This window comes from Mytilus californianus, unplaced genomic scaffold, assembly GCF_021869535.1.
Source record: "Mytilus californianus isolate M0D057914Y unplaced genomic scaffold, xbMytCali1.0.p SCAF_2, whole genome shotgun sequence".
Taxonomy (NCBI): Eukaryota; Metazoa; Mollusca; class Bivalvia; order Mytilida; family Mytilidae; genus Mytilus; species Mytilus californianus.
In genome coordinates, this window is record NW_026262668.1 from 135087116 (window position 1) to 135159204 (window position 72089).

At 34.5% G+C, this 72089-nt stretch overlaps 1 protein-coding gene across 2 annotated transcripts; it reads left to right on the plus strand.

The window, feature by feature from the left end:
- Positions 1-3705: 3705 nt before the first annotated feature.
- Positions 3706-49952, plus strand: LOC127731107 (galanin receptor type 1-like). Of its 2 annotated transcripts, XR_007995494.1 has the most exons (6): positions 3706-3880; positions 26722-27082; positions 36934-37069; positions 41535-41776; positions 45969-47499; positions 47606-49952. XR_007995494.1 is itself a non-coding variant. In XM_052239975.1 (5 exons), the coding sequence occupies exons 2-5, from the start codon at positions 26741-26743 to the stop codon at positions 46404-46406; spliced, it is 1158 nt and encodes a 385-aa protein (XP_052095935.1). In that variant the 5' UTR covers positions 3706-3880; positions 26722-26740; the 3' UTR covers positions 46407-49952. The 2 variants fall into 2 exon arrangements, 1 of the variants encoding a protein (XP_052095935.1); XM_052239975.1 differs by having other exon boundaries at positions 45969-49952.
- The last annotated feature ends 22137 nt before the right edge of the window (positions 49953-72089 follow it).

Here is a 72089-nt window from a genome sequence, read left to right on the forward strand (position 1 = left end):
TTGATATGTTGTTTTTTGGTTTTTTTTTATAAGTGTGTTCATTTTGGAATTAAAGTTACAATTTTTTGTTCTTAATGTAAGTATGGCTATACAAACGTAATCGGATTTGTTTTTTATTCAGACTCATTTCTGTCTTCAAATTATTTTCATATAGCCGCAGTCTTTTGACTAATAGACAGTAGATTCTTTGCATTTAAATGTTTTCTATAATGTTTTTTAATGTTCTTATATCAAGTAAGGTCCAACACTTGGATTTCGCCTGGCATTGACAAAAGGACACAGGTTTCTAAAAATAGTTTTTCCTGGTCGTCCACGAAACAATTAAATATAAATGTAGAAGATATTAGAAATCATTATGATTGCCACAGTTTAATGTGTATTGATGTGACATGTTTGTATATTTTTATTGAATAAACTCGGCAGCTCAGAAAATATACAAGCAGCAAGCTAGTCGACAAACATACGTTTGTGTTTAAGTTGTCTTTTTGGTAAGAGTGGTGTTATGTTAGGAACATAAGGTATTGAGAAGACGTATTGTCCTCTGCTATATGTCATTTTGTCATATACTGTATATACGTGTCTATTTATTGCCATAGCATGTTATTTATGCTTTTGCAAATAAAATATTCATTCATTCGTTATCATTCATTGTCCTCAATTAGGATCGATAACATCATCTCTTTAAACAGTGCCGTTTCTACAAAATAGACATAATAGGTATACATTGCTTGTTTAAGGTAACAAAATTTTAGTTTTTGAAGAACCACTGACACATCATTGTTGGACGTTTTGATAGCTTGGTGCAATACAAACTCCTACCAAACCTGAAGAGATGTCATGTGAACTGAATTGAAGTAATTTACTATAACCTGAAAATATGAATACTAATTATGTTGTAAAACTTTATATGTCAAAATTATTCGATAAACATGCTGTTTTACATTCTGATAAATCTAATAGTATATCCGGTAGTGGTGGCAATAAGCTACGAACGTACAAATTGTTCCAGGAGAATTTTGAACCCGAAGAATACTGTAAAATAGCTTTGCCTTTCAATCACAGAAGTGCTTTCGCCAAATTTAGATTTTTTTGTAGCCCCATTGAGGAAACTAAGAGATATGAAAATATAGTTTTAGAGAACAGAGTGTGCCATATATGTGATGGTTTTATTGATGACACCGCCTTGTTGATTTAAATCATGAGCTTATATTGTTGATTAAATCATCAGAACACAGACGGTGAGTAAGAATGGTTAAACTGTCTGATTTATTTTTCCCAGCTACTTTATTTTTTCTAGATAAAATGAATTGAATTGGCATAGATTAAGTACTTGGACCAGAAATCAGAAATTTCATCAATGTTGCGCAAAGACGAGTTCAGATATGAATGCCTGTATCTTCTTCACGTTTCTTAGTTTAATCAAATAATTAGAATCATTTAGTTAAAGTGCTATGGACTGGCTGTTTCTGTATTGGTCTGTCATAGATTCGAGATTAGCTGTATTGGCCTGTCATAGATTCGAGATTAGCTGTATTGGTCTGTCATAGATTCGAGATTAGCTGTATTGGCCTGTCATAGATTCGAGATTAGCTGTATTGGCCTGTCATAGATTCGAGATTAGCTGTATTGGCCTGTCATAGATTCGAGATTAGCTGTATTGGCCTGTCATAGATTCGAGATTAGCTGTATTGGCCTGTCATAGATTCGAGATTAGCTGTATTGGCCTGTCATAGATTCGAGATTAGCTGTATTGGCCTGTCATAGATTCGAGATTAGCTGTATTGGCCTGTCATAGATTCGAGATTAGCTGTATTGGCCTGTCATAGATTCGAGATTAGCTGTATTGGCCTGTCATAGATTCGAGATTAGCTGTATTGGCCTGTCATAGATTCGAGATAAGCTGTATTGGCCTGTCATAGTTTCGAGATTAGCTGTATTGGCCTGTCATAGATTCGAGATTAGCTGTATTGGCCTGTCATAGATTCGACATTAGCTGTATTGGCCTGTCATAGATTCGAGATTAGCTGTATTGGCCTGTCATAGATTCGACATTAGCTGTATTGGCCTGTCATAGATTCGACATTAGCTGTATTGGCCTGTCATAGATTCGAGATTAGCTGTATTGGCCTGTCATAGATTCGAGATTAGCTGTATTGGCCTGTCATAGATTCGAGATTAGCTGTATTGGCCTGTCATAGATTCGAGATTAGCTGTATTGGCCTGTCATAGATTCGACATTAGCTGTATTGGCCTGTCATAGATTCGAGATTAGCTGTATTGGCCTGTCATAGATTCGAGATTAGCTGTATTGGCCTGTCATAGATTCGACATTAGCTGTATTGGCCTGTCATAGATTCGACATTAGCTGTATTGGCCTGTCATAGATTCGAGATTAGCTGTATTGGCCTGTCATAGATTCGAGATTAGCTGTATTGGCCTGTCATAGATTCGAGATTAGCTGTATTGGCCTGTCATAGATTCGAGACTAGCTGTATTGGCCTGTCATAGATTCGAGATTAGCTGTATTGGCCTGTCATAGATTCGAGATTAGCTGTATTGGCCTGTCATAGATTCGAGATTAGCTGTATTGGCCTGTCATAGATTCGAGATTAGCTGTATTGGCCTGTCATAGATTCGAGACTAGCTGTATTGGCCTGTCATAGATTCGAGATTAGCTGTATTGGCCTGTCATAGATTCGAGATTAGCTGTATTGGCCTGTCATAGATTCGAGATTAGCTGTATTGGCCTGTCATAGATTCGAGATTAGCTGTATTGGCCTGTCATAGATTCGAGACTAGCTGTATTGGCCTGTCATAGATTCGAGATTAGCTGTATTGGCCTGTCATAGATTCGAGATTAGCTGTATTGGCCTGTCATAGATTCGAGATTAGCTGTATTGGCCTGTCATAGATTCGAGATTAGCTGTATTGGCCTGTCATAGATTCGAGATTAGCTGTATTGGCCTGTCATAGATTCGAGATTAGCTGTATTGGCCTGTCATAGATTCGAGATTAGCTGTATTGGCCTGTCATAGATTCGAGATTAGCTGTATTGGCCCCAAGACTGGAAGAGTAATAGATAGGAACAATATATTTTTTATTTCTCTTTTTTGTTCATAAGGTGAACTTTTTATTTTTAATTTTCATATGACCTTCTTTCTGACAATGGTGTTGAATTTCTTTTTACTCAAACGTAAAGCGAAAGTTGTTTAACTTTAAGAGAACTGACTACAGTAGTATTGGTAAATTGAACTGAATAAGTATTATGATTATAAACAAAGAAGATAGTCGTTAAAAAAGGCCACCATAATAATGAAATTGTAATTTTAGCTACTATTGAAATCATTACTTTCACTGTATCACCATTAAAAGTCGTAAACAAAGGTTTTCAATACCGACAAAAATTAATTTGACAGCCTTGTAATCAAAGCAAACCAGAAATATACGAGTTATTAACGATTACTATTATCCATGACGTTAAATTTAATTTGACACGAAAATTAATCTTCTACCATCATGTTTGTTCTTCTTCCATTGTATAGTGATTATTCCGCTATAATTAACTTTAACAGCTCAACAGTATTAAAGAAAATACGTAATATCATTGATACTGGCTCGTATTTATGATTGGTTCTCAGAAGCTACCCACAATTTCCATAATTTGTCTGAATCCCAACCAATGAATCGATTTATGGTTCATTCGACTGTAATACCTATACGAGTCCTCTTCTGAATACCATTTAATGTATCTCTGCTGGGAGTAATAAGATAATGATCGGTTATGTCAACTCTAATGGCGTTTATTGACGGATTAATTTTGTTGAACATTTACTGCTGAAAATTATTGTAATGTTTTAGAAAGCGGTCCATCGTTTAAAAGGTAAGCGTATTATTGCGTTACAAATTTTCTTGCAATGCTTAAATTAAGCACATTTTATTTTTGCTTTTGTTCATTTAAATATTTACGTTCATTTCTTCTAACTATTTATTTACAATAATAATAGATTTCTGGGAATAACTTTTCCGTTTAATACCATAACTTGTCTGTGTAATACCCATGAACTTTCACATAACTTGTCTGTGTAATACCCATGAACTTTCACATAACTTGTCTGTGTAATACCATAACTTGTCTGTGTAATACCCATGAACTTTCACATAACTTGTCTGTGTAATACCATAACTTGTCTGTGTAATACCCATGAACTTTCACATATTAGATATATTGACAGTTGAAGTCATAAAAGTCGTTTAAGTAAAATATTTAAATAAAATACCTCAATTTTTCACAAGTAAAATAGTCTAAAATTGTGATGAAGGTCTATATGACATCCTGTTGAATGAATCATTATTCGAGACAGCGACAGACACATGTGCATGTTCACGATTTGCTGTGTATTTTATTCTTAGAAATAAAGATATAAGATGTCTTTAAGAATGCGTATATAAAAAGAAACTGAGGGATATACGTCAATAAGACAGCAACCCAACGACGAAAAGAAACAAAGAATTTCAAATATAGTCAGAGGTCAACATATGGTATTAAACAATAGTAAATCGCTCAGAGTTTGGATTAGGTGTAATTTTAGAACGTATTCACAGCTGACGAATGCCTAACCTTAGAACACGATCACAGCTGACGTGCTTCCCAACTTAAAAAATAGTCACAGCTGACAAGGTTCCTAACTTTAGAACATAGCCAGCTGACACGCTTCCTAACTTAAAACATAGTCATAACCAGTGAGGTTCGTGACCTTATAAGTCACAGCTTACATGCATGTTCCTGACCTTAGAACATACTTTCAGCCGACGAGGTTCCTAACCTTAGAACTTAAGCACAGCTGACGATGTTCTTGACCTTGGAACATACTCCCACTTTCTTGTTGAATAGACAATCAGTATTTAATTTTGCTTGGATTTAAATATTTCTTTAAATAATAAAATGCAGTTCACGAAAGATATTTTAGTGTATATTCATTATTTTAGTTAACTTTTCTTAATTGCAGAAAAAAAAATAAACATGATGTAAACTTATTTCAATTAATGCATGAATATTGTAGATTTTTCGCATATCACATCGGAATTTATATTTATAGTTTTGAAATTAATCAAACGGTAAATAATATGTCAATGTTTTTGTAAGAAATACACATCACTTTTGGTGTTGGTACCGGCCGATAGAGCAATCAATAATGTGGCAGTGGAATGACGTAAACACTACACCAAAGCTCTGAAGAATGAAATTTTAAATTCCATGCGTTCTACGGAGAGCTATAAAGTATACAATGAAATCATTACCCCATCTTAGCTTGATGCTTCTTCTGATTATCCTTCTGCCCTTTCAATTAGTTCCCTGGTGAATTCTATTTAAGATCTGACTATTAGTTTTTGTAGTAAAATATGAGAAAATAATTATGGAATTTACTATTTTTCAATTGTTAACTCCTCTTTTGGTATTTTTATAGTTATTTTAGTTCGGTTGACAGTAAGGACAATACTTCCACATTATGTTATCAAACTGAATTTTCATATTTAATCAAATGATCCTTCAAAAAATTTGAATACAAATGTGTTTTTTCAACTCATATAAAGCCTTTTTTTGTAATAAAGAAAGAATAAATATGATTGTTCTACCAAGGCCACCAATTCCGCCATTTTAGACCCAGTCTTCTTCCTGTATTGTTATGAATCACAGTTTATACAAATATCCATCCTTATTCAATTTAATAAAAGAAAAAACATAATAACCCTTCCCAATTTACTTTGATGATATTTTGACTTTGAATAATCTAAAATGTTCTAATTATGCTTTGGAAATTTACCCCCAGGGAACTGACGTGATTCTAATACAAACAACTATAATATTTCAATTTTCTTAATATGAATATTTTAATCTCACAAAGGAAACTATTTGCTTAATTCTCTCATTGATACAAAGCTTTGTCATTTTGTCTTTAAGGTATTTCTAGTACGTAGTACAAATGTATCTATCTGATTAGTCAAGCCCTTTCCAACTGACCTATGCAGTTTGTTCTATTGTTATGTTGTTGCACAATTGTCACAGGTAAGAGGAGGGTTTGGCTACACACATATTCAAAATACGTATTATATTCAACCCATACTCTCATAGTTGCTTTTATCATGTTTATAGTAAAGCATTTTATCGACTTAGTGATATAACTGTTCCTTTTTTAATAAAATGGCGTTTGGCTGTGTTATAATGTTTTGTTATAGTAGTTATATTTCAGTTACAGGATTTACAAAATATACAATAACTGGACAAACACAGAAATGATTAAATGATTACAGTCATTACGGTTTTGTCTTGATTATAGTTCGTTTCGGAGATAAAACTAAGGAGATGGATGTTGTATGATTTCCAATGAGACAACTATTCACCAGAGTTTAAATAAAGTGGATGTAAGCAATTACAGTAACTGTATGCCTTCAACAATGAGAAAAACCCATTCCGTAAATTCGGCTACGTCATAATTAAGGTCTCTGGTGGAGAGTTTCCTCATTGGCAAATATATCACATCTTCAGATTTTTATATATAAAATTTCCCACATGAAAAAATGTGAAACACTTCATATGAGAAAACGGCCTAAATTAAAACAAAGGTTATTCTGACATGTGATTTGTATTCCAGTGGGGACTTATTGTACCATTCTTTTTGCAAATGTGCTCCTTTATTACTATGAATCACAATTTATGACATAAATAAACCCATCATAGATAAATTCACAACGAATCAACGAAACACTAATTGGTTAAATTTTCAACAGTACCAACAGCTATTTAGACCACATATTGTCTTTACACAATTCAGAGTTGTCTCAATATACAAATGAATTATATCCTCCTGAACTCAGTGAATCACTCTTACTTCATTCAACTTAACTTGTTCTTTTATAAACTCTGATATTGGAATTTTCATGATAATCCACTTAATCAAAAAAATATAACTTTCACATTCCTATTGTTAATTTTCCTTTCCTCGAAGATGATATTCTTTTGGTTCCCGTTAGTTGATTCTATATTTTCAGTGATGTTTCAGATTTAACATACGCAATATCGTATCACTAAAATCTTTTATAGCAGAAATTTGGATATCATAGATTAGTCAAAACTTGACATAATTTTAGTTAAAACATAAAGCGATCTTTTGTGTAATCAGATGTATCAGATGATTCCACATGAAAGAATTAACTAGAGGCTCCCAAGTGCATGAAATAATCACTTGTCACCATAGCAAACGCAAATTAAATTGGAGATAAAAGTCGAAAAAATGCAAATACCTTTTTTCTGTTATGAAATATAATTTTATTTCTCTTAAAATAGATGTATATTCATGTAAGAGTGCATGTCAAATCGGAGAAAATCGTTTTTAAAATTGTTTTAAAATCATTAATTATCTAATGAAAACCAATCCATAGATTTTTCTTGAAAATTGATATGGTGTTGCTTGATTTATATACAATGTATATATATAAAAAGTCTAAATTGAAAACAACGTTCAAACCTATGATTGCGTTGGATAAAAACCGCAATTTTTATACGTGTGCATGCAAAACAAATTTCTTGTTAGAGGGGTCTAAATACAGCACAAACAACATTTTCCAAAAGACCAAAAAAGTGAAAAAGTATATTTTAACAAAACGCATTTGACTAACAGGTCGAACAACAAATGTTCTTTAACCCTGCTGACTGTCATTGGCGATTGCCAAATAAACGGATCACCGATGTAATAAATGGATCTTAATTATAAATTTAATACTAAACAGAAAACAATAAACTTGCGGAAAAGATGGTGTACCGCAAACAAAAAGTGCAAAGGTTTTTGTACACCATATCCGGATTTCGACAATTAATGTCTCTTCAGTGATGTAAGGAATCGAAACGGTATTTGGAAAGCCATACAATTTACCTTAATTTAGGATAGACTCTTGAATTTTGAGGAGTCAATATAGGATGAACGGATCATAAAAACCCGAAGGCAAATACAATACAAGCCCAAACGAAAAAATATAAAAAGTCTAAATTGAAAACAACGTTCAAACCTATGATTGCGTTGGATAAAAACCGCAATTTTTATACGTGTGCATGCAAAACAAATTTCTTGTTAGAGGGGTCTAAATACAGCACAAACAACATTTTCCAAAAGACCAAAAAAGTGAAAAAGTATATTTTAACAAAACGCATTTGACTAACAGGTCGAACAACAAATGTTCTTTAACCCTGCTGACTGTCATTGGCGATTGCCAAATAAACGGATCACCGATGTAATAAATGGATCTTAATTATAAATTTAATACTAAACAGAAAACAATAAACTTGCGGAAAAGATGGTGTACCGCAAACAAAAGGTGCAAAGGTTTTTGTACACCATATCCGGATTTCGACAATTAATGTCTCTTCAGTGATGTAAGGAATCGAAACGGTATTTGGAAAGCCATACAATTTACCTTAATTTAGGATAGACTCTTGAATTTTGAGGAGTCAATATAGGATGAACGGATCATAAAAACCCGAAGGCAAATACAATACAAGCCCAAACGAAAAAATATAAAAAGTCTAAATTGAAAACAACGTTCAAACCTATGATTGCGTTGGATAAAAACCGCAATTTTTATACGTGTGCATGCAAAACAAATTTCTTGTTAGAGGGGTCTAAATACAGCACAAACAACATTTTCCAAAAGACCAAAAAAGTGAAAAAGTATATTTTAACAAAACGCATTTGACTAACAGGTCGAACAACAAATGTTCTTTAACCCTGCTGACTGTCATTGGCGATTGCCAAATAAACGGATCACCGATGTAATAAATGGATCTTAATTATAAATTTAATACTAAACAGAAAACAATAAACTTGCGGAAAAGATGGTGTACCGCAAACAAAAGGTGCAAAGGTTTTTGTACACCATATCCGGATTTCGACAATTAATGTCTCTTCAGTGATGTAAGGAATCGAAACGGTATTTGGAAAGCCATACAATTTACCTTAATTTAGGATAGACTCTTGAATTTTGAGGAGTCAATATAGGATGAACGGATCATAAAAACCCGAAGGCAAATACAATACAAGCCCAAACGAAAAAATATAAAAAGTCTAAATTGAAAACAACGTTCAAACCTATGATTGCGTTGGATAAAAACCGCAATTTTTATACGTGTGCATGCAAAACAAATTTCTTGTTAGAGGGGTCTAAATACAGCACAAACAACATTTTCCAAAAGACCAAAAAAGTGAAAAAGTATATTTTAACAAAACGCATTTGACTAACAGGTCGAACAACAAATGTTCTTTAACCCTGCTGACTGCCATTGGCGATTGCCAATTAAACCATTGTGGTGACGTCAGCCTATTCATTTACCGTGGATTCTTTTTCTAGAATCAACGCTTCCTAAATCTGCCGCTGAAATGGACTCACCAAATTATATTCAATTGTATCCTTTGTGTGTCTAATTTCATTAAGTTTGAATTGGCTAATTTACTGATTTCTGTTCACTAATGGAATTAATTTAAAAACTTACTTTTAATTTTTGTAATTTGTATATGCCTTCACTGGGAATCGAACCCTTCCTTGAAATCTGTTATGAATGACTGACATCAACATATCGACGAAACCTCTCGGCTACCAATGGGTTACAACTTAGATGTCTATTTTATATATATAAATGAACATCGGACACACAGGGGTTGTACCTTTATATATACACAATGGGCAGTCGTATAGTATAAGTTGGTAGCCGCGAGGTTAGCATGCTTAAAATCAACGAGTTAAAAGATAGGGATTTGTCGGTTTAGGTTCGAATCCCTGTATTATCTCTGTTGACCCAATTCTGTTTTTTTTCTAATTTTGCATGTTATAGTGGATATTTTTGTAATACATGTAATAGCGTGTTTTACCGTTTATTTTTTGGATTATTATTGGCTATTTCACATGTTTGAAACAAAAATGATTACATTCTATTTGTCAATTTTTGTTGTATAAATATAGTATGATTTCATCTGTTTTACTACATAATTTTACAAATATTTGTTCGCAAATTCCTATGCTAGAAAATCGTGATGTGCCTAGAGTGCTAGAAATTTCGGTAACATACTTATTATATATACTTTATATATGCTCTTTGGTCGGGTTGTTGTCTCTTTGACACATTCCCCATTTCCATTCTCAATTTTATTAGAAATAAGTTCGAAAATGTCTTATTTTATAAAAACAGATAATATTCAGATGCCTGATAATATAAAGATCTTTCAAGGTAGAAGTGTTATATTTGTATTTTGTTAACCAATTAATTGTGATCTGAGAATTATCAATGCATCGTTGGACACGATAACATGGTTATTTAAACTCACTTACAATACCTTCTAATTAAGAAAAGGCTTTAATTTTGAAAAGAAATTAACACAATAGTTTAAGTTATAGATACAATGGATAAGCGTAGATTCATGAAAAACAAACCATTCGCCCTCCGGGCTCATGGTTTCTTTTTCAAGAATCCACGCTTATCCATTGTATCTATATAACATAAACGGATCACCGATGTAATAAATGGATCTTAATTATAAATTTAATACTAAACAGATATATATATATATATATATATATATACGTTTGACTTGAATAAAATAATCATACTTAGGTTCACCGACATTGTTTTATGATGTTTTTACCAATCTTGCACCGTATTGTCAGAGAATAACGTCGGAAAACAACGTTTTGTAGCTTTACAACGCGACCCTATGCTTATTTTACATGATTAAAATGGGAATTTTTCTGGCAACATCATAAGAAAAAATCTATGAACCAGGTATTGAAAAAGGAGTTTTTAACGATAATTTTGACAACGTTTTTCATAGATTTTACGTATGTTCTATACAATTGTTTATTTATTTTATGATCTCCTTTCAATAGTATTATATCAAGTTCAACAGATAAGCGAATATTTTTTTTAGATTTCCAGTTGGAGTTAAGCATGCCCGAGTTGTGTGAAGAATTTGACCAAAATCTGTGACATAATTTACTGTTCCTTGACCAAAAGTGTATAAAATGAATATTATATATTATTCGAAAGCTTCGAATTCAAATAATCCGGTATGTGTGGTTTTTTGTTAAATGGGTTATGATCAAATTATATTTCAAAATGTGATATATTTTTATATTTCAATCCCTATTTTATTTTGATATAGTCTAATAGAGAATATTTGAATTTTTAAATTTTGATATTAAATGATACTAGTTTTACCGCACCACATGCATATTTCGACAATTCACTTTTCATCAATGATGTTCAAAGGCCATAATATTTTTAAAATTCCAAACTGAATACAGAATTTGAGAAGCCGATATCAGCAAAGAGGACTTACATTATAGCCAAACCTGGACGTGGAGTCAGAGTTATGCACGAGGGAGACACATTATTTAATGTATGAATCAACTGTTTGAAATGAGCAATTTAGGAGAGGTTGAGTGCTAACGACATGTTCAAACTCTCTATTTTCACGGATCAACTCAGAAGCATGTAATTCAGTGACTGGTGTTGGTTGCTGTTTGCCTTACTTGCTTTTTGTTTGTTTTTAGCATAAGTCACGCGGATGGCTTTCTCTTGTGTATTGTTTCACTTTTTATCATGCCGAGGCCTCTTATAGCACATGGTCATTGGTGAAAGAAAAACGGTGCCCTATAGTTCTTTTACATCCTCGTTGGTCTCTGATTTATCATTGTCAAAATACTACATAAAGTTGTTCAGATGCTCTTACATGCAACACATTTGTATTAGACACATTATTTTTTTAAACGAACATGAAAATATGAAGTAAAAAAAAAGGTTTTTTCCCGACTAGAACTGGAGAACCATTTTAACATAAAGAAAAGGTTTTCCCCACTAGAACTGGAGAACCATTTCAACATAAAGAAAAGGTTTTTCCCCACTAGAACTAGAGAACCATTTTAACATAAAGAAAAGGTTTTCCCCGACTAGAACTGGAGAACCATTTCAACATAAAGAAAAGGTTTTTTCCCGACTAGAACTGGAGAACCATTTTAACATAAAGAAAAGGTTTTCCCCACTAGAACTGGAGAACCATTTTAACATAAAGAAAAGGTTTTCCCCACTAGAACTAGAGAACCATTTTAACATAAAGAAAAGGTTTTCCCCGACTAGACATGGAGAACCATTTCAACATAAAGAAAAGGTTTTTCCCCACTAGAACAAGAGAACCATTTTAACATAAAGAAAAGGTTTTCCCCACTAGAACTGGAGAACCATTTTAACATAAAGAAAAAGTTTTCCCCACTAGAACTGGAGAACCATTTTAACATAAAGAAAAGGTTTTCCCCGACTAGAACTGGAGAACCATTTCAACATAAAGAAAAGGTTTTTTCCCGACTAGAACTGGAGAACCATTTTAACATAAAGAAAAGGTTTTCCCCACTAGAACTGGAGAACCATTTTAACATAAAGAAAAGGTTTTCCCCACTAGAACTAGAGAACCATTTCAACATAAAGAAAAGGTTTTTTCCCGACTAGAACTGGAGAACCATTTCAACATAAAGAAAAGTTTTTCCCCACTAGAACTCGAGAACCATTTCAACATAAAGAAAAAGTTTTTTCCCGACTAGAACTAGAGAACCATTTCAACATAAAGAAAAGGTTTTCCCCACTAGAACTGGAGAACCATTTTAACATAAAGAAAAGGTTTTTTCCCACTAGAACTGGAGAACCATTTCAACATAAAGAAAAGGTTTTCCCCACTAGAACTGGAGAACCATTTCAACATAAAGAAAAGGTTTTTTCCCGACTAGAACTGGAGAACCATTTTAACATAAAGAAAAGGTTTTTCCGCACTAAACTAGAGAACCATTTCAACATAAAGAAAAGGTTTTCCCCGACTAGAACTGGAGAACCATTTTCACATAAAGAAAAGGTTTGTCCCCCACTAGAACTGGAGAACCATTTTAACATAAAGAAAAGGTTTTCCCCACTAGAACTGGAGAACCATTTCAACATAAAGAAAAGGTTTTCCCCACTAGAACTGGAGAACCATTTCAACATAAAGAAAAGGTTTTCCCCACTAGAACTGGAGAACCATTTCAACATAAAGAAAAGGTTTTTCCCCACTAGAACTGGAGAACCATTTCAACATAAAGAAAAGGTTTTCCCCACTAGAACTGGAGAACCATTTCAACATAAAGAAAAGGTTTTCCCCACTAGAACTAGAGAACCATTTTAACATAAAGAAAAGGTTTTCCCCACTAGAACTGGAGAACCATTTTAACATAAAGAAAAGGTTTTTCCCCACTAGAACTGGAGAACCATTTCAACATAAAGAAAAGGTTTTCCCCACTAGAACTGGAGAACCATTTTAACATTAAGAAAAGGTTTTTCCCCACTAGAACTAGAGAACCATTTCAACATAAAGAAAAGGTTTTTCCCCACTAGAACTAGAGAACCATTTCAACATAAAGAAAAGGTTTTTCCCCACTGGAACTAGAGAACCATTTTAACATAAAGAAAAGGTTTTCCCCACTAGAACTGGAGAACCATTTTAACATAAAGAAAAGGTTTTCCCCACTTGAACTGGAGAACCATTTTAACATAAAGAAAAGGTTTTTCCCCACTAGAACTGGAGAACCATTTCAACATAAAGAAAAGGTTTTCCCCACTAGAACTGGAGAACCATTTCAACATAAAGAAAAGGTTTTTCCCCACTAGAACTGGAGAACCATTTCAACATAAAGAAAAGGTTTTCCCCACTAGAACTGGAGAACCATTTCAACATAAAGAAAAGGTTTTTCCCCACTAGAACTGGAGAACCATTTTAACATAAAGAAAAAGGTTTTTCCCCACTAGAACTGGAGAACCATTTCAACATAAAGAAAAGGTTTTCCCCGACTAGAACTAGAGAACCATTTCAACATAAAGAAAAGGTTTTTCCCGACTAGAACTGGAGAACCATTTTAACATAAAGAAAAGGTTTTTCCCCACTAGAACTGGAGAACCATTTCAACATAAAGAAAAGAACTGGAGAACCATTTTAACATAAAGAAAAGGTTTTTCCCCACTAGAACTGGAGAACCATTTCAACATAAAGAAAAGGTTTTTCCCCACTAGAACTGGAGAACCATTTTAACATAAAGAAAAGGTTTTTCCCCACTAGAACTGGAGAACCATTTCAACATAAAGAAAAGGTTTTCCCCACTAGAACTGGACAACCATTTCAACATAAAGAAAAGGTTTTCCCCACTAGAACTGGAGAACCATTTTAACATAAAAAAAAGGTTTTTCCCCACTAGAACTGGAGAACCATTTCAACATAAAGAAAAGGTTTTTCCCCACTAGAACTAGAGAACCATTTCAACATAAAGAAAAGGTTTTTCCCCACTAGAACTAGAGAACCATTTTAACATAAAGAAAAGGTTTTTCCCGACTAGAACTGGAGAACCATTTCAACATAAAGAAAAGGTTTTTCCCCACTAGAACTAGACAACCATTTTAACATAAAGAAAAGGTTTTTCCCCCACTAGAACTAGAGAACCATTTTAACATAAAGAAAAGGTTTTTCCCGACTAGAACTGGAGAACCATTTCAACATAAAGAAAAGGTTTTTCCCGACTAGAACTGGAGTACCATTTCAACATAAAGAAAAGGTTTTCCCCACTAGAACTAGAGAACCATTTTAACATAAAGAAAAGGTTTTCCCCACTAGAACTGGAGAACCATTTCAACATAAAGAAAAGGTTTTTCCCCACTAGAACTAGAGAACCATTTCAACATAAAGAAAAGGTTTTTCTCCACTAGAACTGGAGAACCATTTTAACATAAAGAAAAGGTTTTCCCCACTAGAACTAGAGAACCATTTCAACATAAAGAAAAGGTTTTCCCCACTAGAACTGGAGAACCATTTTAACATAAAGAAAAGGTTTTCCCCACTAGAACTAGAGAACCATTTCAACATAAAGAAAAGGTTTTTCCCCACTAGAACTAGAGAACCATTTCAACATTAAGAAAAGGTTTTTCCCCACTAGAACTAGAGAACCATTTTAACATAAAGAAAAGGGTTTTCCACCACTAGAACTAGAGAACCATTTTAACATAAAGAAAAGGTTTTTCCTAGTGCCGTTTATGATCTGAAAGACAACAATAATGTTTGGTGTATCCTCAGGTCTAATTAGGCTTTGAAACGATCTTACCAATCTGAAACTGTCTGAAAAGACTTAACTCAGAGATGTCAGACGTTGGTAATTTTTGTGGTCTGTACTACTGTCCAATATTTATTTTGTAATACATGTGTTCCCTTTTTTTGCATTATTAAGAAATTATCTAGTCATCTTCAAATTGTTTCAGTCTTATTTTAGACACATTTATAGTACACAGGTCAGTACTTTTAATAACACTTTATAGATTAGCAGCTGTGCTTAAAATAGCTCTACTGACTTATAGTCCAACAGCATAATCGAATCAGTGATAAACAATAGGAATAACACTATAAAAAACTGCATCCTTATGTCTATTCTGACATCGGACTCGGACTTCTTTTAAACTGAGTTTTACTGTGTGTATTGCTGTGTGTTTGTTTATTCTACATTAGCTAGAGGTATAGGGGGAGGGTTGAGATCTTACAAAACATGTTTAACACGCCGCATTTTTGCGCCTGTCCGAAGTCAGGAGCCTCTGGTCTTTGTTAGTCTTGGTATGTTTTTTAGTTTTAGTTCATTTATATGTTTTGGAGTTTAGTGTGACGTCCATTTTCATTGAACTAGTACATATGTTTGTTTAGGGTCCAGCTGAAGCCCGCTTCCGGGTGCGGGATTTCCTGGCTGTGCTGAAGACCCATTGGTGGCCTTCGGCTGTTTTCTGCTCTTTGGTCGGGTTGTTGTCTCTTTGACACATTCCCCATTTTCATTCTCAATTTTATGCATTACATACTTAAATAGATGTTGAGATCATAGACAGTTGTCTTTGATTTTTTTTTTAACAGTATATCTTGATATATAGGTGAAATAAAATCACAAACAAAAACCTCACCAATGATACCGGGCTGATAATTATGTACAACAGACGCGTGTTTCGTCTACAAAAGACTCATCAGTGACACTCGAATATTTTTCAACAGGATACCATGTCACATTATAAAATTTTTCATATCTGGTGTCATTTAAACTGGGCTAAACTAACTTATATACAAAACTACGATTAAAAGAAGCTAAAAAGGAAACTTGTAAAATAAGACTAAAATATCAATAGTACATCTCATTCTCATTTGGTGCGATGAACGGAAAGCGGCATTGTAGTAACGACAAATGTAACATATCCTTGATTACATGTCATGTTGGCGTCCGTAAAAACTTCCAAGTGATAACACATTTGGTTTAACAGGTACTTTGTAAGCTGCAGATGTTTATCAAGGAAAAGATAATAAGAAACGAATTGCTGGAATATGTTACTATCTGGGAAATATATATTCCACATACGGGTCCTATTGAATTATTAAAAGATAAAGATGGGAAGTTCACAATTTAACACATTCTGTCATCTGTTTTTTATTTATTTATTTTGTTAATAAGGTTTAGCTCTCGACTACTCGTACTGTCAATTTCTATGTGAAAAATAAAGACATGACGCAGATTTGATTGCAATTATGGTATTCTTTACTTGAAGTTTTATACTTCGTGTTGTTGAATGCTAATGATACGAACTTACTTGCTGATTCTTGTAATTTTGAGTTATCAGTGTTTACTTATAGTGTTTTGTTTTTATCTTATCAACATTGTTCAAAATATCTTGACATCAAATCTATGTATTAAACAACAAAAGAATAAGTGCATAAATGTCCGTACGACAGCAAAAAAAAAACAACACAGTTTCACAAATAAGGACCTCATGATACATTTTCTAGTTTAAGATGCTGTTTCAATGATGCATAATACAGATTTTCTTTATATCACCTTAAACCGTTGAATGCACTTTTAATACAGAGACGTCGATTGTTAACGATGAAATTAATGTTATTATCAAGTAAAATGATTAAAATCATCATTGCCTCATAACCATAATCTGACTGTCTTGTCTTAATGGGCTTAAAGAGTAAATGACTATCAAACTGTGTAGTATCCTTCCTTCGATGTTGCTTATTTAATTTACGCTTTTGACACTGATGAACTAAATTCCCATATTGTTGGAAGAAATGCTAGTCATAGCAGGGAAAGAATTTGAATTGATCATTTGTATAACGTCAGACCAAGAGACGCTTGCCACTTCCCCTTGGTTATTGTGGGTTTAGAGGGGGTAATAAGTTGTTAGTTCAGAGTAAATAGGACGTATTGACGAAGCAACGCCATAATACGCAATTTCTAGAAATGATTACTTAATAGTTAAACAGCCCTCTGTATTTTGTTCGTTTTATCGTTTATTCAATTATTTATTTATATATGTTAAAAGCAATGATTGTCTTTGACGATACTTATTCAAATTATTTATACATAAATCGGAGATAACAGAATAACCCTTTATTGTAATAATGACTTAACATTCCTTTCTAAGTTTTACACAAGAAAAGACAACAAAAACACTTATACAATTATCATGTAGGATTCTACAAAGGATGTGTTCCATAAAATTTACAAACCCAAGATGGATAAACATTCAGAATGTTCCGGCCTTATCTGATTCCATAATTCCTCGTCGCATATTAACATTTTTCTAAATCATATAAACATGTTATCATAATATTCAATGTCAAAACGTAGAATCATCTTTTATACGAATGAACAATCGTCAAATACATTTTCGAAACATAATACTTAGATATAAAGATCCTTAGCAGATACAGACTACAAAGAACGAAGTACAACTGATACTACGCTTAGGTCATTGTTTAAAAACTATTGAACTTAAAAAAAAATAATGATTAAGTTTCAAATATTCGGCTTTGAGCGTTCTGGACGAACGTACATAAAAAAATAGCTTCGGACGCATGAACTTTATAATGTGTTGTTTTCATTTTTACAGCACTGGGGAGATAACTCTTCCAGCGGACTGTCCTCCAGGTTATCAGCTAATAAGTAGTCATTGTTTTGTACTGACATGATTTATAATAAACTTTTCTAAAATATTCGTTTATAGATTTTGAAACTATAAAGAAACTAAGGTTTCAACTACCTAAGGCAAACGATTTGCCCATTATTCTAGATTCCCCTTTTTGGTCATATAGCTCTTCAACTGTTCTGTTCTTATACATCCTTGGCTTTAATTCGGCTTTGAGCGTTCCTGATGAAGAAAAATCAAGAAAAACGCTTCGGACGCGTGCAATTTATAAAGTTGGTTTTTTTTTGTAGTCATCTATTCGAGAACTTTCATCATGATTAGTACAATGTTTTTGAATATCTGAATCATGGGGATAAGGGTCACAACCACAATCTTGTCTCCTGTTCTCGTTTACGAAAAATTATCGGATGCGAAGTATCACAACCAAACAACAAACAAGTGGACTGAGAACAGCTTGGTATTCCTTAGAACAGCTTGGTATTCCTGAGAACACAAGTTCACATTGGTGTGTTGTAGGGTTCGTGTAGTTGGTTTTGTATTTTGTTGGGGTTTATTTTGGTGAGCGTTTAAACGTTTGTTTGTCTGTTCGTTACTTTCCATTGAACGATGAGCGTTTTATAGCTGACTATGCGGTATGAGGTTTTTTCGTGTCTGAAGGCTGTTCGGTGACTATCTCTGTTATTTGAACTCTGGTGGATAGTTTTCTCATTGGCAATCATACCACATTTCCTTTTTTTATATATACTTTTATTTCGACTCACTGTTTCTGATTTCTCCGTCCAATGTTTTTCAAACTTGTGAAAAACCCTTTCCTTGGGAGGAAAAATACATGAAAGTTGGCTGTCGTGGACTATTTCTTGTAAACATGTCTGTTGCTTTACTAACAATTCAGATTTTTCCAATAAAAAAAATCATTGACCTAGTTCTTATTTCGTGAACCAATAAATCATCGAAGTTGTACGTTATTTAAATAATATATTAACTTTCGACGGGACCAATACACAATAGGATGATAACATTGTTTGTTTCATTAAGAATTCAAATATTATTAAGAAAGGCGCTTATGATCGTAAACGTTGTAAATTTGTGGATACTAGTAAAAATATTAAAAGGATCTTTTAGCTTAGTTTAGAGAGCTAGAAATAATGTTTTTGAAATTATGGTATATTGATATAATTAATGTCGATGCCTGTATATGCTTTTCGTGTAGGATGTTCAAACAGTAATATTGCTTGAAGTGCTATTGTCTATGGATCTAGACTTTGACAAGATAGAGGCTTTAAATTAACTTAATGTATTTATCAAAACATAGCATTTACTTTCATATGAACATGTGCGTGTATTGCATATTATATTATAGATAGTTAAAACGTTAGTTTGTCACCTGTGCTTTGTATTGCCAATGATTTAAACATAATTAAAGATTACTAATGAGAAATCTAGGGAGAATGTAACTGACGTTATATATGATCGTTTAAACAAATACATTCTCATTACAACTGTATGTTGTGTAATATGAAATATCGATCATATCTCATTAATTTCTATATCTAATCTTTATTTTAAAGGTTGCAACATACAATTACATAAGCAGGTCTTTCTGAAGTTTTCTTAATATATATATATCAAAGTTGGCGTATAATGGATCTGTGATTTATTGACCATTAGTTTCAATTAGGGGTCCCCTTTTTGTCTATCGTTTCACTATACGGTTTGTGCAGAACAATGATGTTCGTTTAAAAAAAAACATCTGTTAAGCGAACTATAACAATGCCGTTAAAGAACAGAGATATGTCCCTTTTGAGTTCTTCTGGCACATCTTTCCTTTTAATCAGCCGGATCACCACACATACGTTTTAGCAATATAATACACTTGAAATTAGTATGTAGGATTCAGAAATAAGCAAAGTTGCTTTAACAAATCTGTCTCCTAAATATCTTTATCGTTTTAATTATACATCTGCTGTGTGTCTTTACCTTTGTCCATTTTAGGAAACTGAAAATATTCATTGTATCGTTGATATTAAGATATAGGCAACTTATTTACTCAAGAAGATATTTTAATATCTCCAAACAAGATTGTTTTATTTAAATATCTGTTAGGGTTATTCTGCTCGTCATTATTAATTTCATTTAAAACTGTTCTCCATTGACCCTTTTTCACAGAATGGCGTAAATTTAAGCAAAAGTAGTTTAATTATATTTAAATCTTATTAAATCGACGAAGACGCCAAGGAATCAAACGAACGCTAAGGGAATCGCACGAACTCAAAGAGGAGCGAGACCGGTTACGTCGACAGGGTAAGCGTCTCCTGTTGTGCATGCATAAGTCAAAAAGAGGACCGTTAAATTTATGTGTTTATTTAAGTCGTTCTTCCTCCTTACTCAATCATATCATTACCACAACTCAGAGTAATGCATGCTCTGTACATTTGAAGATTTATGCTATGTATCGGCTACCAAAAACGTCACAAAAAAAAACCGTCAAATGTCCCTTACTACTAAGACCTTACTTAATTCTTAAATAAAGCGTGTGAAAAAAATGGCATTCATTATTTAGTATAAAATATTCTTTTGATGTTTTAGATAAATTACTTGCTTTTTGTGCTCTTTTCAATTCGGTTAATAATTTTGACTTTTCAACTCTCTTTACTATTTTTCCACACAATCTTATTGAACATTCGTTTTTGTTTTTAATAAAAATGATTCTATGAAAAATATGTTTGTTTATTTACTTGCTACAACTCATATAAAACTTTCGTTTGTAATGAAAAAATTGCTAGATATGCTGGAAGTATGATGACATGATGTAAATGTTCTCCTTCACAACATCGGCAATAAAGTGTGCAACTATTGTGTCCCTTTAATAGCAGGCTTGTTCCTATATAGTTATGAATCATAGTGCATGGCCAAATTCAGTAAAGATCTGTTTAAATATTATTTAATTGATTAATTCAGCAACACCTATATTTAACATGATGGTATTTTTTCATTAAATAATCAAGAATTCTCTAGATATACTGCTGAAATTTACACAAGGACACTTTCTTTTAAGAAATATGTTATAAACAACAATAATTGTCCTTTCCTTGATTTAGATATTTCGGTTTCACATGGGAAACTCTACATTTAAAATTCACAATAATTGTGACGATTTCTTCATTACCTTTTGTTAATTGTCCTCATATGTTCCTTTTGCCCTCATCGTACGGTTTTACCCCAACTCGTTCGCTATGCCTGTGTCCGTAGTGACGTTAAAGGTTTGAATAAAGGTAATCTACGTATCACTGATAAATTACTTTGTCAGGGACTTCGTTACCACAAATTACTAAAAACCGTTACTAAATGTTTTTATAGATAACAAAGATCTGGTTTGGAAGTTTGACTGTAGCTATAGAAAACTTATAACTAACGAATATCACATCCTAATTTTTACGTTGATGTTGTTTTGAAGCCTGTAAATTTAGATACGTTCATGTCAAGACAGCTTGTAGTTCATTTGATCAAACTTATTATAAAACGTTGTCAATGTTATACGCAAATACGATCTTTGAATATTGATTTTATCGGTACTTACATTGATTTTGGTATCAGTAAAACACAGCTTAATATTAGGGATCCCAAAGAGTACTAGAGTATTGCTCGGTAGTTTCGAGTATCGAATACCAAAATCAAACTCGACTAATCGATTTCCTGTTTGAACATTGTCTTCTTTTTTTCCATCAAATTCAATTTCTTGAGATCGCAACAGTGATTTCTAATCATCACACCATCGTAAATGTGTATTTTTAATGATCAAAAATGTAATTATCGTTTGATCTGGAATATTTTATATTCAATATGTTAATTAAATTATTGATTAGATTATTGTTTATCTAATTAATTCATGTAGTTAATCAGCAATTAATTATGATACATGTATATAATTTCTTAGAATGGTCTAGTCCCAAATGATAATGTGTCTAGGGTATTACGTACACTACACAACGACCCACCAAAATGTGTACAATTATTTTTTTTTTGTAGATATTATAAACGCGAGTACTCGAGTATTGTTCGGTAAAACCATACAGTATTCGATTAATAGTTCTTTAATATAAATCCTTCAACATGCAGACTTCTTATACGTTCAGGTATTTCACATCCAATATAATATGGTAATATTCTTTACAAAGCACAAAAATGTCGGCATTCACCTCAAAAGCTAACCAAACCTTTAAACAGACTTATTCAGAAGGGATATAGTTACGATACTGTTGTCAGGTCATTAAAGATTGCATATTTTGGTATAAATATTGTTTTATTCATAGGGTCTTTGCATCGGAAATAAACACATTTATTCTAAAACCAGTTGTTGGCATGATACGGGTTATGTTCTTCTCATATATTTTATGATGGTATGATACTAAACCCCTAACGGGAGGGATTGTGCTTGATTTTCATATGATAAGACATAATCTTTCAATCAGTTTTATTGAGGTCTGGAGCTGGCATGTCAGTAACTGCTAGTAGTCCTTTGTTAATTTATGTATCATTGTCATTTTGCTTAGTTTCTTTTGTTACCTATTTTGACATCGGACTCAGACTTCTTTTAAACTGAGTTTTACTGTACGTATTGCTGTGTGTTTGTTTATTCTACATTGGCTAGAGGTATGGGGAAGGGTTGAGATCTCACTTAACATGTTTAACCCCGCCGCATTTTTGCGCCTGTCCCAAGTCAGGAGCCTCTGGTCTTTGTTAGTCTTGTATGTTTTTTAATTTTAGTTCATTTATATGTTTAGGAGTTTAGTATGACGTCCATTTTCACGGAACTAGTATACATTTTTGTTTAGGGGCCAGCTGAAGACCGCCTCCGGGTGCGGGATTTTCTCGCTGTGGTGAAGACCCATTGGTGGCCTTCGGCCTTTTCTCTTTGGTCGGGTTGTTGTCTCTTTGACACATTCCCCATTTCCATTCTCTATTTTACTTTCCCGAGTTAACATCCTTAATAGATATCTATTGCTAAACAATTATTTACACTAAAGGTTCTACATAATGTTGATACCTATTTTTTTATACTGCCCAAGGTCATGTTTTTCCTAGACTGTTAAGGACGTCTTTACACTTAATACATGGATGTGTACTGATTGATATTTTATCTTGAATGCATGATTTATTTATAAATCTTTATTGGCTTTGAACTAGCTTTCAGTAACTGCGAGTAATCTCAGATCGGTACTTTGTGTATTTATTGTTTTTGTGAGTTGTTTTTTTGCTTTGTATCGATCTGTTGAGTTAATGTAAAAATAAGAAGATGTGGTATGATTGACAATAAGACAGATACCAAATGAAATAGAAGTTTACAACTAAAGGTCACCGTACGGCCTTCAACAATGAGCAAAACACGTACCCCATAGTCCGCTATGAAAGGCCCCGAAATGACAAATGTAAAACAATTCATACAAGAAAACTAACGGCCTGATTTATGTACAAAACAATGAACGAAAAACAAATATGATATACAGCAACAAACGACAAGCACTGAATTACAGGCTACTGACTTGGAACAGGCACATATAGAATGTGGCTGGGTTAAACTAGTTTGTTGGCGCCTAACCTTCCCCCTAACCTGGGACAGTAGTATAACAGTACAAAATAAGAACAAACTATAAAATCAGTTCAAAAAGTGCTTAATTCATCAGATCGATACAAAGCAGAAAATATCTAACAAAAACACAGACCTGACGTAGCAGGGTATTTATACATCCCCACAACAAAAAAGAAACTATGTACAGATCTGAGAGTACTCAAATTTACTGACAGCTAGTTCAAAGCCAATAACAACTAATTACAAACTCATACAACCCTTTTCAACTGATTTTTATAGTTTGTTCTTATGTTGGGCTGTTAAATTTAAAAAACATCTTGCAAAAGTCTTTATTTTACGTTCAGATATATTAATGATATAATGTCACTCAATATAAGAGAGTTGAAAGATAACAGAGGGACATTCAAACTCATAAGTTTAAAATAAGCCGACAACGCCATGGATAAAGAAGAAAAAGACAAACAGAAAAACAACAGTACACAAAACACAACATTGAAAACTAAAGACTGAGCAACACAAACCCCACCAAAAACTCGGGGTGATCTCTGTTGCTCCGGAAGGGTAAGCAGATCCTGCTCTACATGTGGCACCCGTCGTGTAGTGACGACAATTGGAACATATCCGTCGTCATCTGTCAAACAATAACCCACATTTTAATGAGTGCTTACATTTCATATATTCCAGTGAACTTGAAATTAAGGATATTATCGATTTACGAGATAAGAACATCGGACATCGATCAGTAAACTACTGTTGCCTTAATTTCCATGGCTAGGAGAGGATTGGGTGGCCGCAAGCATGTTTAACCCAATAGCCACATTATGTATGTGGCTGTCCCAAATCAAGATCCTGTAATTCAGTGTTTGTTGTTTGTTGCTGAATATCATATTTACACATGTAAATTAGGCCGTTGGTTTTTTCCGTTTGAATTTTTTTACATTTTGTCATGTCGGGGTCTTTTATAAGTTGTTAAGCGATATTGGTTTTGTTCATTGTTAATATCTATGTCATTTGGTCTCTGGTGTATACTATAAACCAACTTATTTTCATTGATACTTTATTTTGCGTGTAGCCCTTCGTAGCCGACTACGCGGCGACGTATTTTTTACGATTTTCTTATTTTCTTGACGTATTTATATAAGGGAAGATAAAAGATTAATAAATTTGCGACGATTTATATTCGCGGTATTTTGCTACTCGCGAATGTCGCGAAAATATGTATAAAACATGAGATACCCTCTGAAATGTTGGAATATATTTTTTTCTCTGGTTGCGAATTTTAGTTTCTCTAAATGCTAAAAAGAGTTTTTGTTTACAATGATTGTAATAAGAGCTAAAACCTTTCAGTACCATACCTAAACCCGTTTCATATGGAAGACTTATATGTATTCCATTTCTTACCATACGGAAGACTTAATCGTAGGACATGACGTACCAAAAGGAAGACTTATATGAATGCCATTTCGTACCATGTTATATGTATTCCATTTCGTACCATATTCGTCATCAAAGATAGAATTGGATAACATGAAATCGCATGGCTTCCATGTTGAGTGAATACAAACTTGAATCCCTTTTCATTGCATTTCATGATGAAAACAACTTTAATCACGACAAAAGCAGATGCAATAACTAATCCTTTGTTGACTGATTAACCTGGTGAAACTTAATCAAGGATAATACCTGCCCATTAATAGATCGTATTTAAACCTATTGAAGTGTCTTTGTAATGCTTAGTTAACCCGATCATAGGTCAAAAGCTTATGTTATAAAATAAACCCTATTATCCCTGTTACAATCCCTTTATATATCTTTATATAGATCAACTCAAACTTATAGCTTATTTCCACTCACATAGTTTTCAGACCGATGATCTAGGAAAAGACGAAATTGAGAAACCCTACTTTCTAAACTTGCATTTGCAAAAATAAAAGGTTTGGTTGTAATTAATTTATGCAGTATCCTATTGCGATTAAATTCTCATCTGCAAACATATGTTTCATAATTTCAATCTTCGATGCTTAACGTCCTGGTCGTTTGTGTGCAGCTTCCCTCATACATAATTCAATTGGCAGCGTTATAATTGTCAACATTTACATTGTCAACAGGACTTTTATACGAAATGTGTTCGCCTATGGTTGCAATGACAATTTGAAGAAATCTGTATTCTATTTTATTACATGGCTTTAATATACTTTGCAAACTGTTCTTTCAGCAAGATACATACTTGCTACAATTGTGGGACTTGAAGGGGCAAACGATAAAAACAAGTTTTGAAAAAGGAATTTACTAGTAGATCGAAATATGAAGGTTCTATATTGATCAAGTATTCTACACAGAATTGTTTTCCAACAAGAAATATGCCTTCTCAAATTAACCGCTCAAAAGGCGAATACGAAAAGAACTAAAATTTATTAGGATGAAATATTTACCCGTCTTTATTAATCGGAATTGATATATTATGATTCAACATTTAGATCGGTATATCATATCGATATCATGCTGGTTTACTATTAAATTGGTATCAATAAGACGATTCTTTACGGGTTAACTATTGGATCGGTTTATGCAGATTACATGCTGGTCTATGATATATAAGATAAGTATCGATACAACGGTTCTTTCCAGGTCTACTATTTGATCAGTATTGATCAAGATAATTCTATGCTGGTAAATATTAGATGGGTATTGAGTTATATGATGATTCTTTCTTGATTATTAATTTAGATCTTTATCGATATATGAGAATTTTATACAGGTTTAACATTATATAATTATCGATATATCATTATATCATTATTCTTACAAATGTTTTTTCTATCAACACTGATTCTTAAATGCTGCAGTGTTAGTTTATAAAGGACAACTGCCACAAACGACCATTTTTCTACATAAAACGGCTTTTATATTTTAACAAGCCTTTAACAAGCCTATTTAAAAAATGAAATCACAAGATCTCTGGAGTTGTTTTTTGTGTGTGTGTGTGTGACAAAACTTAAAATTATTCGGTAAGGAAATAGAAGGTGATTTATCGTCAAATTTCAGTATTCATATATTTTCTACACTTTTGTTGTAGGCGACCAGGATTAAATAAAATGTATGATTTAATGTACAACATCACTACACTGGCCTACATCACAGAGACTCCAGGTGATTCCAACTTAACAGAATCAGACCAGCCTCCGCCCCCAGCCGTTTTTATCATCAGCATTGTGTGGAGTCTCATAATTCTAACAGGTGTAATAGGCAATGGTTTAGTTATTTACATCCTATTTAGATATGGAGAGCGGTCTGTTACAAATGTTTACGTCACAAATCTTGCCTTTGCTGACTTGATGTTTATCATAATTGTTGTTCCAGTCACTCTGATTCATGTCGTGATCCCCACATGGATTCTAGGGAGTATCATCTGTAAATTTTCTACATATATGATTTATGTAAGTATACTACAAAGTAAGAATAAAATATACATAATATAAGATACATGAATGGAAAAAAGGGAACCATTTCCCACTTTTCCACCATGTCATTGTTTTGTAGCTTGTCTATGGCAGTCTATTCTCGTCAAAACTATATTTTATCCATTTTTCGAAAGAAAAAGTACAAGATGTTATTAAAAACAAACAATTAAACGCTGTGATTGATTAAAAAACATCTACCTACCTACCTAGTCCTTATTATGTCCAAAGGCACATAGGGCAAGGATAAAAAACACACTGAGATTAAAAAACTTAAAATCACACAAGAATTGCAAATTACACTTTGAGAATTAAAAATTACCTACTTATATTTGAAAATGACAAATTAAGACATAATTCGTTCATGCCACACTCTTTGTTCATTTTAACATAGCTAGGCATTATATTTGTCAATATCTTTATACCGAGTGTGAGCAAGGTGTAAAATGTTGACAATAATAATGTCTATCTTAGTTGAAAGGAGTATAGAGCATGGTACGATTGAGTAATTTCAATTCTAATAGGAAAATGTAAAAGGTTTGTACTTCGAAGCGGACCAATAAGACAAGTTCCAAAGGCAGTAATTTGATTTGATGTAGCAGAAACGTTAAAGAAACCCCCCATTTCACTGTTAAAAACGTAAACAGATACATGTAAACTACGTTAAGGATGATATTATTTATCTATATTGCGAGAAACACTAACACAGTCGTTGCAATTTTAATTGTGATGTCAATCAGGTGCACCAAATTTTCTATTGTAATTCGCATTTTCAGAATCTAAGGCATTTTGGGGAGTATTTTCCAAAGCGTACACCAAAGAGTAGTGGTTGGTTACAATTACCCCAAACAATGGAAACTCAACCAATGAAGAGTCATTTTCATTTTGTGATACAATCAATGAAATTACCCATAGTCCTCTTCAGATTCTGAAACGAATAATTCTAACCAAAACGAAAGAAGAGGGTCATATTACATTAGAAATGAAAATGATTTTAAGCCTGGTACCTATGATGAGTTTATTGTAAGTCAATGTATATATAGCTCTTAAGACAGTAAGACACTTTTGAAGATCATGTATTGGTAAAATGTTGTATCGATAAGCATCCGCAATCCAAATGAATTAATTAATAATATAATTGTATCCGAAAGAAAATAAATACTTCTATACTTCCGATAAAAAATTGGAAAGGAAAATTCTTGCATATTGACAAAACTAGAACAATAGGCGTTCTTTACTATCTAGTCATTTACTCAACTGTACAGACATTAATTTCTGTTCTTTGCAAAAATAGAAATTAATGGTTGGTGAACTTTTTTTGCTGGTATTAAAATTACATAGATGAAAGGGATAAAATGCCTTGGGTTATTACTACAAATGCATTAAAATATAAAGAGAAGGCTTGAAAACAAATTTAAACAAAAACAGCTTCAAGTTATTAATAGATTATACACAAAGGAATCTTAGAAATTACAACCGTAATAGCGATATGAACATTGAATGATATTTATTGATCGCAATTCAAATCAAATCGACTCAAACTTTTTAAAATGGTTAACTAGATATTATACACAAAACTATTGTTAAATACGAACAATTGCTAAAATCTTGTTTTCCTTTCATTCAATAGTAGGCAATGTTTCTTCTGTCGCTACACACCTGTTTCGGTGGAACAATCCATCTCCAAATATGGACATCTGATCTTATCGTACACTTAATGCTTGTTAATGTTAATGTAGTTTTTTTGTTTTATTTTTTTTTATCTTTCCTCATATGATGAAATTATAGTGGTCAATTTATACCAGTGCTGTTATGAATTATAATATACGTATATATATATATATATTACTATAATTCCTCTATGATAGAGAATTGGTGTACACGAAATATATAAATCATAAAATTAAAAAAACAAAGAATTTAAGTTACTGTTTCAAGTTAATGAAGAGAAAACATGAGCACTGTCAATAATGGCGATAACGGACGCATATTCTATCGATTGTGGAAACCTTGGCAGATTTTTTCCACATGACGAACACAAATCCTTCAGAAAAAAGTCAATTCGTCATTTCTTAATTCATATGACGTATTGCGTTAGAGAATTGTCGTTGTGAATTCACGTGCCAAAAGACTGTCCATAAAAACACTGAACTGAATGGGATTAACATTAATTATGTCCTGCCATAGATCATCTCTTTTGTCTTGTATAAAATCCCTTATACCAGTAAATGTTCAACAATATTCAAGAAGAACTTGCCACATTTGTTACAAAGTAAATGTTCATCTTCATAACGTACTACAGAACATACTTGGCAGAGGCACGAAGTTCGGGAAACTGTTTAGCAATTGTCCATGCTGTATGCGGTTTGATTGCAGAATGAATATGTCTAAACATATAAAAATCATTATCGCAAGAAATTCGGTATAACCACCATGTTTTTCAGTTGCTTTTATTTTCCGGTTTACAATAACTGACCAAAGTTTGTTTGATGGAAAAGAACCAGTATTTGCAAAATTCACAATATAATCTGTAATATTATATTTTTCGGCTGCTTTATAAATGTCAGGTATAAAACCAAGTCGTTCTGGAATGTTTGAATTCCATTAGTCTGCTTATCATTATTCGTTTTGGTAACGCAAAAGACTTCAACCTACATAGTCTACCAAAAACTTAAAGTTTACATCTGTTGATAATGTTTTCAATTGAAAACCATACATTTGTCAGAACAGGTTCGTTTCGGAAGTCCTAGGATGATTTTACACACAAATTTGTGAGATCTTTCTAACATCGTAAGTTCTGTTGGAGTCGAATTGTTCCATAACTCACAACCATATAGGGCTTTGCTGTAAAATATTTGAAGTATTATCTTGGAACTAGTCAAAGGGTTTTAAATTGATGGATGAATTCCAGAATTTAGTACTGAAAGAGCAGTTGCTCTCAACACTCTGCACGCATTCAATGTCTGGTCCATTGATCAAACTTTACAGTTCAGAAGAATACCGACACGAGTGGTATGATGACATCATAAAAAGTTATGTTGCTTGAAACATTCGTGTTCTTCTTTGAATAATGTAAGACGTTGCTTTTGGTCGGAGAAAACTTGAATGCCCAACTATCGCTATATGTCTGACAAATGTTAATAAGATGTTGCATTCCTTTTTCTGTTGTTGAGAGTAAAGCAATGTCGTCGGCTTGAACAGAGCTACTTACACTGATATCTAGAAGAACGCATCCCCATTTAGAATCTTCAACGTCACATAAAAAGTAAAATAACAAAAATACCGAACTCCGAGGAAAACTCAAAACGGAAAGTCCGTAATCAAATGGCAAAATCAAAAGCTCAAACACATCAACGAATGGATAACAACTGTCATATTCCTGATTTGGTACAGGCATTTCCTTATGTAGAAAAAAAGTGGATTAAACCTGGTTTTATAGCTTCCTAAGCCTCTCACTTGTATGACAGTCGCATAAAATTCCATTATATTGACAACGATGTGTGTGCAAAACAAACAGACATAATAGGTAAAAATGTCAAAAATAGGGATACAGCAGTCAACATTGTGTTATAATCTTAGTCACATAAAAGATCGTTTATATACACTATATATAACAGAGCCGATAAGACGCCATCTTGGCGAACGCCGCGTTTTAGTTCAAACCAACGAGATAGTCTACCATTGAATAAAACACAACTGCGCATGTCATTGTATATTTCATCTCCAAGCAGCCATAAATCACCGGGAACTCCATATCTAAGCAGTTTATATAACAATGCATCATGCCATACGGTGTCAAAAGCTTTCGTGCTATCTAACAGCACACCAATTACGTCACTGAACATTACGTTCGATATAATGACGAATCGGTTCTTGTAAATTAAATGAAGCGTGAATACTTGATAATTCCTTTTGATATGCCATCATAGATTGATGTGGAAATTTTGTGTGTAAGGAGTCGAATCGAGGATACAGAGACTTTTCGAATATCTTGGCGATACAGCTTGTTAACGATATACAGCGGTACGAATTAGGATCAGTTTTGTTTTTATTTCCACCTTTGAATCACGGTATAATTACACTAGTTTTCCAATCTAGAGGAGTATAACGTGTTTGTGTTATTAGGTTGAATAGATTACACAAGTGTTTCTGCAATGTTTTACCACCATATTTTACATGCTCATATAAAACGTTGTCTAAACCTGTAGATTTGTTATTACATAAATTCTTACAAATGTTAAAATTTCTTCAAACTCAAATGGAATGATTGGAGCGTTAGTTTCCCTTTGGGTTTTCCGTAATTTATTCGCTTCATGTTTTACAAAATTTATGTTTGTTGAATTAGTTAACTTGCTATCAAACTGAAAAATGGATTTAAAATGGTCCGCCCATGCTTCGCATATTTCACTTTCGTTAGTATGAGTTATTCCATTTAAATTAGTTCGCGACAAAAAGTTTTCTGTTTACGTCTGCTTTTTAAGACCGACCATACATATCTTTCATCGTAGTCGATAGACTCTTCCATTCTGTTCGCAATGTTCATAATATGTTCGTTGTAAGCTTTATCCAATTCATTTCTGGAAGTCCGTTTTGCATGTTTATAGTCAGCAAAGACTTGATCGCTTCTATCGTGAACTTTCCCGTTTAGTATCCATAAACTGTGCTTATTTAACATTGTTTTGTGTGTTAAATCTACGACTTTCGTCCAATACGGCTTTATATGTTTCACAAATTGTTTATTTGGGAGTGTTTCCTTGTCTGCTTTTTGAACAGCATCTATAATAGTCTTATAGTAGAGCTCGATATCTTCTTTGGTCGCTGGTAGTGACGGCATTTGAACAGACCATAAAAATTGTGAAACTGCAAATAAATAGTCATTAACTGAATTCGTTTCAAACGCTTTGGTCCACGCGACTTTGTCAGACATAACACTGTTATGAATTATAATATAGTTTTTAGTTAAAATGTGCATGGTTGACATGCCACAACCAACGGTTGCATTTTAGGAATAAACCCACTAATGCATAGCTCCATTGACTTTCTATGTTAAATTCTGCAATTTAAAGCATTAATGGCTACTTTGTCTTAATTTCAAATAAAGTGACAGTTATTTCATGTCAAAACGTTACCTTATCCCGACTTGTGCTGAAAAATTCAACGTACCTATAATTGCATATTAGAGCGCACTGGTTGCCGGAAGTTTGGTAGTACAAAAAACAGGTATTTCCGATCTGAACAACAGGGCAAATGTGCCCTCGTATTATAATTTCATATTTATTTTTTTATTATCAAAAGAAACGTTCAACAGTGATCCCAAATCCTTAAGCTTTCATTTGATAGCAAAATTACCCAAATATTTTACTTATTGACAAAGTTACAGCTATGCATAGGAACTATTTTGTTTGAAATATGTACTACTTTTTTCTTTCTTGTGTGTTCTTTCTGACCGGGCCCGGATTAGTGAATTTTTATCAAATCGAAAATTGCAAACTAAGCAAGCGTGATCAAATAATATTTACGTTTGGTCGAGAGAAGAAAAAAACATCCTGGTGTTTTAGATAAGACCTTTTTTTTCAAGTTGAAACTTTCAAAACCGGTTAGCGGATATTAACGGAGTATACGTTATTGTGTGGTGTTTGTGAATTTTATGACATCCTACATACATTTTAACTTAGCTAAGCGTACCTGCATTCAAACAAATGATTGTAAATGTTACATAAAAATTCCAGAGAAAATCAGTTGAAAAGTTAACTCTGCCTCATATCTTGATATACATCTAAAAATTGACAATGAGATTCGGTTGAAAACTAAAATTTACGACCAAAATGATGTTTTCACCAATTGTGAACTTTCGATTTATATGTAGCAACATTCCGGCTGCGCCTGTATGTAGATTATATAGCTCACAGTTTAAAAGATGTCCCAGAGCTTGCATTTCATAATTTCCTTGATAGAGGGTTAACACTTACAATGAAGTAATTGAACCAATGGTTTCAAGTGATAACTTTTGTTGACCGTTATGGAATATCCTTTTCACAGATGACAAGAGATATGTTCCAATTGGCGTTACCATAATTCCGTCTTTATTCCTCGAATGTGACTTCACCGAATTAGATATATCACCGAATTTGTACTTACATGATACATGTGACGGGTGCCACATGTGGAGCAGGATCTGATAACCTTCCAGAGCACCTGAGATCATCCTCGATTTTAATGGGGACCAATTCATGTTGTTCAGTCTTTAGTTTTTCTATGTTGTGTTTTGTATAGTGTTGTTTTTCTTTTGAATTTTTTTTTCCATGGCATTTTCAGTTTGTAGTCGAGTTTTAATATCTCAATATGAATCTAATACCATTAAAAAAAGGAAAATACATTTTTATATTAGTAATAATATAAAATCATATTTTTTTAACAAATAATATGTACAGGTTTTTAAAAAAAATGTAATTTAAAGTGAACCAATTCCATTTTTATCCTGCCATTGTGTTGTTGTGCTGTGGTCATTTTTGTATTCTTGTCTTTCAGTTTTGCTTATGCTATGTCTATATGCCATTTTATTGTTCTTTGTTGACATATTTGTTTGTTTTTATAGTGATTAAGATTATAACACAATGTTGACTGCTGTACTCCTATTTTTGTCATTTTTACCTATTATATCTGTTTGTTTTGTTCACACATTGTTGTCAATATAATGGAATTTTATCTGACTGTCATACAAGTGAGAGGTTTAGCTAGCTATTAAACCAGGTTTAATCCACTTTTTTCTACATAAGGAAATGCCTGTACCAATTCAGGAATATGACAGTTGATTTCCATTCGTTTGATGTGTTTCAGCTTTTGATTTTTCCGTTTTTTATAAGGGACTTTCCGTTTGAATATTCCTTGGAGTTCGGTATTTTTGTTATTTTACTTTTTATCGCTTTTTACGTAGGTTCTCTTAGTTTATATACTGCTATATGTTAAACATTTTATTTTTAAAAGTACAAATGCTATATATATACGTTATATATTATTACTGTAGTTAGCACAAGTTATTTTTTCCTGTAAAGACATTGGATTGTTTTGAAAAAAAAACAACAATAAATAAAAAAAACATTACACAAAAAACTCGCAACGGTAACCAAAACTTAAATCACGTGCTTTGAAAGTCTTTGAAGTTCCTGTCCCATATTTGGCATCCGTCATGTTCTCATTCGCATTCGGTAATGTCGAAATCGAAAAAAGAGGATCGTATTTTGGTTACGACAACTTGAATATATCCGTGGTCATCTGCCTGTAAAACAGATATTCTATAATGCTCAATCAAATCTTGATGCCGTCCGTAAACCTTTTGATGAGATGCCTTCATTTTTACCACTTAAAGACCTTGATGCAATATGTTCATTGTGATTATAATCCGTCATCAAGAAAACACAATTTGGGAGATAAACCCCATATGCAGGCGCTGCTGCAATGTTGTTACACAGGAATGTAAAGTTCACAATGGGAAAATTGAAATAATATTCCTTTTTTGTACAGTTTGGTTTTCAACCGACTCTCATTGTCAATTACAAAATGCAGACGAAGCTGTATATGCGAAAACCTTTATTTTATGTCATTCTGTGATACATTAAATAAAATCAAAACCCACTTGTGGCACTTGTTACATATTGCATGTAAATATTCTATGTTAAGGCGCATTCGGTGATGTCATGATCGAGGAGTATAGTTCGCATTATGAAATTTGAAAGTGAACATTCGGGACAGTACTTTTTCGTTCTTTTTATGCTATCACAATCAAGAACACATTTGTTGCTAAATAATTGCTTATCTGAAATTTTACAGATCGCGTGCTATTCCCTATTGTGACTTTTTTTACTGTGTGTGGATTTGCATGGCGGGTGATGCATACATAACATGAAACGCTTAACCTGCCAACGCACCTGTTCTCGTTATTTTGACAGTGTTTACTTCCTGATTATTATTTGCAGTTATTAGAAATAAGAATTTTATTTATTACCAATATGGTGTGTGTTTGGAAACCGTATAATCAAACCTTCATTATCGAACACAGTGTTTATAAAACCTGTTTCGGAGTACTCCACTTTGAATGAAACATTAATTTAATACAGGAATTTAATCAAATTCCATATATAGTAAATAAATTAAATGCGCATAAATCAAAATTCCCTACGATAATTGATAACTATTGTAGCAGAATATTGGAATAGTTCTCTGGGCAAGTTGTATAAATATCAAACTTAACATGGTAATATTTCGTTCTAATTAACTTATTCAAAATGAAACAAATATTCAAAAAATATTTGCTCTGTAATTTTCATTAACCCTTTCTTACTCTACATTTAACTCAATAATAGTAAGTGAATGACACGAAACGTTCGACTTGAAATTTAATTTCCTCCTACGCCCGTAATCAAGTTATTATAAATGTCGTTACTGCGTGTGTCAATACCGATGAAGATATTTTTATCATAGCTAATTGTTTTGCTCAGTATTACGATGCATAGCCATTCGTATTATTTTACCAAAGGCATCACTGTCCTTCTCTTACATTTTGTCCACAACTACACATGCATATGACAGTTCTTTTGTTCAGATAATTCAACTTTATTTCTAGTCACACATATAAAATATGGTAGAAAACATTTTCACCAAATACAGACTAGTATCTCGCCAGATATGAATAGCTACTGATTGAATTCATAATCATATGACCAATGATCATGTTCTTATACATCCTTGTCTTTCAAATATTCTGCTTTGAGCGTTTCCGATAAAGAAAAGCGCTTCGGACGCATGAAATTTATAAAGTGCTGTTTTCTTTTTTTGTATCTGTAAAATAGTATTATGTTGTAAAGCACTAAGAACACTTTTCATATTATATAATGCGCTGTTAAAAATACTGTATGATAAATTAATTTAATTAATTACCATCCCGAGCACCTAATATTCGATCTTTTTTATGTGTGGATGCATACTTTTCTAAAGTGTTATATATATATATATATATATATATATATATATATATATATATATATATATATATATATATATACACACAAGTCTAAATTGAAAACAACGTTCAAACCTATGATTGCGTTGGATAAAAACCGCAATTTTTATACGTGTGCATGCAAAACAAATTTCTTAGTAGAGGGGTCTAAATACAGCACAAACAACATTTTCCAAAAGACCAAAAGAGTGAAAAAGTATATTTTAACAAAACGCATTTGACTAGCAGGTCGAACAACGGATGTTCTTAAACCCTGCTGATTGCCATTGGCGATTGCCAAATAAACGGATCACCAGATGTAACAAAATGGATCTTAACTATTAATTTAATACCAAACAGAAAACAATAAACTTGCGGAAAAGATGGTATACCGCAAACAAAAGGTTCAAAAATTAGTACACCATATTGCTGATTTGATTGATGTTACTGGGGTTGTTTAAATTGAAATGACCAGGAGTGTTGATGAAAGCGTTCAATATAATAAAAAAAAACACATTTGGTAAAACAGCTCCTCCCCCTTTTTTACATGGTCAAGTTCCCTTGGATTGATTCAAGACCTGTATCTCTGTCAGATACTTTTTGTGATCGATCACTTCGATCCTCACAAGAAACGTATAATTGTACTTTCAATTGTTTGATACACCACAGCATGAAATAGGAAATGAACAAGACTGAAATCGGTTGATCCCGCTGAAGGATCCTTGTAATAAACGTATTTAACATTTTGTATAAAAAAAGTTATAAATAAAAAATAACTTCGAAAAATATAAAGCACCGGGAGTATCTGAATTATTTTTAACAATGAATTTTACAGGTGACTTTACACGCTACATGTTTAACATTGTCCGCCATGACGATAGATAGATATCATGCAATAGTTAACCCTATACAGTCAATGAACTGGAGGTCAACACGCGCTTCATCCTTTGTTTGTCTAGGAGTTTGGACAGGTAAGCGTTTACAGCATTTGCTTACATGGTAGTTTGGACAGGTAAGCGTTTACAGCATTTGCTTACATGGTAGTTTAGACAAGTAAGTGTTTATATCCTTTGTTAGTCTAGGAATTTTGAGAGGTAAGTGTTTTCAATTTTTGCTTACATGGACGTTTTGGGCAGGTCAGTGTTTATAGCCTTTGTTAGTCTTGGATTTTGGACAGATGAGTGTTTACAGCCTATTTTTGCCTAGAAGTGTTGGCAGGTGAGTGTTTCCAGCCTTTGTTAGCATTTTTGTACCTGTCCTAAGTCAGGAACCTGATGTTTAGTGGTTGTCGTTTGTTGATGTGGCTCATAAGTGTTTCTCGTTTCTCGTTTTTTATATAGATTAGACCGTTTGTTTTCCTGTTTGAATTGTTTTACACTAGTCATTTTTGGGGCCCTTTATAGCTTGTTCGGTGTGAGCCAAGGCTCCGTGTTGAAGGCCGTACTTTGTCCTATAATGGTTTCCTTTACAAATTGAACTTGGATGGAGAGTTGTCTCATTGGCACTCATACCACATCTTCTTATATCTATTCATTAGTCTAGGCGTTCGGAAGGTAAGTGTTTATTTCATTTGCTCACAGAGACGTTTAACAGGTAAGTGTTTATAGCCTTTGTTAGTCTTGGAGTTTGGACATATGAGTGTTTACAGCCTATGTTTGCCTAGAAGTGTTGGCAGGTGAGTGTTTCCAGCCTTTGTAAGGCTAAAAAAAGTTTTTCACAGTTAAGGGTTTACAGCCTTTGTTCGCCTTGGAATTTGGACAGGTAAGTGTTTAAAGTCTTGATTGGCCTTGGTTTGCCTTGGAGTTTTGACAGGTAAGTGTTTACAGCCTTGATTGGCCTTGGTTTGCCTAGGAGTTTTGACAGATAAGTGTTAACAGCCTTGATTGGCCTTGGTTTGTCTTGGAGTGTTGACAGGTAAGTGTTTACAGCCTTGATTGGCCTTGGTTTGCCTTGGAGTTTTGACAGGTAAGTGTTTACAGCCTTGATTGGCCTTGGTTTGCCTAGGAGTTTTGACAGATAAGTGTTAACAGCCTTGATTGGCCTTGGTTTGTCTTGGAGTGTTGACAGGTAAGTGTTTACAGCCTTGATTGGCCTTGGTTTGCATTGGAGTTTGGACAGGTAAGCGTTTACAGCATTTGCTTACATGGTAGTTTGGACAGGTAAGCGTTTACAGCATTTGCTTACATGGTAGTTTAGACAAGTAAGTGTTTATATCCTTTGTTAGTCTAGGAATTTTGAGAGGTAAGTGTTTTCAATTTTTGCTTACATGGACGTTTTGGGCAGGTCAGTGTTTATAGCCTTTGTTAGTCTTGGATTTTGGACAGATGAGTGTTTACAGCCTATTTTTGCCTAGAAGTGTTGGCAGGTGAGTGTTTCCAGCCTTTGTTAGCATTTTTGTACCTGTCCTAAGTCAGGAACCTGATGTTTAGTGGTTGTCGTTTGTTGATGTGGCTCATAAGTGTTTCTCGTTTCTCGTTTTTTATATAGATTAGACCGTTTGTTTTCCTGTTTGAATTGTTTTACACTAGTCATTTTTGGGGCCCTTTATAGCTTGTTCGGTGTGAGCCAAGGCTCCGTGTTGAAGGCCGTACTTTGTCCTATAATGGTTTCCTTTACAAATTGAACTTGGATGGAGAGTTGTCTCATTGGCACTCATACCACATCTTCTTATATCTATTCATTAGTCTAGGCGTTCGGAAGGTAAGTGTTTATTTCATTTGCTCACAGAGACGTTTAACAGGTAAGTGTTTATAGCCTTTGTTAGTCTTGGAGTTTGGACATATGAGTGTTTACAGCCTATGTTTGCCTAGAAGTGTTGGCAGGTGAGTGTTTCCAGCCTTTGTAAGGCTAAAAAAAGTTTTTCACAGTTAAGGGTTTACAGCCTTTGTTCGCCTTGGAATTTGGACAGGTAAGTGTTTAAAGTCTTGATTGGCCTTGGTTTGCCTTGGAGTTTTGACAGGTAAGTGTTTACAGCCTTGATTGGCCTTGGTTTGCCTAGGAGTTTTGACAGATAAGTGTTAACAGCCTTGATTGGCCTTGGTTTGTCTTGGAGTGTTGACAGGTAAGTGTTTACAGCCTTGATTGGCCTTGGTTTGCATTGGAGTTTTGACAGGTAAGTGTTTACAGCCTTGATTGGCCTTGGTTTGCCTAGGAGTTTTGACAGATAAGTGTTAACAGCCTTGATTGGCCTTGGAGTTTTGACAGGTAAGTATTTACAGCCTTGATTGGCCTTGGAGTTTTGACAGGTAAGTATTTACAGCCTTGATTGGCCTTAGAATTTTGACAGGTAAGTATTTACAGCCTTGATTGGCCTTGATTTGCCTTGGAGTTTTGACAGGTAGGTATTTACAGCCTTGATTGGCCTTGGTTTGCCTTGGAGTTTTGACAGATAAGTGTTTACAGCCTTGATTGGCCTTGGTTTGCCTTGGAGTTTTTTACAGGTAAGTGTTTACAGCCTTGATTGGCCTTGGAGTTTTGACAGGTAAGTATTTACAGCCTTGATTGGCCTTGATTTGCCTTGGAGTTTTGACAGGTAAGTTTTTACAGTCTTGATTGGCCTTGGTTTGCCTTGGAGTTTTGACAGATAAGTGTTTACAGCCTTGATTGGCCTTGGTTTGCCTTGGAGTTTTTTACAGGTAAGTATTTACAGCCTTGATTGGCCTTGGAGTTTTGACAGGTAAGTATTTACAGCCTTGATTGACCTTAGAATTTTTGACAGGTAAGTATTTACAGTCATGATTGGCCTTGGTTTGCCTTGGAGTTTTGACAGATAAGTGTTTACAGCCTTGATTGGCCTTGGTTTGCCTTGGAGTTTTGACAGGTAAGTGTTTACAGCCTTGATTGGCCTTGGTTTGCCTTGGAGTTTTGACAGGTAAGTGTTTACAGCCTTGATTGGCCTTGGTTTGCCTTGGAGTTTTGACAGGTAAGTATTTACAGCCTTGATTGGCCTTGGTTTGCCTTGGAGTTTTGGCAGGTAAGTATTTACAGCCTTGATTGGCCTTGGTTTGCCTTGGAGTTTTGACAGGTAAGTATTTACAGCTTTTGTTCGGTTTGGAGTTTTCACAGATGATAGCGGATATGTTCCAAATGTCGTAACTACAACCCTGTCTCCTTTTCCCCGAATGTGACTTACCGATTTAGACTTATTACCGTGTTTGTACTAACTAGAGCAACACGACGGGTGCCACATGTTGAGCAGGATCTGCTTACCCTTCCGGGGTACCTGAGATCACCCCCAGGGGTTCGTGTTGCTCAGTCTTTAGTTTTCTTTGTTGTGTTTTGTGTACTATTGTTTGTCTGTTGGTCTTTTTCTTTTTTAGCCATGACATTGTCAGTTTATTTTCGACTTGTGAGTTTGAACGTCCCTTTGGTATCTTTCGCCTCTCTTTGACAGGTAAGTGTTTTCAGCCTTTGTTCGCCAAGGAGTTTTGACAGGTAAGTGTTTACAGTTTTTGTTCGGCTAGGATTTTTGACAGGTTAGTGTTTTAAGACTTTTGTCGACTAGGAGTTTTGACAGGTAATTGTTTTAATCCTTTTGTCGGCTAGGAGTTTTGACAGGTTAGTGTTTACAGTTTTTGTTCGGCTAGGATTTTTGACAGGTAAGTGTTTTAAGCCTTTTGTCTGCTAGGAGTTTTGACAGGTAAGTGTTTAAGCCTATTTTTCTCTAGGAATTGATAAGTAATTATTTATAGTGTTTGTTTGCTTAAGGTATTTTGACAGGCAAGTGTTTACAGGATTATCCAATCAATTGTAAAGGGCAGAAAATGAAGTAGTGCCAAATGTATGGGATATCGTAATAGCAAATTCCGAGATAAAGATAGATTGTGTAAACGCCAATAAAACAAGGATTCAAAGAAATAGTTTTACAGGAAGACAACGCGGAAATCTAAATCTTGAACGAAACTATCGTTTCACAATTCATGTAATAGAAAATTAGGTGTACAAAGAATTGTTATAGAAAAACGAAATATGTTTGTAAAATGTGTATACCTGCCCAATTATGGCAGGATAGTTAACTGTAAGTAAACAACATTACGTTCTCTAGTTTAAGGGCGAAGATTGAATATTTATTAACAATTGTTTGTTCGGATCTCTTACAACTAGAAATCTCCAAACCTGTATTAGAATGCTAGAATAAGTAAAATTTACTGTTCAGTGTCACTTTGAACTTAAACCCAGAGTAAATTATAAAATTCTGTATATTTTTTGTTTTGAGCAATGTCCTGCAAACCTATAGGATTTGATATGCGAGGTCATATTAATTATATATTGTACGAATCTATTTACAATAACTAACGCTGTAATGTGGATAATATGTAAAAAGCAGTTGTGCAATAAACTTTTTGTTTAATTGTTAAAAAACAACTATTTAGATACGAGTAGTTTTCTTGATAATGGGTGTTTTGTTGATAAAGGATATTTTATTTTGATATATAGCGTCACTCTGCATATCGTTACCATTCCTATTATATTATGATGTTGTACCTGGAAATCAGTCCGAGGTATTGGATTGTAGACCTCAATGGCCTTCCATGGAGGAGGAGTGGAATAAAGGTACAACATTAGGAGTGGTACTAACAACTTTTATCCTCCCACTCACAGCTATCGTTATATGTTATGGATATATACTCCATCATCTATGGAAAGGACAAAAAATGAAACGTTCTGACGGACAAGACGTAAGTATTGGCTGGCGGTTTAAATATATTATAAAGAAAGTATGCATTCCTTTGTTGCAACAAATATAAGGGGAATGGCTAGCAAAAGTCACCATGTAAGTTAAACTTAAAACTAATGATTACCTGGAGATATGTATTATATTAATCTTTTGGTTATTTGCGAGTCATTAACGTATATATAGCATAATGTTTTGTGCAAATTATTTTACGCTTTAAATAAAACTTAGATGTAGTATGATTGCCAATGCGTCAACTGTCCACCAGAGACCACATGACGTAGAAACTAACAACAATAAGTCACTGTACGGCCTTCAACAACGTGCAAGACCCAGTTATAAAGGCCCCGAAATGACAATTGTAAAACAATTCAAACAAGAAAATTAGAGGCCTGATTTATGACAAAACATTAACGAAAAAATATGATATACAGCAACAAGCCAACCACTGAATTGCAATTTTCTTACTTGGAACCGGCACACACAAAATGTGGCGGGTTTAAACATGTTCGTGGGCACCCCCTCCCCCTTTTCTCCCCTTAATCTTGGACAGTGGAGTAACAAACTATAAAATCAGTAGAAAACGGCTTATCTTATCAGATTTATACAAAGTCTGTTTATGTTTACTGTGCACTTTTATTTTACATTATATGCATACACGACTGTTTCCCGTTTGCACAAGTTCATTTGCGGTTAACCTTTTGTGTATTCGTATGGCCGATGCTGCATGCACAGCACGAGACGTTTGCCTTGTCGACTAAACCAGACTAGCTCCTTTCTGGAGTTCATGCGATTTCCTCCATTTTGGTGTTTTGCCTTGGTTTGTCTTCTTTATCGATTTATTAGATTGGAACAGCGGTAAACTACTGTTGCCTATATTTATGGTAACACGCTTGTTGCCTATATTTATGGTAACACGCTTGCCAAAAAAAACACATTGCTTTATCATGTCTAGGACAACTTAAGCCCAGATGGGTCAGTATCCCTAATGAGCCTCAGAGTGAGGTACTCAACTATAAATAGAAATTTAAAAAAGCCTGCATGCAATGCTATTGGATATGATGCTATTTTTAGTAATTGACCGAGCTTAACGATTTGTGCTGTTTTGAAGAGCAGAAGACTGTACAATAAAGATGTAAAAACTTTGGAGTTATCAAATGTTTGTAAAAACCTGAATTTTCATAGAGTTTAACTGTTTGAAAGTAGGGACTTTTTCTTGCTGAAGCGGCATCATGCGGGGCCTTTCGGGGTTGCTCAATTTGTGAAAAATCTAATCTCACTTCGTACTCAGAAAATATAACCACATCTGTGAAAATGTCTCAGCTTCGAAACGAGTCATCATAAATATCCAAGTTTACGATATGGGCAGAGGAATGGAAGAAAAGGCTACCGTTATCGCCTACTTGAAATGAATTGCGCATCTTCACCCAGATGCAGATGGAAACAAAATCTAAATATTTTAAACAATATATGGGTCATTTTAAAAAAAAATGGCGAATTTTGAAATTGCAAAATGAATAAAAGTTACTAATTTAAACCATCCTCTTTATAAGCAAATCAAAACATATAATACTTTATATTTTAATATTTTTGTTATTTTATGTTTTCCATTGATTGTATTGTATTGATTGATTGATTGATTGTTGGTTGCTTAACGTCCAGTGGCAATGTATTGTATTGACGAATACCCTTTAGAACGTTACAAATTTGGTTTTTTTCACTTCTTTTGGTTTTACATGTATATGATTCTCAGGTTCACAGTAGGTATAGTGTCCGGCTGAGATGATTTAATGATAACTTTCTGTTCTGAAAACATATTACCATAACCTTGAGGTATTAGGATATATAAGAAATCACTGGGTCCTTTTTAAAAATGGTCTTTAGAACCGAGGAGAAGAACTCATAATCTCTTTAATTTCATGTCAGTTTTCAATTACCTTTGTTTAAACCGTCAATACTAGTTTATGATTGATAGATATATATAGAGTACAATGACGAAAAAACATAGGAGCAAGAAAACTAAGGAAAAGCAGTAAAGAATTAGAAAAATTCAATATAAACCCAAATATTCTACTAAAAGAGGCCTCAACCCCCCAAAAACATTACAATAACATTTTAATTGAATTGAATATCTAAAAAAAAAATGAAAACAACACTTTATAAAAATGGCTTTCATCTATATTTTGGAATAAAGCATTGTAAGGCTAAATTTAACACTTTTAAAACAAAATAATGTTTGGTTGTTAATAAATTTTTATCACAAATACTAATTTACCTTCAATGATATTAAATATAAGGGTCTGACATCTTTTTTTACGTCTAACCAGAAAAAGAAGTCTGTTTGTTTACATTTTTGATCATATTCACTCGAAAAAAACGTGGTCACACTCGACAACACCAGATCAAATCACTCGAAAAACACGATTCCAGCCGGACACAATACCTACCGTGAGGTTATCGAAAATGAAAAAGACCGATGTTCAATGTGTATGATGTTAAGGATTTGAAACTTTTGGTTGCCCGTTTATTGATACTGATATTTGTTATCCCAAATATTTATTGGAACCTTACTGTTGGTGTTATTGTACACAATGACGTATAATTTATTTATCATAACATGTGTTTTGTATCGTTTTTCATGACAACCAGACGTTTTCTAAAAATGATCGTTTAATATATAATCATAACTGTATATTGTTATTCATCAGGTTTCCTTTTATCAATTATATACAGTCACGTACAAAAAGATGCATTCACTTATTAACTGTTTACCTCACAGAGATGAAGATGAATTTCTGCTTTAATGATTCAATTTTATAATATCAAATATTAATGTACATTCTAAATTCCTCTGTGGCTGTAAACCACGCTAACGAATTGGTTTTTTTTTTTAATTGTTTTCGAAGGCAATAAATTCATTTTGAATGTACGTTGAATTACCACCTATATATATGGCTAACATTTGTTAAGTGGTGAGTAGTCTGAGGATGTAATAGGTTAAGGAAAAGCAATAAGTTTATTATTAACTCTAATCTATTATATCTGTCAGAACTAAAATCAAACTTTCTCTACAGTCAATTATGTGTAACTCGTTATGGCAATGCTATTAGCATATGGTACTTTAGCAATGTAAATTGTCCCTTAAGTAACTTTAGCTATGGATTATACACTCTCTATTACTGCTTCTTTTATTGACGTCTCCGTGTCTTGTAAGATCAAAATGATGCCGTATATCACTTTAGGTGATTGATGAATTAGAAAATTGAAAAATAGGTATCTGTACTTAGACCTTTTCCGAGTATTTAAAACTAAAATGTTACGTCTACTAAACTGTAAAGTACATTATTACTTTCTTTCCAGTGAACAGTTAAAGGAATGGAACTAACAGTTAAATGAATGAAACTGCATAAAACTGATAAACTAATCAAAAGCGAAATATAAACTTTGTTTCACAAAATTAACAGAATTATGCATATGCAACCCAAAACAAGTTGTTATTTCATTGAAGAAGCTTAATCTAATTTCTGTTTATTATTGAGCAATAACTTGAATTAAATTCGACATATACTAAGATTTTAATGTTTTAAATATATTGTAACGGACAATGAAATCGAATTAACACCATATATAAACTATAACTTCAGGAAATGTATTACTGTAAATATTCGTGTTTATAATAATAGCCTAAATGCGAGTCCCATAGCTGATATGAGAATTGTATGCAATTGTCAATTAAAATTGGCTGAAATACTTATCTCAACGATACATCATTTTGTAGTTTATAATGTTACTATTATATGTAGAACAACAGTAAATGATTTTTTGATACAGTGAGATGACCAAAATGGCGGATTTTTTTTTTTTTTATATCTTGACATCCTCATATGTTACCTAAATTTTCATCGTTTTCAATAGATTTTTGTGATATGATAGCACTAAAACCATTTGGTTAAATAATATACCACTATATCCATCAGTAAAAACAGGATTCTGCTTTAAAATACTTTTCTGTGTTTATAAGATGTTTTAGTTAAACAGATGGTTGCATTTCATAAACCATTGTCAAATATGTCATTACCCTTTTTTTAAAACGTATCCTTTACAATCGGTTTGGTCATGACAGTAGCCGATTTTTAAAAAGATATAACATTATTTAATGTGACAACTATAACATTTTAATTCTACATTTTTTTTAGAATGAAAACACTGTCTTGCCGGTAAAAAACAGTAAACAGCATAGACAGATGGAAAGAATAAAGCGAGTTACCCGGATGGTTGCCATTGTTGTGTTGCTTTTTGCTGTATGCTGGTGCCCAATTCATTTTGTTGCGTTGTGGTTCCAGTTTGACCCTAACTTTCCGAAAACAGACGCAATGCATTATTTTAAACTGTTCGGACACACATTATCTTATGCTAATTCTTGCGTTAATCCTTTCGTATATGCCTTTGTTAATGATGGATTCAAAAAGGCTATAATGAAACGTTCTCCACTTCTTAGTAAACTGTGTAAATGTGTTCTGAGACCAAGGCAAAAGAAAGAGGAGACACCAATGATTGACAAAGCTGTAGAAGCGAGACCTGGTCTTGATGGGCAATCTGAATACATGACAACGCAAACAACAGTTACTCTTTAATTATATATAGCTTAAAACAAAGCAGTTCCAATTCGTACTATAAAAACAGATAAACTTTTTTTTGGAACAGCATTTCACCAGCAAAAAAAGCCTATTAATAACAACGTTTACTAATTGAAATTTCAATGTGAAGTCGTTCATCGCTTAGACCGACAGCAAAACACAAAGAAAACGAATTAATTATACGTTTATTGTCCATATTTTGGTGGGTTTTTTTTTTTCGTTAAAGCAACAGCAACGCCAGACTGTCTCACTTTTTCAGTATAATTAGTTTTATATTTCTATCAATTTGTGAATTGTGATTTGTTTTACTGCTATCACGCAGCATATAAGAATTCTTTTGAATAAGTGCACTATGAAAGAAACAGCATTAAATAATTGGACGTGAGCATTAGACGTGTCTGTCGTATAGTGGCCTTATTTTTTCGAAAGTTATGATTGATCGTTATAAGCAAAGTACTACAATTATATTGTTCTTTTTAGGAACTATTGAGAAGATGTCATTATTTAGACATAAATATTTTAATGTTTTGTAACTGACTATACCATATCTGTCATGGTAATATACATGAGTAGTTTCATTAACAATATAAAGTACTGATGTACATTTGACAGATGTTTCCTTTTGGATAAGAAATTAACAATATTTTAAGGAACTGCAATAATTTCTATCCTTCATCTTGACCATCACGCCTGGGTGTACAACAATAATAGAAAATCCTTACATTCAGACAGTCCATTTAATCTCTACGGAAATGAAATCAAGATAAAAAAGAATAAGTTGTCACATGTATTCCAAGTAGAGCAATACCCGGTGAGTCGCGGGCTATGCATGTCAATGCATTCCATATCGCCACTGAAAAAGAATTGAAACATTTCATCAAAACATTCCATACCAATTGTGAATAAAATCTTCATACCTTACATTAAACAATTGATATCGTCACTTCGTTTCTATAATAATAAAACTGCTCAAAACCTTTCTATAATTCAGTTCATATCAACTCTGAAGAAGATACTCAACCCTTTTTTAAAGTTTATAACAGTTCGTATCGGCTCTGAAGAAGGTCTTGTCTTACACCCTTTCTTTTAAGTTTAAGACAGATTATATCAGCTCTGAAGAATGTTCTAAATTCTTTCTTTTAAGTTTAAGTCAGATCATATTGGTTCTGAAGAAGGTCCTAAACCCTTTCTTGTAGGTTTAAGACAGTTTATATCAGCTCTGAAGAAGGTCTTTAACCCTTTCTTTTAAGTTTAAGACCGTTCATATCGTCTCGGGAAAAAATCCTCAAAGTTAACAATAAGACTCTCCTTAATGTTTCTAAATAAAGTCTGCAAACTTTCTTTGAAGACATTCCATAACGTGTCTAAAAAGTTATCACCTTGCACCAAGACCATCTAAAGCGTCTTTCGGGTAGCAATTAACAGTTATTGCATTTCAACGCTTGATAATTTTCAAAAATGAAAACATTGTGCAACATAACTTTTGAGCGTTTGGGAATAATAAAATCTTCAAAATGAGTTCATATGAACATAATAAAGTATGTTAGAATTGTACTATAAATCATGCCGATGTTTCACATTTTGTCACCCAAGCCTTTTATATCGTACTATACGGTTTGGGTTTTGCTTATTGTTGAAGGCCGTACAATGACCTTTAATCATTCACACCTTTGTCTTTTGGTGTGTATGAAGAGATTTCTCCTTGGTAATCATAACCTATCTCGCCTTCTTTTCATAATCATGGTTTGACTTATATGTTATTATGGACTATTCTCTTCTTTATAGTCAAGGTATCTGTGGAAATATTTTCATCGAGTATACTCCGGACCGACACGTATCTGTAGAAATATCTTCATCAGGTATACTCTTGAACGACAGGCATCTATGGAAATAACTTTATCAGGTAAACTCCGGACCGACAGGTATCTGTGGAAATATCTTCACCAGGCATACTCCGGACCGACACGTATCTGTAGAAACATCTTAATCAGGTATAGTCTGGACCGACAGGCATCTGTGGACAAAACTTTATCAGGTACACTCCGGACCGACAAGTATCTGTGGAAATTTCTTTATCAGGTATACTCCGGACTGACACATATCTGTAGAAATATCTTCATCAGGTACACTCCGGACCGACAGGTATCTGTGAAATATATGCATCAGGTGCACTCCGGACCTGATAGGTATATGTGGAAATAAGTTCATCGGTTGCACTCCGGACCAACAGGTATCTGTTGAAATATATTCATCAGGTATACTCTGGACCGACAGATATATGTGGAAATAACTTCATCAGGTATACTCCGGACCGACACGTATCTGTAGAAATATCTTCATCAGTGATTTATATCGCCTGAGTTATCTCCTGTTAATCCCGAGTAACAATTACATTATACTGGAGTGTCCTGATATCAACACTAATTACCGTTTTGATCTTTGATTTTCTTCACAGTGTATATGGGATCATACACCCTCTCAAGGTAACCAATTAATTTGCAGGATTAGCCGGAATATTTCACTTCAGTATACCATAATTGTGTAATAGTACAAATGCAATGTAATTAATTGTGAATAAGATGAGCAGATGTTTTAGTGTGTCTTTAATTCAGTTTTGATGATAAATAGAAGATAAAGTTAATACATCAAGTAATGCTTTAATGAGATTGAACGTTTTCAAATGAGAACTGAATGACTGAACCAAATGAAGTTGTATTTTTTAAATGGTACTCTGAGAGCATCGCCATTATTGTTTTGAAATATGACACAATACTTCGTTTTTTCCTTGTTATTCTTTGAACTTAGTTTTCAACAATGTAAGAATAGTGTTGATTTTTTTTAAGAATGACCGTGACTTGAATATTTAAAGATATATTAGTAGTATCATAATGTACTTATGAATTAATAAATGCTTTTGATATTGTATAGTGATGTTTCATCCGAAAATATTGTTATTAACTACTGGCAACATTTATGTGCGAAAAAAGAGTACAACAAAAGTACCGATTTCCAAGATAAATTCAAAAGGGGAAGTCTATAAAATTGACAAAATCAAACGTTATCGACCAACGAAAACAACTGTCATATTCCTGAATTGGTACAGGCATTTTCAGAAGAAAATGGTGGATTAAACCTGGCTTTGTATTTAGCTAAACCTCCCACTTTTATGACAGTTGTTTATAGTTCCGTTATATTAATCAAATTGAGCAATCTAAACAGACATAATAGGTTAATGTGACAATAATTGGGATCCAGCAGCCAAAACTGTGTAAACATACATCACAGACATATAACACATTTGACTAAAACATTCACACAAACATACAAATAAATTGGAAAAAGACGCCAACAAAAAAGGTGTTGTAGTTGATAGTAAATTTTCCAAAACACCGGTAAAAAGTTTTTGTAGTTGATACATATCATAGTTAAACAGAATGACCAGCGAAGATACAAATATCTTGTCGTAGGAAAGAACAAATCATAAAAACACCACTCTAATACGAAAAAAAATAAAAAACAAAAAAAAAAACAAAAAAAAAATAATTAAAGCACGAAGACAAATACAGAGAAAAGTGTAAAGTAAATAAAAAGATACACAACTTCAGTTCAGCACTTAGAATCTATAATTCAAGACCATCTTGTATGATTTGTGTAGTGGACACTGAAATTTATCTTTTTTATCTTGCTACTTTTGGAGAAAAAGGACGAGACGTTCTTTGACAAAAACCTGGTTCATTATGTTTTTGCTCAAACACCAATGACGTTTCAAAAAGTCTGAGTAGAGCTGCATGCCCTTGAATATCGTAAGAGTTGAATTCATAAGTGGGTGAAGTTGGTATAATGCTGCTAAGGTGAGGAAAATTCATAATTTCAAGATTGAAATCGGGTCGCTTGTCATAGATGCTAGTACTGAGATGACCGCTGTTGTCAAATTCGATGTACATGTCCAGAAAGAGGCGGAGGAGCTGTATCTTTAATCTCTACTTCAGGAAGATAATTGTATCAATGGGACCCAATCAGAAAAGTGTGGATTGTTAATGTATGTAAAATTAAATGATCTAGATTCTTTGATCTTCTTGTTTATTAATAAGTGTCGGATGGAACTCCAACTCATATGAAAATAAGATATGGTCGGCCAGGAGAGGTGCACAGTTGGTTCCCATAGGTTCCCCGACAACCTGCTGGAAAATTCTGCCTACAAGTTCAACAAATATGATTCCAATGAAAAACTTCATCATACTGATCACTTGTTCTACGGTGTAGCATGTTTTATTTTCCGTCTCAATTTCAACAAAATATGCAGAATTATATCCTAAAACAATAAATTAGTGGAGTATGGTAAAATTTTTATGGAGGCGAGCATTGTAGATTATTTCTTCAAGACGAGTTTTTATTTTTTTATGTGGTATGGTTACTCGTCTTTAAATTTTTATTTGGTATGGTTGTGTAAAGAGTGGTAAAAATCAAAGGTTTTGATAGAATTTATTTCAGAGAATGAATGAGATTTGAAATTTTCCAGAAGTACTTTTGAGTTCTTCAGAATCCACATACGGTTAATGCCACTATGCGGGTAATCAGTTTCACTGTATTTCTGTAATCCCTCTTTCATTGCGGAAAAAACATTTTGGTTAATCTAACGAACAATTCCTCAGTAGAACCTGTTGATGAGCCGGGAATGTACCGTTGTTTGTACGGATATTTGTGAAGTTTAGGTATCCAATACAAACAAGGTAAGTACTCAGAATTGTTGCTAATTGAAATATTAAATGAGGCCAAGAAGGACTTGTGGTTTGCCAAGACCTTATCCTTATCAAAGGTTACGTATTTATACGTGGGACTACTCGAGTGATCATGTATTCTTAATTCTTTTACAAGAAAATCGTAGTAATAGGCGTTACAGACAAAACAATTTAGTTTGAAGCTTTGTACGCTGGAACAAAAAGATATTTGTCGTGAAGAGACTCCAGACATTTCTTAGCCTCTTCGTCTCTGAATTCAGGCTCAGGTCAAACATTTTCACAGTTTTTCAACTTGTGGTTTCTACGTTGTATCAACAACCTAATTGCTTTAGCCTATTCTGACAGAGTGTCTAGTTCAACCTTTTCTCATTTTCCCCATTGCTATGGCGTAATCCTAAACGGAATCCATTATTATCTAAGGTTATGGTTCCAATCGATGCGTTGTGGCTCTCTAAATGTTGGATCATGAGATATCACCTTCCGGAGATTTTCGTGTAGAATTATATTTAGATCACTAGTAATAAAAATGACCAGAGGGTTGGTAAATATATGGAGAGTGGGAACAGTCACATGTCAGATGATTTTTTGAAGTATTCTCCTAAATCAAGATTTTGCATTGGTTGTTTAAGATAGTGTTGAATAAACTCACATTACATTTACAGCACTGCAGGCTGGACTTCCCAAATTTCCTACACCTTTGATGTCACCATTACAACTGTATTGCCAGTGAAACATTTCCCTTTTGATGATTGGATCTGGTGTAATGGTTAGAACCTCTGTCTATCCACGTTAGGCGCATGGTCGTCGAAGGATATATACAATGTCTAGAGAAAGGTTTTGGATAAGAGCGTTCTAATCGCGCAGTGCTATTCATTTGAGTTGTATAACTAAGAAGTCTATATGTTGTAATTCCTTTACCTTCGTCAACTCTGAAATTCTAGAATAATACCAGTTCAAATCGCTCAGTGCTATCCATTTGGGATATATAAATGCGCAGCCGCTGTTGTAATTACTTAAACTTCGCCAACTTTGAAATTTAAGAATCATACTATTTCAAATCGTAAAGTGATATGTATTGGGGATGTATAACTACGCAGTCTCTATTGTAAAAACTTTACTTTCTTCGCTTGTGAATTTTTTAATTGTGCCAGCTCATATCGCACATTACTATTCTTTTTGGATGCAAATCTATGCAAGCTCTGTTGTAGATACTTAACCTGCGTCAACTTTGAAATTTTATAACTTTATAACTATACAAGCGTGGTTCTGTTTTTAATTTGTATAACGTTAAAATGTGTAATTGCTTTAGTTAAATCAGAATTGTTTGATATGTAGATATAGGAAGATGTGGTATGAGTGCCAATGAGACAACTCTCCATCCAAGTTACAATTTATAAAAGTATTTTACATCATCATTATCATGCTGATGAAGGATATCTACAGAGGCCGGTTAGTGTCAGGGTGGAGTTTTATTTTTAACTCGTTTAAACAACTTAGCTAACTCGTTTAAACAACTTAACTAACTGTTATAACGACTTAGCTACTTTCTCAATTCCAGGACTTAGTTTTACCCCCTAATATCTTGGTCTTGATTTATTTTCGATTGTCTTATTATTCATAGATTTCTAAATTTCGACTATAATTGCAAATTAATTAGAAATAGAAGTTGAAAGATGTACAACTGCAAGAAAGAAATTGAAGTTGAAATACATTTTTTACTTAAATGTCCTAAATACATCGAAGATTGCAAGCATTTTCTAAATAATGTAGAAATTTATAAGGGTGTCAAATTTAAAGACATTTACTGATTAATCTAAATTGTTTAATTTGTTTTGATGAATTGTTTAAACGGAAGAGGTAAATCACAGAAACTCATTTTTAGGTTTGCTTAGTTTTATCAGTAGTGGATCAAGGACTTTTAAAAAGGGGGAGTGGTTTCATGTTATAAGGGGAAGAGGAAGGAGCCAAACCTTATATCCTACTATTTTTTAAGAATAAGGAGATAATCAGTAAAATTCAACGGGTCAGCAAAATAACCCAAAATATTAGCATGCATAGACATCTATTAACTTTTTACGATATTCAAAAATCTAAGTCGTTATAACAAGTAAGCTAAGTTGTTATAACTAGTTAGCTAAGTGGTAAACGAGTTAGTAAAGTTGTTATAACGAATTAGATAAGCTAAGTCGTAAGAACAAGTTAGCTAAGTCATTATAACGAGTTAGCTAAGTCGTTTTAACGACTTAGAAATAAAACTCCACCCTCACACTAACCGGCTTCCGTACTTTTATGGGTCTAGAAGTCTATAAAAAGGACATACCAGCATATTCAATATGTACCGGATCGTCTAGAATAGGCGATACTACGCAGACAAGGAAAATGTTATAAAAGTCTAAAGATTTGCGCAACGATACTATACGTTTATGGTAATATACGAAGATGATGTTATAAAATCATATTAACGAATATTTCAGCTGAAAAAATAGACTTCGTCGTTTATGGTTAAAATCGTTGACACACACGAAGGCTATTTTCTGTTTAAATTATTGACACTGACGAAGGCTATTTATTGTTAAAATTAATGATACTGACGAAGGCTATTTGTTCAGCCGAAATATTTGTCAACTATTGACCCTGACGATATATATAACATTAAAAAAAACATTATCTAAAATAATATACATATGTTTAATATTTTTTGTTTTATGTAAATTATTTAAAAATATCAGTACTTGAAGGATATCATTGAATGGTCTTTTGGATAAATATATTTGACTTATTTAGGATCTTCCTTCATCAATGGACTTAAGTGGATTGAGTATAAATGTAATGCAATAAAAAAAACACCCTATTTTATAGATTAGCTGGTAAGAACCGAGGTTCGTGATAATACCTGCTGTCCGTTATGTATCAGTAAACACATTTTCTTAATCTAGTTAGTGGTCATCCTGTATGTAATTACATTGTGCAGGATTTTGTTTGTGTGTGTTTTAGTTTTATAAAATATTGTGTATATAAGAAGGGGTAGGTTTGTGTCCACGTAAAACATTTTTTTGGGTACGTGGTGATTCATGGTATTCTTTCTAAGCATTTACACCATCATATCGTACATTCAAACACTATGGGCAAGGTATTCATCAATACTCAATCAATAAAACTTTCGTCGTTTGTAGGTTGTCAATTATATTGACTGTAAAATAATACAGAAAATGATTCTATGATCTTTTGTTACGATCATAAAAGACCCTGAAAATATAATGTTCATAGACAAATCAGATTCTGATTCTATTGCAGCATTTTGAAACGTATAGATTCTTCCTACACAACATAAACATTATGTCTTTTTATTCACTAAATGAGAGATATTACTTTTCTAGTCGTTGCAAATTAAATGAAAAAGATATAGGTACTTCATTTGTCCGTGAGACAGCAATCCCGAAAGACCAAATGACGCAATAGTCAAATCTATCAGCAAGAAAAGAAAAGTACATTTTTTATGATTTTCTCGCTGCTTCACAATATAGGTGCAGGTAACCGGGTTGTATTTGAATACAATATTTTATTATTAACCGTTTCAAATATAACAAAAAAGCTACTTTACAACTTATTTGCAACATTAAAATGTGCAATTAATGAAGACAAATACAGTTTTCCAAATCTTTAATCCTGAATACTTTTTGGTATATTACAATGAGTGGTCATTTGATACTTTAAACAGGTTATCACCAATAAACCATGACCCAATTTCTTTGACTCTACCACTAGTATTTCATTTTTGTAATTTTAAAGAAAAAAATTCGAAAGGGTTCCTCGGAACCCAGTGTCTCGCCTACTTTTGCTGCTAGTCACAGGCTCAACAAAAATGGGGGGGAAATTATTAAATTTTTTCTTATAGATACTATCTTTTGATTGTAAGAAGCTTATGTCAAAGTTTGGTAAAAATCCAGAATGGTTTATGAATCTAACAAATGTTTTAAAAACTTTAACTACAGACTGTATGTAATGTTAACTGGCAGAAAAACTAAGTCCATTTATAAATAATATACGGAAAAACAGGAAATATATTTTTACAAAATTTCCTTCTAGATACTAGCTTTTGATCATAAACAAGCTTCTGTCCGAGTTTGGTACAAATCCAGGATAGTTTAAGAAAGTTATTAAAATTTTAAAAACTTTAATCACAGAATGAATGTAATGTTGACAGGCAGAAAAACTCAGTCCATTTATAAGTAAAATACGGAAAAACAGGATTTATTTTTTACAAAAACTAATTCTGGATACTATCATTTGATCATAAACAAGCTTTTGTCCAAGTCTGGTAGAAATCCAGGATGGTTTAAGAAAGTTATTAAAATTTCAAAACTTTAACCACAGAGTGAATATTTGTGGACGCCGCCGCCGACGACGACGATACGACGACGACGCCGACGACGGAATGTAGGATCGCTATGTCTCGCTTTTGCGACAATAGTCGCAGGCTCGACAAAAAGAAACTTGATAAAAGCAATTGAAAATGCACAATCGACATGATATCTACACCCTCTCGGTAAGACAGACATATTAATTTACAACCCTCGGTAAGACAAACAAAATATATACACCCTCTCGGCACGACAGACATAATATCTACACCCTCTCGGTACGACAGACATAATATCTACACCCTCTCGGTACGACAGACATTATATCTACACCTTTTCGGTACAAAAGACATAATATCTACACCCTCTCGGTACGACAGACATAGTATCTACACCCTCTCGGTACGACACACATATTATCTACACCTTCTCTGCACGACAGACATAATATCTACACTCTCTCGGTAAGACAGACTTAACATCTACACCCTTTGAGTAAGACAGACATAATATCTACACCCTCTCTGTAAGACAGACATAATATATACACCTTCTCTGCACGACAGACATAATATCGACACCCTCTCGGTACGACAGACATCACATCTACACCCTCTCGGTAAAACAGACATAATATCTACACCCTCTCGGTAAGACAGACATAACATCTACACCCTCTCGGTACGACAGACATAATATCTACACCCTCTCGGTACGACAGACATAATATCTACACCCTCTCGGTACGAAAGACATAATATCTACACCCTCTCGGTACGACAGACATAATATCTACACCTTCTCTGCACGACAGACATAATATCGACACCGTCTCGGTACGACAAACATAACATCTACACCCTCTCGGTAAAACAGACATAATATCTACACCCTCTCGGTGAGACAGACATAACACCTACACCCTCTCGGTAAAACAGACATAATATCTACATCCCTCGGTACGACATACATAATATCTACACCCTCTCGGTACGACAGACATATTAACTACACCCCTCGGTAAGACAGACAAAATATATACACCCTATCGGTACGACAGACATAATATCTACACCGTCTCGGTACGAAAGGCATAATATCTACACCCTCTCGGTACGACAGACATAATATCTACACCCTCTCGGTACGACACACATATTATCTACACCTTCTTTGCATGAAAGACATAATATCTACACTCTCTCGGTAAGACAGACTTAACATCTACACCATCTCGGTAAGACAGACATAATGTTTACACCCTCTCGGTAAGACAGACATAATATCTACACCTTCTCTGCACGACAGACATAATATCTACACCTTCTCGGTACGACAGACATAACATCTACACTTTCTCGGCAAAACAGACATAATATCTACACCCTCTCGGTTCGACAGACATAATATCTACATCTTCTCGGTACGAAAGACATAATATCTACACCCTCTCGGTACGACATACATAATATCTACACCCTCTCGGTACGACACACATATTATCTACTCCTTCTCTGCACGACAGACATAATATCTACACTCTCTCGGTAAGACAGACTTAACATCTACTCCCTCTCGGTAAAAACAGACATAATATCTACACCCTCTCGGTAAGACAGACATAATTTCTACACCTTCTCTGCACGACAGACATAATATCTACATCCTCTCGGTACAACAGACATAACATCTACACCCTCTCAGTAAAAAAGACATAATATTTACACCCTCTCGGTAAGACAGACATAATATATACACCTTCTCTGCACGACAGACATAATATCGACACCCTCTCGGTACGACACACATATTATCTACACCCCTCGGTACGACAGACATAACATCTACACCCTCACGGTACGACAGACATAATATCTACACCCTCTCGGTACGACAGACATAATATCTACACCCTCTCGGTAGGTACGACAGACATAATATATACACCTTCTCTGCATGACAAACATAATATCGACACCCTCTCGTTACGACAATCATAACATCTACACCCTCTCGGTAAAACAGACATAATATCTACACCCTCTCGGTGAGACAGACATAACATCTACACCCTCTCGGTAAAACAGACATAATATCTACACCCCTCGGTACGACATACATAATATCTACACCCTCTCGGTACGACAGACATATTAACTACACCCCTCGGTAAGACAGACAAAATATATACACCCTCTCGGTACGACAGACATAATATATACACCGTCTCGGTACGAAAGGCATAATATCTACACCCTCTCGGTACGACAGACATAATATCTACACCCTCTCGGTACGACACACATATTATCTTCACCTTCTCTGCACGAAAGACATAATATCTACACTCTCTCGGTAAGACAGACTTAACATCTACACCCTCTCGGTAAGACAGACATAATAGCTACACCCTCTCGGTAAGACAGACATAATGTTTACACCTTCTCTGCACGACGGACATAATATCTACACCCTATCGGTACGACAGACATAACATCTACACCCTCTCGGCAAAACAGACATAATATCTACACCCTGTCGGTTCGACAGACATAATATCTACACCTTCTCGGTACGAAAGACATAATATCTACACCCTCTCGGTACGACAGACAAAATATCTACATACTCTCGGTACGACACACATATTATCTACACCTTCTCTGCACGACAGACATAATATCTACACTCTCTCGGTAAGACAGACTTAACATCTACACCCTCTCGGTAAGACAGACATAATAGCTACACCCTCTCGGTAAGACAGACATAATGTTTACACCTTCTCTGCACGACGGACATAATATCTACACCCTATCGGTACGACAGACATAACATCTACACCCTCTCGGCAAAACAGACATAATATCTACACCCTGTCGGTTCGACAGACATAATATCTACACCTTCTCGGTACGAAAGACATAATATCTACACCCTCTCGGTACGACAGACAAAATATCTACATACTCTAGGTACGACACACACATTATCTACACCTTCTCTGCACGACAGACATAATATCTACACTCTCTCGGTAAGACAGACTTAACATCAACTCCCTCTCGGTAAAACAGACATAATATCTACACCCTCTCGGTAAGACAGACATAATATCTACACTTTCTTTGCACGACAGACATAATATCTACATCCTCTCGGTACGACAGACATACCATCTACACCCTCTCGGTAAAACAGACATAATATCTACACCCTCTCGGTAAGACAGACATAACATCTACACCCTCTCGGTAAGAGAGACATAATATCTACACCCCTCGGTACGACATACACAATATCTACACCCTCTCGGTACGACAGACATATTAACTACACCCCTCGGTAAGACAGACAAAATATATACACCCTCTTGGTACGACAGACATAATATCTACACCCTTTCGGTACGACAAACAAATTATCTACACCTTCTCTGCACGACAGACATAGTGTCTACACCCTTTCTGCACGACAGACATAAGAGACCAAAGGACCATATTGCCACCATATTATTTACATAGAAGTGCTATCATTTATCAGCAAAAAGTTCACATTTTGGCATATAAATCAGAAAAATGCCACACAGACATAACATCTACACTCACTCGGTACGACAGATATAATATCTACTTCCTCTCGGCACGACAGACATAATATCTACACCCTCTCGGCACGACAGACATAATATCTACATCCTCTCGGTAAGCCAGACATATTATCTACACTCTATCTGCACGACAGAAATAATATTTACACCCCTCGGTAAGACAGACATAATATCTACACTCTCTCGGTACGACAGACATATTATCTACACCCCTCGGTACGACAGACATATTATATACACCCCTTGGTAAGACAGACATAATATCTACACCCTCTCGGTACGACAGACATAATATATACACCCTCTCGGTACGACAGACATATTATCTACACCCCTCGGCACGACAGACATAATATCTACACCCTCTCGATACGACAGACATAATATCTACACCCTCTCGGCACGACAGACATAATATCTACATCATCTTGGTACGACAGCCATAATATCTACACCCTCTCGGTACGACAGACATATTATCTACACCCTCTCGGTACGACAGACATAATATCTACATCCTCTCGGCACGACAGACATAATATCTACACCCTCTCGGTAAGTCAGACATATTATCTACACTCTATCTGCACGACAGAAATAATATTTACACCCTCTCGGCACGACATACATGATATTTACACCCTCTCGGTACGACAGACATAATATCTACACCCTCTCGGTACAACAGACATAATATCAACACCATCTCGGTACGACAGGCATAATATCTACACCCTTTCGGTACGACAAACAAATTATCTACACCTTCTCTGCACGACAGACATAGTTTCTACACCCTTTCTGCACGACAGACATAAGAGACCAAAGGGCCATGCTTGGTTATTTCTGTAACAAATATGCCACCATATTATTTACATAGAAGTGCTATCATTTATCAGCAAAAAGTTCAGATTTTGGCATATAAATCAGAAAAATGCAAGATAGAACAGCGATTCATATTGCCATACAAAAGCAGTGATAAGGTTTTAATGTGATGAGAGAAAAATAGTCGCAATTAAGATTTCATTCCAAATTCATAACTACAAATTAAACATCTTCTGAAAGTGTTACTTCATCTGGAAATTTGAGATAGTGACACTATTCCTTTTTCTTCAAAACTAATTATTCTTTTTAGAGCAAGAGGAAAGATAAAATATTTATTTTTTACATTTTTATGTAAATCAGATGTAGTCGTCTGATATCGTCGGGGCTAACGCACCTCAGAGATGAGAAGCCTACTTCTCATACTTAAAAACTCATTAAACAACAACCAAATGTTAATTGATGAAGGCAAATACAGTTTCTCATTACCTTCGGTCCTGGCTAAATTAGTTTATTGCAATAAATGGTTCTTTGATAGTTTTTATCAAATTTTACCAATAAACCTTGACCTCTTTTAAAATAAGGAGATGTGGTATGACTGCAAATGAAACAACTATCTACCAAAGCCCAAATGACGTAGACGGCCCTCAGTGATGAGCAGACCCATACTACCGTGGCCTCATATCAATCTATAGTAGGCCCGACAAGATATGAAAATATACAAATGAGTAAACCAACGGCCTGATTAATGTACTAGACAACAAACGATAAACAAATATATTATTCAGCATCAAACGACAACCATAAAATTGCAGTCTCTTGACTTGGGACAGGCACATACCAAATGTTTAATTTAAACATATTTTATTGTCCAAAACATTGACACTAGGATCAGACACAAGTTTTGCAACTTAGAACGTCTTCTCCATTACATAAAAATAATAAATAACCGAACAAAATAAGATACATAATTAAACACCAATTGTTCAGAGAACAATTGAAGGTCTTTCCACCCCGACTTCGATAATAAAGAATTAAATTTAAAAAAAGAAAATGTCATTTCTGGTTCATATAATTTGTTACTTCAAACTGATTTTAAGAATATAAGATTTCTAGTTACTTTTTCATTGAATTAGTATGAAATAGGCTACTTCCGGTTGAAATTATGTCACTTCCGGTTAACCTTTTAAAAGGTCAAATGTCTACAAACCCAAATGCAAAAGATTTAATTGTTTTATAATGAACCAGTATGAACTTTTAGCAAAGGTCAAAATCTAAAACGTGAAATTGACTTTTGACCTTGACCTCAATTTCAAGGTCATATCTCAGTGATCTCAAATCAAAAGATGCCAGGTCATTCACTTGTATGGTTGAGGAGTAATACTGATTTCAAATACATAAGGGGAGAAAACTGTCATAAGGGGTGACCAAAACACTTCTACTAAAATGGGTTGAAGTTGCGCCCTATCGTAAAAAATTATTTGGCAAACACATCATATCATTAACTGTTACGGTTTCTTTTGAAAAAAGATAACAAGCAAATTTCAAAATTAAGAACATGACCTTGACCTTTGATCTTGACCTCAATTTCCTCCAAATGGACCAAGGGCTTCAAATCAAAAGACTTTAGGCCTCTATGACTTATGCTGTATGAATTTATTCAACATATCACTTATGTTTAATTTTCAAAGGGAAATAACTCCCATAAGATGTGATCGAATCACTTCGGCTAAACTTATCCAAAACATTCTTAAGAGTAGACGAACAATTTGGTGAAAAAAGTTTGTTGATATCTTTTACGGTTTCAGAGAAATAAAGATAACAAGAAAAGGGGACGCAGGGAGATAACTCATATAAGAATAAGTGTTCAGTTACACAGGGTGAATGGGGAAATCCCCATCACTGTACGACATTATTATCCAAATATCCTTTTGATATGACTTAAAACAAAAAAGCATCTCAGACGGCAGAAGAAAAAAAAAATAATCAGAACAAAAGCAAAAGGTCTTTCCATGAAAAGTGGAAAGACCTAATAATAACATCATAAACAATATTAATATGAATACATGAAATGAACAAGAATTGAGACGACATGGCTCATCGATTTCTAAAAGTCGAGTTGACCGTAAATTTATTTATGATAGACGTAGGTTGCTGTTCTAATCTGGGAATAGATATTCACTATAATGGTAAGTTTTTATTTTAAAGCAATTAAATTAGATTGTTGTTGTCAACTGATATGATATTATATATAAAATCAAATAGATGATACATGTCTTTGGAAAAATTGAACAATTTTTTTCGAAGTCAACAAAAAGTAATTACGCTATAATGTTTATATATTTAACCATAATACACTATGAAAAACGATTGGTCTCTTTGATATAATTCTGCACTTTTGTGAAAATTAACGTGTTTATGTCCATATTAAACATAATTATCATTACCGTACATTATTTAAAGTTTCCAAATCAGTAGGTATATTTTCTTTACTGAGTTCATTATATAAGGTATTCCTTCGAGCTGTATAATTTTTACACGAGAGGAAATAATGTTAAGTATTTTTATATAAATAACCACATTGACACATTGCGTTTGGTTTAATATTTGCGTGATACAGATCCATGTTAAGGGCACTGCATTTATTTCTTAATCTTGCGTGCAAAACATTTAAATATCTATCGCCAATAGTGAAATATGTAGGGGGTGATTTGTTTTTATAATATTTCTGTTTAATTTTTAATTTAAACATATTTAAAGAGAGTTCATTTCTTATACTTAAATCGAGCGAATTCCACAGTTTGGTACTAGATGGAATAAATGATTCTTGATAAAGGGACAGTCTGCTGGGGGTTTGGCATATATTTTGACTACTTCGTAGATTGTAATTGTTTGTTTCTGCAACGGTAGGATGTATTAAATCTAATAAGTATTCTGGAGCGTCCTCTTTCATAATTTTGTAAAATAGAGTTAATTTTTTAACTTCCCGTCTAATCTTTAACTTTTCCCATCCCGTCTCTAAATAAAGTGATTGAGTGCTAGCATAGCTTGTTAGACCCTTGACAATGCGTGCTGCTTCCAGTTGTAATTTTTCTAATCTTTCAGAATTCAACTGTCCGCAATTATCCCAAACTTCAGAAGAATATTCTAGAACGGGCCTAATAAAAGTTAAATATATTTTTTCTAAATATTCCCTTTTTAGTCTGAATTTCAAACGTCTAAGAACATTTAATTGTTTTGATACCTTTTCTATCAAATAATCAATATACTTGGTCCACTTACAGTCACTGCTGAAAAATAAACCTAAATGTTTGTGACTAGTAACTGCATCTACCTGAACTCCGTCAAAATCAAAAATCAAGTTATTTTTGAATTTTTGATACTAAACAACATGATATTAGTTTTATTTGGATTGAATTTAATTAGCCAATCATTTGCCCAGGAATTAATATTTTGTAAATCGATATTTATCATGGATTGAAGAGTAATTTCATCTGGAGCAGTATGTCCCATAGATGTATCGTCTGCAAACATTCTACTTAATCCAATCATATCAGCTGCAACGTCATTAATGAATATTAGAAATAAAAGGGGACCAAGTACCGAACCCTGTGGAACACCAGCTTTAAGATTACCTAATTCGGAAGTTGCCTCTTTTAATACTACCCTCTGAGTTCTATTTGTTAAGTAAATTTCAAGCCATAATAACAGCTTGCCTTTTATACCATATCTTTCTAACTTAAGAAGTAAGCCCCTTATCCAGACTCGATCGAATGCCTTGCTTACATCAGCAAAAGTTAAACTTGTATAAAATTTATTGTCTAAAGCAATTAAATCTCAATTAGTTGATGAAAAGTAGAGCAGCCGGGTATGAAACCAGACTGAAATTTATACAAAAGTTTATTAGAAACTAAATGATTGAACATATGTTTATATATTATTTTTTTCTAGTACCTTGCTCACGCAAGAAAGAAGTGAAACGTACCAAATGTTGCGGGGTTAACATTTTGAGTATGCCAAACCCCTCTCCTATCAAAGAACAGTGTTGTGACAAGAAGAAATTTGTTAATTAAGACTACAGAATAGCTCTTATCAACATTCCCAGAAAGTCTATTTCAAAAATGAGGTCACCGAACCCGTTTTTTTTCTTCTTCAATGAAACAAAATGAATTTAATTAAATCCAACCTTTCCGGAGTACCTAAGTGCCATGGCGTTATTAGTTTCTACCATGGTATAACCCGCCTCTTTTGTAATGTACATTCTATAATAAAATATCCTTTCCTTAGTTGACCTCCCTAATAAATCAAATTCTCCGATTTTCCGCAAATTATGCAAAATTATACATTAACTTGTTTTTGTTGTGTTTTTTTTTTTGGGGGGGGGGGGGGTGGATTACTTTTTTTGCGTGAGGTAAACTGATATACTGGTTGATATGAATGTACTCAGATAAGAGATTACTCAAGCAAGAAACTAAATTTCTTTATAAAACATGCTAATTTACGAAAAGTTTGGGTAAATCAATATATCTTTTGTGTACTTTTATCGTTGGGTTGCTGTCTTATTTTCGTATACATAGTATCTCCAATTAATCTGTCTGAATTTTTTTTAAATTCAGAGTTTTTGATTATTTTCTATTCCTTTTTTATTATTAATTTCATTTATTTATTCATGTAATTTGTTTTTACCAAAAGCTCATGGTTTGAAAAAAAATGATAGTTATGAGTACTTCACAATTATACATCACGTGACCACAAAAAGTGCATATGACAGAAAAAAATAAGCGAATAGCAGATGAAATATTTAACATGCCTTCATAGATTTAACCTTGAATTTTCTCACTAAAGAGTTGAAACAACACGTGAAGATAAACGTCGTCGTAAAGAAGCTTCTCGTAATGGATGAAAAAAGCTAGCCTTATCCTTCAACTTTACATTCCGATAAATAGTTTAAGTGACTAAGCCGAACGAACTTGAAAAAAAGATACCAAATGTACATTTAAGTCTCTCTCATATCTTGACTTACAACTAGTTCTAGTACTTGACAATGAGGGTCGGTTGAGAACAAAACTTTATGACAAAATGGATGATTTTTGCTTACCAATGGTACACTTTTATTTACTATGATGCAACATTCTAGCAGCGAGTATATATGTTCTAGTTGATTCGATATTGTAGAGCTTGCGTTTCCTATCATTATTTCCTTGATAAGGGGTTGCTGCTTACAAGGAAGCTATTGAACCAAGGGTTGAAAGGGGTAAATTTGACGTCAGCTCTTTGAAAAGTTAACGAACCCAAACACAATTTGTTTTATTACATTAAATACCTCACCTTCATAAATTTAGATATCAGTCCTCTCGCTGTATTATTCAACAGGAAACCGGCCAGAAAAAAGAACTGTACCCCTGTGACAACCTCTCCCACCTGACGCATGCGCTCCAAAAACCTACATCATTGTTTCCGGTTCCATGGTTCATGCTGCACGCTTTTGAGAAGGAAAAAGCTTTTTGCTAAACCACGTTGTTTCTTAATAGAAAAATTATAGTTATATTATTTTGTATTATTTTATTTGTTTTATTCGGATAATTTATTTAATTTATCTGAATAATGGCTGATAAATCACCAACTTTGTGACACACACACAAGTGCTAGTGGTTTGTAGTCCCCTTGGCGTTCTGCCACTCATTCGGATGAGTTTCGGGATAGAAGTATGGAGTTTATCCCTGGTGATTCTGGTGTGAGTCTGGAACAGGACCCAGACCCTTTTAGCCTTTCACTTCTGGTGCTAGTAAGTTGAGGTTATCTAGGCCTAGCAGGGTATAACATACCGTAACTAGGCCTGCTGAGATACCAATGTCTCCTGTTTCTTGCACGACATGTATGCAGGAGACGCTAACAGCTGGCAACAGGAGTGACCCCTTTTCCAGGACTAGGTGGCTTATGAATTTTGCCTACCCTTCCATGGTTATGGGTATGCCCAACTTGCCTCCTTATCCGCAGCCCTTCGATCCGTATTCGGCTCAGTCAGTTTGGTCTGGTCAGGGTTTCGGTGGAAAGCCGTCTTCAGAATCATCCTCTCTTGAGGATGAGATGAGGACTCTTACCACTTCTATCCATAAGATATTAGCAACTGTTAACGCAAAATTCATAGGGTTTGGTAACAGGCGTACCCTTATGGAGTCTAGGGTCTGTCTCAGGATCCTCCACAGGACCCTCCCAGACCTTCTAGACATCTGGTGGAAGATGATTATGTTTCCTTGGATCCCAGAAACCAAGAGAGTAATTTTCTTGAAGACCAAGGTGCTTCTTCTGATAATGACAGTGTTGGGAGCACAGAAGGAGATGCTATGATTTCTAAGGAGCCTTCTTCAGGCAACCCCTCTGAATGTCTTAGGAGTCTAGTTTATTCTATTCGTAGGGATATTTCGGATATACCATGTCTTCTCTACCAAGGGTTTCTTCTGCCCCTTCAGATTTTATGGCTTGCTCTGGTTTAGTCAAACCAGATTTGAAGGGTTATCATTCTTTTCCAGAGTCGGGTCATTTCACAACAGCTTTGTCTTTTGTTAACTCGTCTTTGGTTGAGAACCATGCTAACACTAGCACAACTGGTGGTCGTAAGTTCTCTGGTTTCGGACCTGCCTCATACCTAAGGAGATGTAGATCTAAGGACTTTTATGGATCTTCCTTGGGTATGTCGGCTCCTATCTGTGATAAGGCTTATTCTGGATTACTGGGTTCGAAACATGTGGACGGTCTCAGACTTTCCCGAAGAAATTTTCAGACTTGAAGTCTATGCTTCTACAGGTAGACAAGAGTCTTGGAATGTCTCAATTCCTTCTTCTTGGCACCTTGGCCAATTTTACTCTTGCTAGGAAACAGGAGATTCTTGCATCATCGACTATCTTTGATGCTCTCCAGCAGAGACTTCTGAGTTCTCTTCTGTCTAAGGACAAGTTGTTTCCTTGGATCAGCTACAGGAGGAGGTGAATAAGGCTCCTCCTGTTGTCAAGGTGGATGTTAAGGTCACTGATGGGAAAAGATTTGTCAAGACTACTCAGATTAACAAGCTTTCTTCCTCTAAACAGCCCAATGCTTCTTCCTCTTCTTCTTTAAGTCTATGAAGAGATCAGCTGTTTCTCGTCCTAACCTTTCAGGTGGCAAGAAAGCCAAAGTTGTAAAGGATAAGAAGCAGGGTAAGTGATGTGTTGTCCCCTCCGTTAAATCTATCCCCACTGGAAGAGGAAAATTTTACAACTCCTCTTCCTCAACTTCCAGTGGGGGGCAGGCTTTCCCACTTTCTAGATCAATGGTCTCTGATAACTTCAGACAAGTGGGTACTTTCGATTTTACGGAGGGGATTGGAGCTTCAGTTTTGGAACAGCCTCCTCTTTCTCCTGTTCTATTCAATCTGTCATGGACAAAGGATTTTCGAAAGAATCAGTTGTTACAAGACATCTAGGGTTTTATTCCCGGCTGTTCTTGCTTCCCAAGAAGAACGGAAAAATGAGACCGGTTCTATACCTTTTTGTTCTGAATCAGTATCTGGTGGTCCCACATTTCAAAATGGAAACCAACAGGTTAATCAGGTCGACACTTCATTCAGGAATTGGACAACCCCTCTAGATTTGATGGATGCTTATTTTCACATCCCGATTTCTCCCAAGTTTCGTCGTTTCCTGAGACTGGTTTGGGCAGACAAAGTGCACAGTTTCAAGGCTATGCCTTTTGGTCTTTCTACTGCCCTCCCTCCCTAGTTTTTACCAGGATTTTTCAGACTGTGGTGTCTTATCTTTATACTCAGGCGGTACTCATTCACTCCTACCTAGACGATTCTCTAATCAAGAGTCATTGCAGATCTCTTCTGGCGGAACACACCGTTTTGGCTATCAAATTACTCCTGAGACTGGTTTTTTTTATTTCATGGGAAAAATCAGAGATAATTCCCAGTCAAGATTTCATTTTCCTGGGAGAACATTTTCGGACAGATATGGGTCTAGTTCTTCCTCCAGAAGAGAAGGTAATCAAGGTACATCAGTTAGTCAGTACTCTGATGCAGTTTTCAACTGTTCCAGCTCGTCAATTTCTTCAGCTGGTTGGTTTCTTGATATCTATCATGGACGTCATTCCACTTGGACGTCTACACATTCGTCCTATCCAGTGGTATCTAACGGAGTTTTGGCATTCAATTTTTCAGTTGTGGGAGGAACCTGTTCCAATTCTGCCTCGGTTGTTACCTCATATTCAACATCTTCTGAAGGGAGTTTTGTTGGATCCTCCAGACCCTAGTCTATCTCTGTTTACAGATGCGAGCTTGATGGGTTGGGGAGCTTATCTGGAGGGCAGAACAGCTTCAGGTCTTTGGTCGGGTGCTCAGTTGGAGGAACACATCAATCTTCTAGAGATGAGAGCTGTCTTACTTTCTCTCCTTCATTTTCGGGCTGTAATTCAGGGTCAGTCACTACTGGTTGCCACGGACAACTCCACAGTAGTGGTTTATCTTCAGAATCAAGGGGGAACTCATTACTTTTCTCTGTATCATCTGAGCAAGGAAATTCTCCTTCTGTGTCACAGTCTCGATATAATTCTGTCAGTGAGACATGTTCCAGGCAGTCAACATCTTCTGGCGGATGCTCTTGCCCGTTCGCGTGTTCCAGTGAACACAGAATGGGAACTTCATCCGTCAGTGTTTCGTTGGGATCGTCCTTATATAGATCTGTTTGCCACCAGTCTGAATCGCAAATTGGAGACTTACGTTTCCCCCATTCCAGAAGAAAAAGCTTGGACAGTAGATGCTATAACCCTATCTTGGAAGGGAATGTTCAGTTACATGTTTCCCCCTCTCGTCTTCTTCCCAAGATCTTGCACAAAATTCAGAGGGATCTAGAAAATCAGGGTCTAGAAAATCTCCATCTGCACGCTTGGTTACTGTCAGGAATTCCCTCAGAAAGGAAGGCTTTTCTGAAGGAGCAACCAAACGTATCGCAGGGTCAGTCAGGCAATCTACAGAATCCATTTATGACTCCAAATGGTCTATTTTCTCTTCTTGGTGTCAGTCGAAACAGATTGATCCTCTCTCAGTTACTGTGCAACAGTTAGCGGATTTTTTCCTTTATCTTTTTGAAGAAATAGGTTATACTCCGTCTACTATAAAGGGGTATAGATCTGCCATAGCCAGAACTATATGTCTTTCAGGGGAGGCTGAGATTTTGGTGATAATGAGTTTTTGTCCTTGTTGATTAAAATCATTTGCCTTAATAGACCTCGTCAAAGGCGTTTGGTTCCTTCTTGAGACTTATGTTTAGTCTTGAAGGTTCTTCAGTTTCCGCCTTTTGAACCTTTGCATTCAGCCTCCTTCAAACATTTATCTTACAAATGTTGTTTTCTCATGAATTTGGCTGCTGGTCGTAGAAGGAGCGAGATTCATGCCTTGTCTATTTCTGAGTCTTGCCTCCGCTTTGCGGCTGATAAGACCTCAGTTACAGTCGAAAATACCTCCTTATTTTAAAGATCAGTCTGTACCAATAATTTCTTATACCTATACCAAACCAATTGCAACTAAAATTTTCAATTACAAACACGTTTTGCAGGATCTCAACATTGACGACTTCAAGTCTAAACCTCCTGATTGCACCTGTGCTAGTTCCCAATTCACATATAATCCGGCTGGCCATGTTATTACCGGAGACCTTAACATTGTCAATAACACTTCCCTGCGAAATTTGTTATCCAAAGGTCCGAAATATCGTGAGCCTAAATCCATCATTTGGAAATACAACTTTAAAATTCTCATGGATTCAGTCGAGGATTATGCCAGGCAATGGGCTAAACGCGAGAAAGAAGACGTAGATACTCTTTCCGAATGGATTAAGGCTGTGAGGTCGTTGATACAAATCCGAATTAAGAAACTAAATGGGCATATCAATACCCACGCTACATCAATTTTTAAAGACCCAAATGTTGCAAAACACTTGACCTACCTCCAAGACAAATATGTTGTTGTCCCCGCAGATAAAGCCCCAAACAACATCGTGTTTGTGTGTAAATATCATTACATAAACTGCTAGATAAATGAATTAGGTATTGACAATTCACTTGGAAAATCAACATATACCCTCACGACACTTACCAAAGAGGAAATCCTGGATAATCATAGGTCTGTTCTATGTTCCTTTGGAATTTCAACCAAAGATGAAGAACTGGATCTTCCATCACTGTATTGGATACATAAACTACATAAGTGTCCTTACAAACAACGGTATATTGCAGGGTCTTCCAAGTGCTCCACGAAACCTCTTTCTAAATTATTAACATCTATTTTATCAGCAATCAAAGCCGGGCTCCAAAGTTATTGTGAAACTGCCTATTCTAGAGGTGGCGTGAATCAGATGTGGATACTAAAAATTCCAAAGATCTTTTAGAGTACATACAATCTAAGACTCTCTCATCTTGCAATAGTATTAAAACATTTGACTTTTCTACACTTTACACAAGTATTCCCCATTCCAAACTAAAAGACAAATTGAAAGAGTTGGTATTACTTTGTTTCATTAAAAAGAATGGCGAACGTAGATACAAGTATCTTGTCTTTGGGACTGATAAATCCTACTTTGTAAAGAATCACTCTGATTTAAACAAAAAATTCTCTGAAACTGACATTATCAAGATGCTTGATTTCTTGATTGACAACATATTTGTTACGTTTGGAGGACGTGTTTTTCAACAGACTGTCGGAATTCCAATGGGAACCAATTGTGCTCCTCTTCTTGCCGACTTGTTTCTTTATTGTTATGAGGCTGACTTCATACAGGATCTTCTTAGGAAGAAAGATAAGAAGTTAGCAATATCCTTTAACTCTACGTTCCGCTATATAGATGATGTTCTCTCACTAAATAATACAAAATTTGGTGACTATGTTGAACGAATCTATCCCATCGAACTAGAGATAAAGGAAGTCTGCCTCATATCTTGACTTACATCTAGAAATTGACAATGAGGGTCGGTTGAAAACAAAACTTTACGACAATAGAGATGATTTCAGCTTCCCAATTGTGAACTTTCCATTTCTATGTAGCAACATTCCAGCAGCTCCTGCATACGGAGTATATATCTCCCAATTGATACGATATTCCCGGGCTTGTGTTTCCTATCATGATTTCCTTGATAGAGGATTGCTGCTCACACGGAAGCTATTAAACCAAGATTTCCAAATGGTGAAGTTGAAATCATCCCTTCGTAAATTTTACGGACGCCATCACGAGTTGGTTGACCGTTATGGAATAACCGTTTCACAGATGATATCAGATATGTTCCTTATGTCGTAACTACAATACCCTTCCCTTTTCATGAATGTGACTCACTGAATTAGACTATTTACCGGATTTGTAATAACATAAGCAACACGACGGTTGCCACATGTGGAGCAGGATCTGCTTACCCTTCCGGAGCACCTGAGATCACCCCCCAGTTTTTGGTGGGGTTCGTGTTGCTTAGTCTTTCGTTTTCAATGTTGTGTCATCTGTACTATTATTTGTCTGTTTGTCTTTTTATTTTTGGCCATGGCGTTGTCAGTTTGTTTTCGATCTATGTGTTTGACTGTCCCTCTGGTATCTTTCGTCCCTCTTTTACACTTCTTACTGATCCTTCCTTTCCAGCTAAGAATCAATTACCTGATAAAGGTTCTGGGTTATTGACTATTCCTGCCTTACCTGCTTCTACAGTAATCAGGTTTTGTGTCCTGTGAGAACTTTGCTTTTATCATCTTGGAATATTTTTAATTCCTCCTCTATGTCGGAAATCATGTCAGCTGGTTTTTGGAGGTCAGATAGTGCCTTTTTTAAGCATTATTTACGCTCTATGTCTCTTCATTGTGACAACCTCTTTTCTTTAGGACCTTTAGTTGCTACTCAACAGGTTGTTTTTCCTCCTCCTAGTGAGGGAGATTCAGCGCTTCGTTAAATTTATGAAGGTGAGGTATTTAATGTGATAAAAATCTAACTTTTAGAATTAAAATTTAGTTTTGTAAATTAAATACTCACCTTCATAAATCAGAGGTCCCCCCCCCCTTGGTGCCTGGCAATTCAAGGAACAAATGATGAAGGTTTATGGCGCGCATGCGTCAGATGGGAGAGGTTGTCACAATAATGCAGCG

Coding starts and splice junctions, on each gene's coding strand:
- LOC127731107 (XM_052239975.1), top strand. CDS start 26,741: ATGTATGATTTAATGTACAACATCACTACACTGGCCTACATCACAGAG. Junction 37,070..41,534: donor TTGTCTAGGAGTTTGGACAG/GTAAGCGTTTAC, acceptor TTTGATATATAG/CGTCACTCTGCATATCGTTA. Junction 41,777..45,968: donor AACGTTCTGACGGACAAGAC/GTAAGTATTGGC, acceptor CATTTTTTTTAG/AATGAAAACACTGTCTTGCC.